Source organism: Triticum aestivum, chromosome 6A (genome assembly GCF_018294505.1).
Source record: "Triticum aestivum cultivar Chinese Spring chromosome 6A, IWGSC CS RefSeq v2.1, whole genome shotgun sequence".
Classification (NCBI taxonomy): Eukaryota; Viridiplantae; Streptophyta; class Magnoliopsida; order Poales; family Poaceae; genus Triticum; species Triticum aestivum.
The window spans coordinates 506,728,876-506,800,964 of record NC_057809.1 but is presented as its reverse complement, the minus strand read 5'-3'; the positions used below and the strand labels follow the sequence as shown (position 1 = coordinate 506,800,964).

The 72,089-nt window shown below is 42.9% G+C and overlaps 2 protein-coding genes across 3 annotated transcripts; both read left to right on the top strand.

Moving 5' to 3' along the window:
* Positions 1 to 36,180: 36,180 nt before the first annotated feature.
* LOC123128169 (protease Do-like 7) lies at positions 36,181 to 50,450 on the top strand. Of its 2 annotated transcripts, XM_044548100.1 has the most exons (25): positions 36,181 to 36,595; positions 36,706 to 36,776; positions 36,882 to 37,016; positions 38,075 to 38,133; positions 38,279 to 38,315; positions 38,475 to 38,600; positions 39,159 to 39,248; positions 40,496 to 40,561; positions 40,832 to 40,888; positions 41,008 to 41,073; positions 42,169 to 42,276; positions 42,435 to 42,515; positions 43,821 to 43,870; positions 44,294 to 44,459; positions 44,559 to 45,056; positions 45,650 to 45,832; positions 45,919 to 46,021; positions 46,199 to 46,369; positions 46,456 to 46,535; positions 46,621 to 46,665; positions 46,934 to 47,161; positions 47,315 to 47,530; positions 47,619 to 47,776; positions 49,773 to 49,884; positions 50,007 to 50,450. In XM_044548100.1, the coding sequence occupies exons 1-25, from the start codon at positions 36,358 to 36,360 to the stop codon at positions 50,181 to 50,183; spliced, it is 3,321 nt and encodes a 1,106-aa protein (XP_044404035.1). In that variant the 5' UTR covers positions 36,181 to 36,357; the 3' UTR covers positions 50,184 to 50,450. The 2 variants fall into 2 exon arrangements, with proteins under 2 accessions (XP_044404035.1, XP_044404036.1); XM_044548101.1 differs by lacking the exon at positions 46,621 to 46,665.
* A 595-nt stretch (positions 50,451 to 51,045) lies between these two features.
* LOC123128168 (basic proline-rich protein) lies at positions 51,046 to 52,931 on the top strand. Its single transcript, XM_044548099.1, has 2 exons — positions 51,046 to 51,378; positions 51,939 to 52,931. Exons 1-2 carry the CDS (start codon positions 51,324 to 51,326, stop codon positions 52,637 to 52,639), a joined length of 756 nt encoding a protein of 251 aa, XP_044404034.1. The 5' UTR covers positions 51,046 to 51,323; the 3' UTR covers positions 52,640 to 52,931.
* The last annotated feature ends 19,158 nt before the right edge of the window (positions 52,932 to 72,089 follow it).

The following is a 72,089-nucleotide window of genomic DNA, read 5'->3' as shown; positions in this document are numbered from 1 at the left end:
AGATATGAGCTTAAGAGGTTATTAATTAAATGGAACAAAGAATCACTTAGAGATAAAATGAAACCCGATCCTGCTTTTGCTACCTCACCTATATGTGTTCCTGATAAGGATTATGAATTCTCTGTTGATCCTGATATAATTACTTTGGTTGAATCTGATCCGTTTTATGGCTATGAATCTGAAACTGTTGTGGCACATCTTACTAAATTAAATGATATAGCTGCCCTGTTCACTAATGACGAGAGATCGGGTTACTTCTATATACTCAAAATATTTCCGTTCTCCTTAAAGGGTGATGCTAAGATATGGTTTAATTCTCTTGATCCTGGTTGTGTGCGTAGTCCCCAGGATATGATTTATTACTTCTCTGCTAAATATTTCCCTGCTCATAAGAAACAAGCTGCTTTGAGGGAAATATACAAGTTTGTGCAAATTAAAGAAGAGAGTCTCCCACAAGCTTGGGGGAGGCTTCTCAAGTTACTTAATGCTTTGCCTAATTATCCTCTTAAGAAACCTGAAATACTTGATATCTTTTATAATGGACTAATCGATGCTTCCAGAGATTACTTGGATAGTTGTGCTGGTTCTCTTTTCATGGAAAGAACACCGGATGAAGCTGAAATTCTATTGAATAATATGTTCACAAATGAAAATAATTGGGCACCTCCTGAGCCAGCTCTTGAGCCAGCTCCTGCTCCAATTACTGAGCCTATCCCTAAACCAACTCCGAAGAAGAGAGGTGTTCTATTTCTCAGTCCCGAAGATATGCAAGAGGCCAAGAAATCTATGAAAGAAAAAAAGGTATTAAAGTTGAAGACGTTAAGAATTTACCTCCTAATGAAGAAATACATGGTCTTAATATACCGCCTGTTGAGGAAACATATGATCTTAATTATTTATTTACTAAAGAACCTCCTGATCCCGATATCCCGAGACATGTAGTAAAGGTAAATTCTCTCTATAGATATGATAAAGCTGAAGTCCCTCTTACTAAAATTGCTAGTCAGTGCTTGGATGAGTTTGGTAACTTTATGTTTAAGCAAGACGACTTCAATGCTTATTTTGGTAGAAAATTAGAAGAAAATGCTTATATGATTAGACGCTTGGGTGATTATATGGCTGATATTAAAGGTGAACTTAAACTTATTAGCAAACATGCTTCTATGGTTACCACTCAAGTAGAACAAGTACTTAAAGCTCAAAAAGAAGTGCTTGATGAAATGAATAGTAAGAAAAATGATTATGCTGTTAGAGTGGCTACTAGAACTGGTAGAATGACTCAGGAACCTTTGTATCCTGAAGGCCACCCTAAGAGAATCGAGCAAGATTCTCAGAGAAATAATATTGATGTTCCTAGTTCTTCTAAAAAGAAGAAAAAGAAAAATGATAGAACTGTGCAAACTTCTAGTGAGCCTATTGCAGAACCACCTGATAATCCAAATGATATATCTATGTCTGATGCTGAAACACAATCTGGTAATGAACATGAACCTAGTAAAAATATTAATGATAATGTTCATGATGATGCTCAACCTAGTAATGACAATGATGTAAAAATTGAACCTGCTATTGATCTTGATAACCCACAATCAAAGAATCAACGTTATGATAAAAGAGACTTTGTTGCTAGGAAACATGGTAAAAAAAGAGAACCTTGGGTTCAGAAACCCATGCCTTTTCCTCCGAAACCATCCAAGAAAAAGGATGATCAGGATTTTGAGCGCTTTGCTAAAATGATTAGGCCTATCTTTTTGCGTATGAGATTAACTGATGTGCTCAAAACAAATCCTTATGCTAAATATATGAAAGATATCATTACTAATAAGAGAAAGATACCGGAAGCTGAGATTTCCACCATGCTTGCTAATTATACTTTTAAGGGTGGAATACCAAAGAAACTTGGAGACCCCGGAGTATCTACTATACCTTGCTCCATTAAAAGAAATTATATTAAAACTGCTTTATGTGATCTTGGAGCCGGTGTTAGTGTTATGCCTCTCTCTTTATATCATAGACTTGACTTGAATAAGTTGACACCTACCGAAATATCTTTGCAAATGGCTGATAAATCAACTGCTATACCTGTCGGTATTTGTGAGGATGTGCCTGTTGTGGTTGCAAACGTTACTATTTTAACGGACTTTGTTATTCTTGATATTCCCGAGGATGATAGTATGTCTATTATTCTTGGAAGACCTTTTCTTAATACTGCAGGGGCTGTTATTGATTGCAACAAAGGCAATGTCACTTTTCATGTTAATGGTAATGAGCATACGGTACACTTTCCGAGGAAACAACCTCAAGTTCATAGTATCAACTCTATTGGAAACATTCCATCGATTATATTTGGAGGTTTTGAATTTCCTCTTCCTACTGTCAAGAAGAAATATGATATTCTTATTATTGGGGATGTGCATATCCCCGTTGAGGTAACTTAGAGTTATTAGAAATTTCTCTGGTTTCATGATTATCGGAATGAGTTTGTTAACAAGACTTGATCAACCTTGTTAGTGGATTATTTTTGATGAGCATGAGATGGATGAAACTAGAAGCAAAAACTTCTGTACCCTCTCTATATTTTCTGTTATTTATATTAAATAAAGTAAAAATAGTATTTTCTGTCTGTTTCCTGACTTATCCGTGCAATATAAAAATATCCCGAAAATAGAAGTCCTCAGAATGCCATGCCAATTTAATATGATTTTTTCGGGAATATTTGAGAATTCACTGTGCAAAAATTACCGCGGGAGGAGTTGCCACCTGGCCACGAGGGTGGTGGGCGCCCCCCCCCCCCCTATAGGGCGCCCCCCCCCCCCTCGTGGGCCCACGGTGGCCCTCCTCCACTTATCCCAGCACCCATCTTCTTCCTCTATCTCACACAAACCCAAAAAACCAACTCAAGCACGAGTTCCAACCACTTTTGCTGTGATTTTTCGATCTCCTTGCTCAAGGCACCTCTCTCAAAACTGCTTGGGAGATTGTTCCTTGGTATGTGACTCCTCCATTGGTCCAATTAGTTTTTGTTCTAGTGCTTTATTTATTGCAAATTTGTGCTGCATAGGTGATCATGTTCTTGAGCTTGGATGTCAAATTTTTATGGTTCTAAGTAGTTCTAATGCTTGATATAGGCTCTAGGCACTTGTAGGAGTAGTTGCTATCAGTTTTATTGAGTTTGGTTTACTTTTATTTTGAAGTTACTAAAAATTTCAGATTGTTTCAGAAAAATGATGAGGAGATTATTGAGGGGCTCATCAAGCCAAAGCTCCAAGGAAAAGGCACCTAAGCCTAAGTATAATTTGCCACGCACCACGGAGATTTGGGCGTGTGAATGGCCTTCTGAAGATTTCTTGAGAGCAACCGGTATCTATGAAGATTTTCATAAATTGGCTCACAATGCAGGCCTCACCGCGTTCCTCCACGACCAATGCGATCAGTATCTCTTACTCACAAATACCTTTGTGCAAAACTTTTATTTTCATCCTAGGAACTCACCACCTACGGTGGAATTTCATTTATATGATGATCCTAAGGAGATGTCACTTTATGATTTCTGTCGGATTTGTTTAGTCCCTTTTGAGGGCAAGACAGAAGAACCACAGCATGATGATGTGGCTGGGTTTATTGATAATATCACGGTAGGAGAAACCAGGAAGGTTTCCGATGCACGAATCACTAGCATACATTTTCCTGTTTTGCGTTACTTTGCATTATTTGCTAGTCGTTGTTTAATTGGACGTGGAAATTCTGGAAACCTTAGTATCCCTGATTTAATTATTCTACTCCAAGGTTTATATAGTGATAACACTTTTAGTTTGGGCGGTATTATTACTAGACGGTTAAATATGAACCGTACTAAGGGCCCCATCTTTGGTGGCATTTATGCCACACGCCTAGCAGCACATTTTAACATACCGATTAGGCATGCTGAGAAGGAAGAAAAAGTGCTACCCCGTGTTTATCTAGATCATAAAAGTATGGTGGCACATGATTTTATTGTTAAAAATAGGGCAGGGGAGCTTAGATATCAATTGTTCTTTAATAAACATCATCCTGAGACTATTACCTTGCCTGCTCCTTCTTTGTTTGATTTGACTGTAGGCACGTACCTTGTTCCGTTGACGGCTATTCACGCCTACCGGAACCCTGCACCAGTCGAGGAGCCAGAACAGGAACCACAAGAGTACGACCCCAACAACTATTATTATGGATATCCGCCAGGCCAGCCATGGCCATAGACCAACTTAGGCCAAAAGCCTAAGCTTGGGGGAGTACGTATTTCTCACCGACATTACATTTATGTTCACACACACTCATGCTAGTTGTCGGTGCTCATACTTTTTCACTGCAATATCTATGCTAGTTTATTTTCCTTTTCCTGCTTTCTTCTTGTGTGTTTGTTAAACCTTAAGAAAAACCAAAATTAGTAGTAGTTTATTTTTATGCTGCAGTAGTAATAATTAAAAAGAAAACCCAAAAATATTTCCCGTTCTTCTTCTGCTTGTTGGGAGCTTTCCCGTGTAAATAGTTTTATTTCTTTTCTTTTCTTTGGGGGTCAGTAGGAGAAGACCATAATTAAATTGTTGAAGTGGCTCTTATATGCATTATTGTTGATTTAACCCAGAGCCCATATTGCCTTGTCGTCTCCTGTTTATTGAATGCTCGCAGATTCCAGCTTAGTCCAATACACGTGCACTCTTATTATTATTCACACCGTTCGGTCGTGCAAGTGAAAGGAAATTATGATGATATATGATGGACTGACTGAGATGAGAAAAGCTGGTATGAACTCGACCTCTTTTGTTTTTGTAAATATGATGAGCACGTCGTTCTTGATTCAGCTTATTATGAATAAACATGTTTGCAATGACAATTAGAGATCATAGTTGCTTGTGCCATGCTTGATTAGCTATGAGTTATAATGATTTACCTTGTATGCCAACATGCTATTGAGATGATTATGATGTGGTATGATGGGGTGGTATCCTCCTTTGAATGATTTAGGTGACTTGACTTGGCACATGTTCACGCATGTAGTTGAAACAAAATCAACATAGCCTTCACGATATTTATGTTCATGGTGGATTATATCCTACTCATGCTTGCATCCAATGTTTATTAATTTTAATGCATGTACATGGCTGTTGTCGCTCTCTAGTTGGTCGCTTCCCAGTCTTTTGCTAGCCTTCACTTGTACTAAGCGGGAATACTGCTTGTGCATCCAATCCCTTAAACCCCAAACTTATTCCAGATGAGTCCACCATACCTTCCTATATGCGGTATCTACCTGTCGTTTCAAGTAAATTTGTATGTGCCAAACTCTAAACCTTCAAATAAATATTCTGTTTTGTATGCTCGAATAGCTCATGTATCAACAAAGGTTGTCCTTATCTTCCGTGTTAGGCGGGTTATTCTCAAGAGGAGTGGACTCCGCTCCTCACTCACGAGAAAATGGCTGGTCACCGGGATGCCCAGTCCCATGCTTTATGCAAACTAAATCAAAATTAATTACAAACAAAACTCCCCATGGGACCTGATGTATGTTGGAGGCACTCATTGTTTCGAGCAAGCCATGGATTGATGCTTGTTGGTGGAGGGGGAGTATAAACTTTACCATTCTGTTTGGTAACCGCCTATAATGTGTTTAGCATGGAAGATATCGTCATCTCTTAGTTGTTACGTTGACAATGAAAGTATACCGCTCAAAATACAATTTATCTCTATTTCAAAACCGAGCTCTGGCACCTCTACAATCCCTGCTTCCCTCTGCGAAGGGCCTATCCATTTACTTTTATGCTGAGTCATCACCCCCTTATTAAAAAGCACTAGCTGGAGAGCACAGCCGTCATTTGCATTCATCATTGTTAATTTATATTGGGTGTGACTATGATTGGATCTCTTTTACCATGAATTACAATGTCTAGTCAGTCCTTGATCTTTAAAGGTGCTCTGCATTTATGTTTTGCGGTCTCAGAAAGGGCTAGCGAGATACCATCTTGTTATATCATATTATGATTGTTTTGAGAAAGTGTTGTCATCCGAGATTTATTATTATGACTTGCTAGTTGATTATGCTATTGATATGAGTAATTGTGAGACCTGAAAATTATTGCAAATGTGGTTAGTTATGATTTATGCTGAAAACTTGAATGCTGGCTTGACATAGTTACAACAACAAGAGAAAACAGAGTTTATAAAAGTTTTTCTTTCTTTCTTTCAGTTTGTCAACTAAATTGCTTGAGGACAAGCAAGGGTTTAAGCTTGGGGGAGTTGATATGTCTCCGTTGTATCTATTTTTCCAAACACTTTTGCCCTTGTTTTGGACTCTAACTTGTATGATTTGAATGGAACTAACCCAGACTGACGCTGTTTTCAGCAGAATTACCATGATGTTGTTTTATGTGCAGAAAAGAAATATTCTCGGAATGACCTGAAACTCCACGGGAGGTCTTAGAAAAAATAATAAAAAATCCTTGCCAAATATGAAGACCAGGGGGGCCACACCCTTCTCACGGGGGTGGGGGCGCCCCCCCTAGGGCGCGCCCTGTAACATCCCAAATTTTCAATTTGGAATGTTATACATTAGATCATCATGCATATCATATTTTATTTTGCTTTTGGTTTTGATCCTAGAAAATCCTAAACAACTCAAGGACCCACGGAGAGAGTTGGGGATTTCGTTATTTACATATTTGAGTTTTCTCAAATTTTGTAAACAGGACCATTTGATTTTATTTATTTTATCATCAATTATTTCTATTACAAAAATATGAGAGAGGGAATAAAATGACTTTCCCAAAATATAGAAATATTGAGGATTTAATAAAAAATCAAATAAGATTTATTTCAGAGTTTTTCGGTATTTTTATTTGAATTTAGGAAAAATGCGCATTTTTCAAAATTGCATTTAGGGCCCAAATAAATGTTCACTTTATCGGGCTTGATTTTAGAAACCAGGGAAAATTTACTTCAGGATTTTTGGAGTCCGTTTAGTATTTCTTTTTATTTTTTTTAGCGTAATTATTAAAAAAAAACGAAACCGACTATGGGCCGTACCCGAGCGGGACTCCGCCTGGGGGCGCCTTTATATAGCCAGCCCATAGCCGCGCCCAAACCCTAGTAGCCGCCGCCGTCGCCGCCGTCGCCGGACCCGCCGCCGACTCGCCGGAGTTGCACGCCGCCCGAGGTTCGCTGCCGCCTCGACTTCCGTGCCGTTAAAAAAAATTATTCGTCGCTTTTTCTTTTTCGTCGGATTTTCTGCGGTTATTTTCTGATCGCGATTTCTGATCCGATTTTCGTTTTAGTATAACTTTTCGCTCGTTTATCGGAATCAGGCAATTCAAGCGCCTGGAGTTTCGTCTCGAAACCCTCTTTCCGAATAATCAACTTAAACAAGTTTTTGCTACTGTAAAATTTGCCCTAGATCTAGATTACTAGAACGAAGTTGTTTTCTTTCGCCGTTTGACTTTCTTTGCTTCGTTCGATTTGATTCTTTTTGCAAACCAGGGTTCTTAAGTTGAACTTTCTGGTTAGATCTTCTATTTGAGTTTTACCTATGCATTAGATGAGTACTTATTGTATGCTTGTTTGTTTGTTTGTGATAGAATATCCGGAGTGCGCCGCCTGTTACTTTGAATCTCTAGGTTTCGCGGATCATCAACAAGGCAAGTAACACTTTGATCATACCCTTTTCTACAACCCAGTTTTATTGCATTAGATCAATCCTCACACATTGCATGATTAGGATCTAATTAAATTGTGGGATGGGAAGTAGATGAGGTAGTACCTATTACCTGTTTATTATCAAACCTTTGGGAGTTACTTCTGCGTTTGCTTATGCCATGCTATGCTAGTAGACGTGGATTGGGTGAGTGATATCCATGACAGATGTGAGATTGTTAATTAATGGTTTATCTAAGGTGGCAACCTAAACACACATCTGGGTGGATTGAGGCACCTGGGTATTCCAGGACTTGCCTGTTTTTCTTTTGGACCGCCACCCAGGCTCAAAGGGATCATGAGATTATTCATACTAGAAACTTCCGTGTGCGGCCACAAGCCATTATGGGCTCTGGCATAGTTGATTAAGTCGTGCGAACTCTTACAGGGTAGACTAGCAGATGTAGGGGATGTAGGTGGTACGGTCTACCTGATCGTAAGGTGCTAGCGCTTCTGAAAGACTATGTCTCGGTCATCCGTTTCTCAAACACCATGTAGTGCGAGAAAATCCAATGGAGGCGATCGAGTCTTGTGGGGAAAAGTGCGCAAACCTCTGCAGAGTGTAACAAACTAACCATGGTTAGCCATGTCCCCGGTTATGGATATCTTGAGTATCTAGTACCTGGATTATCATGTGAATCTCAACATGTTACTCTAAAGTTAATTTTGTTGGGTTTAATGATGTTACTTTAATTGGGATTGAGAATGTTGTCAACCATTCTCAATGTTTAACAACCACCATGATAGTAATTAAATTTATTCCTTTGAAGTAGGGAAAATTGGCTTTACGCAAAAACTGTAACCATAGAGCTTTCCACCAGCCAAATATGCATATAGTATAGCTGTTGCATTTCCTTTACTCTCTGTGTGTTACCTTGCCAGCATATTCCATGTGCTGACCCGTTTTCGGGCTGCAACGTTAATGTTGCAGACTTTTCAGACGACGATTAAGGAGTTTTTAGGTCGTGGTTCTATACTCAGTGATGCCGTTGGAGTTGATGGACTCACTTATCTTCCAAGCCTTCCGCTGTTATCGTTATTAGATGGCCTTAAGCCATATTTATTGTAATAAGTTCTCTTTTGAGACACTCGATGTAATAAGTGTGTGATTGCTACTCTGCTATAAATCCTTCGAGTACTGTGTGGTGTCAGCATTACTGATCCAGGGATGACACCGGAGCACAGAGATCAGACTGTTTAAGGTCTGGTCGCTACACGCCCCCTACCTCATGGGCCCCCTGGAGACCCTCCGACGCCAACTCCACCTCCATATATTGAGTTTCGATGAGAAAAAAATCAAAGGGAAGAAATCATCGCATTTTACGATACGGAGCCGCCGCCAAGCCCTAAAACCTCTCGGGAGGGCTGATCTGGAGTCCGTTCGGGGCTCCGGAGAGGGGGATTCGTCGCCATCATCATCATCAACCATCCTCCATCACCAATTTCATGATACTCACCGCCGTGCGTGAGTAATTCCATCGTAGGCTTGCTGGACGGCGATGGGTTGGATGAGATTTATCATGTAATCGAGTTAGTTTTGTTAGGGTTTGATCCCTAGTATCCACTATGTTCTGAGATTGATGTTGCTATGACTTTGCTATGCTTAATGCTTGTCACTAGGGCCCGAGTGCCATGATTTCAGATCTGAACCTGTTATGTTTTCATGAATATATGAGAGTTCTAGATCCTATCTTGCAAGTCTATAGTCACCTATTATGTGTTATGATCCGTTAACCCCGAAGTGACAATAATCGGGATACTTACCGGTGATGACTGTAGTTTGAGGAGTTCAAGTATTCACTATGTGCTAATGCTTTGTTCCGGTACTCTATTAAAAGGAGGCCTTAATATCCCTTAGTTTCCAATAGGACCCGCTGCCACGGGAGGGTAGGACAAAAGATGTCACGCAAGTTCTTTTCCATAAGCACGTATGACTATATACGAAATACATGCCTACATTACATTGACGAATTGGAGCTAGTTCTGTGTCACCCTATGTTATGACTGTTACATGATGAACCGCATCCGGCATAATTATCCATCACTGATCCGGTGCCTATGAGTTTTCCATATACTGGTTTACGCTTATTTACTTTTCCGTTGCTACTGTTACAATCACTACAAAATACCAAAAATATTACTTTTTGTTGTCTTTACTTTTGTTGCCGCTACCACCACTATCATATTACTTTACTACTAAACACTTTGCTGCAGATACTAAGTTTCCAGGTGTGGTTGAATTGACAACTCAGGTGCTAATACTTGAGAATATTCTTTGGCTCCCCTTGTGTCGAATCAATAAATTTGGGTTGAATACTCTACCCTCGAAAGCTATTGCGATCCCCTATACTTGTGAGTTATCATTGTCGCTCTCTAGTTGGTCGCTTCCCAGTCTTTTGCTAGCCTTCACTTGTACTAAGCGGGAATACTGCTTGTGCATCCAATCCCTTAAACCCCAAAGTTATTCCAGATGAGTCCACCATACCTTCCTATATGCGGTATCTACCTGCCGTTCCAAGTAAATTTGTATGTGCCAAACTCTAAACCTTCAAATAAACATTCTATTTTGTATGCTCGAATAGCTCATGTATCAACAAAGGTTGTCCTTATCTTCTGTGTTAGGCGGGTTATTCACAAGAGGAGTGGACTCCGCTCCTCACTCACGAGAAAATGGCTGGTCATCGGGATGCCCAGTCCCATGCATTATGCAAACTAAATCAAAATTAATTGCAAACAAAACTCCCCCTAGGACCTGATGTATGTTGGAGGCACTCGTTGTTTCGAGCAAGCCATGGATTGATGCTTGTTGGTGGAGGGGGAGTATAAAATTTACCATTCTGTTTGGGAACCGCCTATAATGTGTTTAGCATGGAAGATATCGCCATCTCTTAGTTGTTACGTTGACAATGAAAGTACACCGCTCAAAATACAATTTATCTGTATTTCAAAACTGAGCTCTAGCACCTCTACAAATCCTTGCTTCCCTCTGCGAAGGGCCTATCCATTTACTTTTATGTTAAGTCATCACCCTCTTATTAAAAAGCACTAGCTGGAGAGCACAACCATCATTTGCATTCATCACTGTTAATTTATATTGGGTATGACTATGATTGGATCTCTTTTACCATGAATTAAAATATCTAGTCAGTCCTTGATCTTTAAAGGTGCTCTGCATTTATGTTTTGCGGTCTCAGAAAGGGTTAGCGAGATACCATCTTGTTATATCATATTATGATTGTTTTGAGAAAGTGTTGTCATCTGAGATTTATTATTATGGCTTGCTAGTTGACTATGCTATTGATATGAGTAATTGTGAGACATGAGAATTATTGCAAATGTGGTTAGTTATGATCTATGCTGAAAACTTGAATGTTGGCTTGACATAGTTACAACAAACAAGAGCAAGCAGAGTTTGTAAAAGTTTTTCTTTCTTTCAGTTTGTCAACTGAATTGCTTGAGGACAAGCAAGGGGTTAAGCTTGGGGGAGTTGATACGTCTCCGTCGTATCTACTTTTTCAAACACTTTTGCCCTTGTTTTGGACTCTAACTTGTATGATTTGAATGGAACTAACCCGGACTGACGCTGTTTTCAGCAGAATTACCATGGTGTTTTTTTATGTGCAGAAAACAAATATTCCCGGAATGATCTGAAACTCCACGAAACATCTTAGAAAAAACAATAAAAAATCCTCGCCAAAGATGAAGACCAGTGGGCCCACACCCTTCTCACGAGGGTGGGGGCGCCCCCCCTAGGGCGCGCCCCCCTACCTCGCGGGCCCCCTGTTCTGTCTCCGACTCCAACTCCACCTCCATATATTGAGTTTCAATGAGAAAAAAATCAGAGAGAATAAATCATCACGTTTTACGATACGGAGCCGCCGCCAAGCCCTAAAACCCCTCGGGAGGGCTGATCTGGTGTCCGTTCGGGGCTCCGGAGAGGGGGATTCTGTTGGAAATATGCCCTAGAGGCAATAATAAATTAGTTATTATTTCATTGTTCATGATAATAGTTTATTATCCATGCTAGAATTGTATTGATAGGAAACTCAGATACATGTGTGGATAAATAGACAACACCATGTCCCTAGTAAGCTCTAGTTGACTAGCTCGTTGATCAATAGATGGTTATGGTTTCCTGACCATGGACATTGGATGTCGTTGATAATGGGATCACATCATTAGGAGAATGATGTGATGGACAAGACCCAATCCTAAGCCTAGCACAAGATCGTGTAGTTCGTTTGCTAAAGCTTTTCTAATGTCAAGTATCATTTCCTTAGACCATGAGATTGTGCAACTCCCGGATACCGTAGGAGTGCTTTGGGTGTGCCAAACGTCACAAAGTAACTGGGTGGCTATAAAGGTACACTACAGGTATCTCCGAAAGTGTCTGTTGGGTTGGCACGAATCGAGACTGGGATTTGTCACTCCGTGTAAACGGAGAGGTATCTCTGGGCCCACTCGGTAGGACATCATCATAATGTGCACAATGTGACCAAGGAGTTGATCACGGGATGATGTGTTACGGAACGAGTAAAGAGACTTGCCGGTAACGAGATTGAACAAGGTATCGGGATACCGACGATCGAATCTCGGGCAAGTACAATACCGCTGGACAAAGGGAATTGAATACGGGATTGATTGAATCCTCGACATCGTGGTTCATCCGATGAGATCATCGTGGAACATGTGGGAGCCAACATGGGTATCCAGATCCCGCTGTTGGTTATTGGCCGGAGAGTTGTCTCGGTCATGTCTGCATGGTTCCCGAACCCGTAGGGTCTACACACTTAAGGTTCGATGACGCTAGGGTTATTAGGAAGACTTGTATGTGATTACCGAATGTTGTTCGGAGTCCCGGATGAGATCCCGGACGTCACGAGGAGTTCCGGAATGGTCCGGAGGTAAAGATTTATATATGGAAAGTTGTTGTTCGGGTTCCGGGAAAAGTTCGGTTTTTTCCGGTATTGTACCGGGAAGCTTCCGGAAGGTTCCGGAGGATTCCGGAGGGGTCTGGAGGTCCGGAAAATGTTCCACCACGTCCAATACAGCAGCATGGGCTATAGGGGGCGCCCTAACCTTAATGGGCCAAGGGCACCAGCCCCCCAAGGCCCATGCGCATGGGAGAGGGGAAACCCTAAGGGGGAGGGCCTCCACTTGACTTGGGAGGCACTCCTTCCCCCTTGGCCGCCGCCCCCAACCCTAGATGGGATCTACGGGGGCCGGCCCCCTCTCTCCCCACCTATAAATAGTGGAGGGGTGGGAGGGCGGCCACACCCTTGAACCTGGTGCAGCCCCTCCCCTCCAATACCTCTCCTCCTCCACGTGAGCTTGGCGAAGCCCTGCCGGAGAACTGCCACTCCATCACCACCACGCCGTCGTGCTGTTGTTGGACTCTCTTCCTCAACCTCTCCTTCCTCCTTGCTGGATCAAGGCATGGGAGACGTCTCCGTTCCGTATGTGTGTTGAACGCGGAGGTGTCGTCCGTTCGGCGCTAGGATCATCGGTGATTTGGATCACGATGAGTACGACTCCATCAACCCCGTTCACCTGAACGCTTCCGCTTAGCGATCTACAAGGGTATGTAGATGCACTCTCCTTCCCCTCGTTGCTAGATTACTCCATAGATTGATCTTGGTGATGCATAGAAAATTTTAAATTTCTGCTACGATCCCCAACAGTGGCATCATGAGCTAGGTCTATGCGTAGTTTCTATGCACGAGTAGAACACAAAGCAGTTGTGGGCGTCGATATTGTCAATTTACTTGCCGTTACTAGTCTTATCTTGATTCGGCGGCATCGTGGGATGAAGCGGCCCGGACCGACCTTACACGTACGCTTACGTGAGACTGGTTCCACCGACTGACATGCACTAGTTGCATAAGGTGGCTAGCGGGTGTCTGTCTCTCCCACTTTAGTCGGATCGGATTCGATGAAAAGGGTCCTTATGAAGGGTAAATAGAAATTGGCATATCACGTTGTGGTTTTCGCGTAGGTAAGAAACGTTCTTGCTAGAAACCTATAGCAGCCACGTAAAAACTTGCAACAACAATTAGAGGACGTCTAACTTGTTTTTGCAGCATATGCCTTGTGATGTGATATGGCCAAAAGGATGTGATGAATGATATATGTGATGTATGAGATTGATCATGTTCTTGTAATAGGAATCACGACTTGCATGTCGATGAGTATGACAACCGGCAGGAGCCATAGGAGTTGTCTTAATTTATTTATGACCTGCGTGTCAACATAAACGTCATGTAATTACTTTACTTTATTGCTAAAGCGTTAGCCATAGTAGTAGAAGTAATAGATGACGAGACAACTTCAAGAAGACACGATGATGGAGATCATGATGATGGAGATCATGGTGTCATGCCGGTGACAACGATGATCATGGAGCCCCGAAGATGGAGATCAAAAGGAGCAAAATGATATTGGCCATATCATGTCACTATTTGATTGCATGTGATGTTTATCATGTTTTACATCTTATTTGCTTAGAACGACGGTAGCTTAAATAAGATGATCCCTCACTAAAATTTCAAGAAAAGTGTTCCCCCTAACTGTGCACCGTTGCGAAGGTTCGTTGTTTCGAAGCACCACGTGATGATCGGGTGTGATAGATTCTAACGTTCGAATACAACGGGTGTTGACGAGCCTAGCATGTACAGACATGGCCTCGGGACACATGCGAAACACTTAGGTTGACTTGACGAGCCTAGCATGTACAGACATGGCCTCGGAACACGGAAGACCGAAAGGTCGAACATGAGTCGTATAGAAGATACGATCAACATGAGATGTTCACCGTTGATGACTAGTCCGTCTCACGTGATGATCGGACACGGCCTAGTCGATTCGGATCATGTTTCACTTAGATGACTAGAGGGATGTCTATCTGAGTGGGAGTTCATTAAATAATTTGATTAGATGAACTCAATTATCATGAACATAGTCTAAATTGTCTTTGCAAATATGTTGTAGATAAATAGCTCACGTTGTAGCTCCCTGTTTCAATACGTTCCTAGAGAAAGATTAAGTTGAAAGATATTGTAAGCAATGATGCGGACTAGGTCCGTAGTCCGAGGAGTGTCCTCACTGCTACACAGAAGGCTTACGTCTTTGATGCACCGCTCGATGTGCAAACCCCTACAACGTCGTCTGTGGATGTTGTGAACACCTGACAGACACATCCTGATGACTACTTGATAGTTTAGTGCACCATACTTTACGGCTTAGAATCGGGATTCCAATGACGTTTTGAACGCCATAGAACATATGAGATGTTCCAAGAGCTGAAATTGGGATTTCAGGCTCATGCCCGTGTTGAGAGGTGTGAGACCTCTGACAAGTTCTTTTGCCAACAAGATGGAGGAGAATAGCTCAGCTAGTGAGCATGTGCTCAGAATGTCTGGGTGCTACAATCACTTAAATCAAGTGGGAGTTAAACTTCCAGATAAGATAGTGATTGATAGAGTTCTCTAGCCACTATCACTAAGCTACTAGATCTTCATGATGAACTATGACATGCAAGGGATGGAGTTGATCCCGGAGCTGTTCGCGGTGCTTAAGACCGCAAAAGGTAGAAATCAAGAAGGAGCATCAAGTGTTGATGGTTTAACAAGACCACTGGTTTCAAGAAGGGCAAGGGCTAGAAGGGAAACTTCATGGATGGCAAACCAGTTGCCGCTCCAGTGAAGGAACCCAAGGTTGAACCCAAACCCGAGACTAAGTGCTTCTATTGTAAGGGGAACGGTCACTGGTAGCGGAATTACCCCAAATGCATGGTAGATAAGAAGGCTGGCAACTTCAAAAGTATATACGTGTTATTAATGTGTACCTCACTAGTACTCCTGGTAGCACCTGGGTATTGGATACCGGTTCAGTTGCTATTATTGGTGACTTGAAGCAAAAGCTACGGACTAAACGGAGACTGGCTAAGGGCGAGGTGACGATGTGTGTTGGAAGTGTTTCCAAAGTTGATGAGATCACCATCGCATGCTCCATCTGCCTTCGGGATTAGTATTGAACCTAGATAAATGTTATCAGGTGTCTACGTTGAGCATGAATATGATTAGATCATGTTCATTGCAATACGGTTATTCATTTAAGTTAGAGAATATTGGTTATTCTGTTTACATGAATAATACCTTTCATGGTCATGCACCCTATGTGAATGGTTCATTGAATCTCGGTCGTGGTAATACACATGTTCACGCCAAAAGATGTAGAGTTAATAATGATAGTACCACTTTCTTGTGGCACTGCCTCTTAGGTCATATTGGCGTAAGATGCATGAAGAAACTCCATGTCGATGGATGTTTGGAGTCACTTGATTTTGAATCGCTTGACACATGCGAGCCATGCCTCATAGGCAGGATGACTAAGACCCCGTTTTCAGGTACAATGAAACGGGCAAGTGACTTGTTGGAAATCATACATGCTGATGTGTGTGATCCAATGAGAATTGAATCGTGCGGTGGATATCGCTATTTTCTCATCTTCACTGACGATTTGAGTAGATATAGGTATATTTACTTAATGAAGCACAAGTCTGAAACGTTTGAAAAGTTCAAGCAATTTCAGAGTGAAGTTAAGAATCATCATAACAAGAAGATCAAATTCCTACGATCTGATCAGTGAGAATTTCTGAGTTATGAGTTTGGCAAACACTTAAGACATTGTGGAATTGTTTCGCAGTTGAAGCCACCTGGAACACCACAGGGTAATGGTGTGTCCGGACATCGTAATCGAACCTTATGAGATATGGTGCGATCTATGATCTACCTCTATTATTTTGAGGTTATGCATTAGAGACAACTGCATTCACTTTAGATAGGACACCATATAAGTCCGTTGAGACGACGTCGTATGAACATTGGTTTGACAAGAAACCAAAGTTGTCGTTTCTTAATGTTTGGGGCTGCGATGCTTAAGGCTTCAGCCGGAGAAGCTCGAACCCAAAGCGGACAAACACATCTTCATAGGATACCCAAAGGTGACAGTTGGGTATACCTTCTATCTCAGATCCGAGGGCAAATTGTTTGTCGCTAAGAACGGGTCCTTTCTCGAGAAGGAGTTTCTCTCGAAAGAATTGAGTGGGAGGAAGATAGAACTTGATGAGGTTGTCAAACCTTTACTTCAACCAGAGTGATGCAACATAGAAAGATGTTTTCTGTGGAGCCTACGTATGTTGAATAGGAAGTTAATGATAGTGATCATGAAGCTTCAGATCAAGTTGCTATCGAACCTCGTAGGTCGACAAGGATATGTACTACTCCTGAGTGGTACGGTAATCCTGTCTCAGATATCATGTTGCTGGACAACAATGAACCTACGAGCTATGGAGAAGCGATGGTGGGCCCGTATTCCGACAAATGGTTAGAAGCCATGAAATTCGAGATAGGATCCATGTATCAGAACAAAGTATGGACTTTGGTGGACTTGCCCGATGATCGGCAAGCCATTGAGATAAATGGATCTTTAAGAAGAAGACGGACGTGGGCGGTAATGTTACCGTCTATGAAGCTTGACTTGTGGGAAAGAGTCTTTTCACAAGTTCAAGGAGTTGACTACGATGGTAGCGATGCTTAAGTCCGTCGGAATCATGTTAGCATTAGCTGTATTTTTCGATTATGAAATCTGACAGATGGATGTCAAAAACAAGTTTTCTTACCAGTTTTCGTAAGAAAGAGTTGTATGTGATACAATCAAAGTTTTGTCGATCCTAAGGATGCTAAAAGGTATGCTGGCTCCAGCGATCCTTCTATGGACTAGAGCAAGCATCTCGGAGTCAGAATATATGCTTTGATAGAGTGATCAAAGCTTTTAGGTTTATACAATGTTTGCTAGAAACTTGTATTTACAAGAAAGTGAGTGGGAGCACTACAACATTTCTGATAAGTATATGTGGATGACATATTGTAGATCCGAAATAATGTAGAATTTCTGGAAAGCATAAACGGTTGTTTGAAGAGTGTTTTTCAAAGGAAGACCTGGATAAAGCTGCTTACAAATTGGGCATCAAGATCTATAGAGATAGATCAAGACGCCTGATGATACTTTCAAAGAACGCACACCTTGACATGTTTTTGAAGGAGTTCAAAATAGATCAGTCAAAGAAGGGGTTCTTACCTGAGTTGTAAGGTGTGAAGTTGAGTAAGACTCAAAGCTTGACCACGGCAGAAGAAAGAGGAAGGACGAAGGTCGTCCCCTATGCTCTTGTCATAGGCTCTATACGGTATGCGATGCTGAGTACCGCACCTGATGTGTGCCTTGCCACATGTCTGGCAAGAGGGTACAAAGGTGATCTAGGAGTGGATCACCAGATAGCGGTCAAAATTATCCTTAGAGGAATAAGGAAATGTTTCTCGGTTATGGAGGTGATAAAGAGTTCGACGTAAAGAGTTACGTCGATGCAAGCTTAACACCTATCCGGATAGCTCTGAGTAGAGATACCGGATACGTATAATGGAGCAACAATTTGGAATAGCTCCAAGTGGAATGTGGTAGCAGCATCTACGATATGACATAAAGTTTTGCGAAATACATAGGGATCTGAATATGGCAAGACCCGTTGACTACAACCTCTCTCACAAGCATAACATGATCAAACCCAGAACTCATTGAGTGTTAATCACATAGTGATGTGAACTAGATTATTGAGTCTAGTAAACTCTTTGGATGTTGGTCACATGGCGATGTGACCTGTGAGTGTTAATCACATGGCGATGTGAACTAGATTATTGACTTACTGCAAGTGGGAGACTGTTGGAAATATGCCCTAGAAGCAATAATAAATTAGTTATTATTTCATTGTTCATGATAATCGTTTATTATCCATGCTAGAATTGTATTGATAGGAAACTCAGACACATGTGTGGATAAATAGACAACACCATGTCCCTAGTAAGCTCTAGTTGACTAGCTCGTTGATCAATAGATGGTTATGGTTTCCTGACCATGGACATTGGATGTCGTTGATAACGGGATCACATCATTAGGAGAATGATGTGATGGACAAGATGAAGGAAATATGCCCTAGAGGCAATAATAAAGTTATTATTTATTTCCTTATAATCATGATAAATGTTTATTATTCATGCTAGAATTGTATTTACCGGAAACATAATACATGTGTGAATACATAGACAAACAAAGTGTCACTAGTATGCCTCTACTTGACTAGCTCGTTAATCAAAGATGGTTATGTTTCCTAACCATGAACAATGAGTTGTTATTTGATTAACGAGGTCACATCATTAGTAGAATGATCTGATTGACATGACCCATTCCATTAGCTTAGCACCCGATCGTTTAGTATGTTGCTATTGCTTTCTTCATGACTTATACATGTTCCTATGACTATGAGATTATGCAACTCCCGTTTACCGGAGGAACACTTTGGGTACTACCAAACGTCACAACGTAACTGGGTGATTATAAAGGAGTACTACAGGTGTCTCCAATGGTCGATGTTGGGTTGGCGTATTTCGAGATTAGGATTTGTCACTCCGATTGTCGGAGAGGTATCTCTGGGCCCTCTCGGTAATACACATCACATAAGCCTTGCAAGCATTACAACTAATATGTTAGTTGTGAGATGATGTATTACGGAACGAGTAAAGAGACTTGCCGGTAACGAGATTGAACTAGGTATTGGATACCGACGATCGAATCTCGGGCAAGTAACATACCGATGATAAAGGGAACAACGTATGTTGTTATGCGGTCTGACCGATAAAGATCTTCGTAGAATATGTAGGAGCCAATATGGGCATCCAGGTCCCGCTATTGGTTATTGACCGGAGACGTGTCTCGGTCATGTCTACATTGTTCTCGAACCCGTAGGGTCCGCACGCTTAAGGTTACGATGACAGTTATATTATGAGTTTACATGTTTTGATGTACCGAAGGAGTTCGGAGTCCCGGATGAGATCGGGGACATGACGAGGAGTCTCGAAATGGTCGAGACGTAAAGATTCATATATTGGATGATATGGTTAGGCCAAGGGGTCAAGCCCATGAGGCTTTAGGTCGGTGCAAAAAGGAGTCTTGCGGAGGCCAGGGGGCCAAACGCCGGAGACCCTGGCGTCTGGCCCTGGGCCAGACGCCGAGGCCCATGGCGTTTGGGCCAGACGCCAAGGATTGTGGCGTTTGGTCCTGGAGTCCGAGTGGGACTCTTGCCTTTCGGGCAAAACCGACTTTGAGGAGGCTTTTGCTCCAAGTTTCGACCCCGGGGCTCAACATATAAATAGAGGGGCAGGGCTAGCACCAAAGACACAAGAAGTTGATCCACGTGATCTATTCCTTAGCCGTGTGCGGCGCCCCCAGCCACCATATTCCTCGATAATACTGTAGCGGAGTTTAGGCGAAGCCCTGCTGCTGTAGTTCATCAAGATCGTCACCACGCCGTCGTGCTGACGGAACTCTTCCCCGACACTTTGCTGGATCGGAGTCCGGGGATCGTCATCGAGCTGAACGTGTGCTCGAACTCGGAGGTGCCGTAGTTTCGGTGCTTGATCGGTTGGATCGAGAAGACGCACGACTACTTCCTCTACGTCGTGTCATCGCTTCCGCAGTCGGTCTGCGTTGGGTACGTAGACAATACTCTCCCCTCGTTGCTATGCATCACATGATCTTGCGTGTGCGTAGGAATTTTTTTGAAATTACTACGAAACCCAACAGTGGCATCCGAGCCAGGTTATTTATGTTGATGTTATATGCACGAGTAGAACACAAGTGAGTTGTGGACGATACAAGTCATACTGCCTACCAGCATGTCATACTTTGGTTCGGCGGTATTGTTGGACGAGACGACCCGGACCAACCTTACGCGTACGCTTACGCGAGACCGGTTCCCTCGACGTGCTTTGCACAGAGATGGCTTGCGGGCGACTGCCTCTCCAACTTTAGTTGAACCAAGTATGGCTACGCCCGGTCCTTGCGAAGGTTAAAACGGAGTCTATTTGACAAACTATCGTTGTGGTTTTGATGCGTAGGTGAGATTGGTTCTTACTTAAGCCCGTAGCAGCCACGTAAAACATGCAACAACAAAGTAGAGGACGTCTAACTTGTTTTTGCAGGGCATGTTGTGATGTGATATGGTCAAGGCATGATGCTGAATTTTATTGTATGAGATGATCATGTTTTGTAACCAAGTTATCGGCAACTGGCAGGAGCCATATGGTTGTCGCTTTATTGTATGCAATGCAATCGCGATGTAATGCTTTACTTTATTACTAAACGGTAGTGATAGTCGTGGAAGCATAAGATTGGCGAGACGACAACGATGCTACGATGGAGATCAAGGTGTCGCGCCGGTGACGATGGTGATCATGACGGTGCTTCGGAGATGGAGATCACAAGCACAAGATGATGATGGCCATATCATATCACTTATATTGATTGCATGTGATGTTTATCTTTTTATGCATCTTATCTTGCTTTGATTGACGGTAGCATTATAAGATGATCTCTCACTAAATTATCAAGAAGTGTTCTCCCTGAGTATGCACCGTTGCGAAAGTTCTTCGTGCTGAGACACCACGTGATGATCGGGTGTGATAGGCTCTACGTTCAAATACAACGGGTGCAAAACAGTTGCGCACGCAGAATACTCAGGTTAAACTTGACGAGCCTAGCATATGCAGATATGGCCTCGGAACACGGAGACCGAAAGGTCGAGCGTGAATCATATAGTAGATATGATCAACATAATGATGTTCACCGATGAAACTACTCCATCTCACGTGATGATCGGACATGGTTTAGTTGATTTGGATCACGTGGTCACTTAGAGGATTAGAGGGATGTCTATCTAAGTGGGAGTTCTTTAGTAATATGATTAATCGAACTTAAAATTTATCATGAACTTAGTCCCTGATAGTATCTTGCTTGTTTATGTTGATTGTAGATAGATGGCTCGTGCTGTTGTTCCGTTGAATTTTAATGCGTTCCTTGAGAAAGCAAAGTTGAAAGATGATGGTAGCAATTACACGGACTGGGTCCGTAACTTGAGGATTATCCTCATTGCTGCACAGAAGAATTACGTCCTGGAAGCACCGCTGGGTGCCAGGCCTGCTGCTGGAGCAACACCAGATGTTGTGAACGTCTGGCAGAGCAAAGCTGATGACTACTCGATAGTTCAGTGTGCCATGCTTTACGGCTTAGAATCGGGACTTCAACGACGTTTTGAACGTCATGGAGCATATGAGATGTTCCAGGAGTTGAAGTTAATATTTCAAGCAAATGCCCGAATTGAGAGATATGAAGTCTCCAATAAGTTCTATAGCTGCAAGATGGAGGAGAACAGTTCTGTCAGTGAGCATATACTCAAAATGTCTGGGTATAATAATCACTTGATTCAATTGGGAGTTAATCTTCCGGATGATTGCGTCATTGACAGAATTCTCCAATCACTGCCACCAAGCTACAAGAGCTTCGTGATGAACTATAATATGCAAGGGATGAACAAGACTATTCCCGAGCTCTTCGCAATGCTGAAAGCTGCGGAGGTAGAAATCAAAAAGGAGCATCAAGTGTTGATGGTTAACAAAACCACTAGTTTCAAGAAAAAGGGCAAAGGAAAGAAGAAAGGGAACTTCAAGAAGAACAGCAAGCCAGTTGCTGCTCAAGAGAAGAAACCCAAGTCTGGACCTAAGCCTGAAACTGAGTGCTTCTACTGCAAGCAGACTGGTCACTGGAAGCGGAACTGCCCCAAGTATTTGGCGGATAAGAAGGATGGCAAGTTGAACAAAGGTATATGTGATATACATGTTATTGATGTGTACCTTACTAATGCTCGCAGTAGCACCTGGGTATTTGATACTGGTTCTGTTGCTAATATTTGCAACTCGAAACAGGGGCTACGGATTAAGCGAAGATTGGCTAAGGACGAGGTGACGATGCGCGTGGGAAACGGTTCCAAAGTCGATGTGATCGCAGTCGGCACGCTACCTCTACATCTACCTTCGGGATTAATATTAGACCTAAGTAATTGTTATTTGGTGCCAGCGTTGAGCATGAACATTATATCTGGATCTTGTTTAATGCGAGACGGTTATTCATTTAAATCAGAGAATAATGGTTGTTCTATTTATATGAGTAATATCTTTTATGGTCATGCACCCTTGAAGAGTGGTCTATTCTTATTAAATCTCGATAGTAGTAATACACATATTCATAATGTTGAAACCAAAAGATGCAGAGTTGATAATGAAAGTGCAACTTATTTGTGGCACTGTCGTTTAGGTCATATCGGTATAAAGCGCATGAAGAAACTCCATACTGATGGACTTTTGGAACCACTTGATTATGAATCACTTGGTACTTGCGAACCGTGCCTCATGGGCAAGATGACTAAAACACCGTTCTCCGGTACTATGGAGAGAGCAACAGATTTGTTGGAAATCATACATACCGATGTATGTGGTCCGATGAATATTGAGGCTCGAGGCGGATATCGTTATTTTCTCACCTTCACAGATGATTTGAGCAGATATGGATATATCTACTTAATGAAGCATAAGTCTGAAACATTTGAAAAGTTCAAAGAATTTCAGAGTGAAGTTGAAAATCATCGTAACAAGAAAATAAAGTTTCTACGATCTGATCGTGGAGGAGAATATTTGAGTTACGAGTTTGGTGTACATTTGAAAAACTGTGGAATAGTTTCACAACTCACGCCACCCGGAACACCACAGCGCAATGGTGTGTCCGAACGTCGTAATCGTACTTTACTAGATATGGTGCGATCTATGATGTCTCTTACAGATTTACCGCTATCATTTTGGGGTTATGCTTTAGAGACGGCCGCATTCACGTTAAATAGGGCACCATCAAAATCCGTTGAGACGACGCCTTATGAACTGTGGTTTGGCAAGAAACCAAAGTTGTCGTTTCTTAAAGTTTGGGGCTGCGATGCTTATGTGAAAAAGCTTCAACCTGATAAGCTCGAACCCAAATCGGAGAAATGTGTCTTCATAGGATACCCAAAGGAAACTGTTGGGTACACCTTCTATCACAGATCCGAAGGCAAGACATTCGTTGCTAAGAATGGATCATTTCTAGAGAAGGAGTTTCTCTCGAAAGAAGTGAGTGGGAGGAAAGTGGAACTTGACGAGGTAACTGTACCTGCTCCCTTACTGGAAAGTAGTTCATCACAGAAAACTGTTTCAGTGACACCTACACCAGTTAGTGAGGAAGCCAATGATAATGATCATGAAACTTCAGATCAAGATACTACTGAACTTCGTAGATCAACCAGAGTAAGATCCGCGCCAGAGTGGTACGGTAATCCTGTTCTGGAAGTCATGCTACTAGATCATGATGAACCTACGAACTATGAAGAAGCGATGGTGAGCCCAGATTCCGCAAAGTGGCTTGAAGCCATGAAATCTGAGATGGGATCCATGTATGAGAACAAAGTATGGACTTTGGTTGACTTGCCCGATGATCGGCAAGCAATTGAGAATAAATGGATCTTTAAGAAGAAGACTGACGCTGATGGTAATGTTACTGTCTACAAAGCTCGACTTGTCGCAAAAGGTTTTCGGCAAGTTCAAGGGATTGACTACGATGAGACCTTCTCACCCGTAGCGATGCTTAAGTCCGTCCGAATCATGTTAGCGATTGCCGCATTTTATGATTATGAAATTTGGCAGATGGATGTCAAAACTGCATTCCTGAATGGATTTCTGGAAGAAGAGTTGTATATGATGCAACCGGAAGGTTTTGTCGATCCAAAGGGAGCTAACAAAGTGTGCAAGCTCCAGCGATCCATTTATGGACTGGTGCAAGCCTCTCGGAGTTGGAATAAACGTTTTGATAGTGTGATCAAAGCATTTGGTTTTATACAGACTTTCGGAGAAGCCTGTATTTACAAGAAAGTGAGTGGGAGCTCTGTAGCATTTCTGATATTATATGTGGATGACATATTACTGATTGGAAATGATATAGAATTTCTGGATAGCATAAAGGGATACTTGAATAAAAGTTTTTCAATGAAAGACCTCGGTGAAGCTGCTTACATATTAGGCATTAAGATCTATAGAGATAGATCAAAACGCTTAATTGGACTTTCACAAAGCACATACCTTGACAAAATTTTGAAGAAGTTCAAAATGGATCAAGCGAAGAAAGGGTTCTTGCCTGTGTTACAAGGTGTGAAATTGAGTAAGACTCAATGCCCGACCACTGCAGAAGATAGAGAGAATATGAAAGATGTTCCCTATGCATCAGCCATAGGATCTATCATGTATGCAATGCTGTGTACCAGACCTGATGTATGCCTTGCTATAAGTTTAGCAGGGAGGTACCAAAGTAATCCAGGAGTGGATCACTGGACAGCGGTCAAGAACATCCTGAAATACCTGAAAAGGACTAAGGATATGTTTCTCGTATATGGAGGTGACAAAGAGCTCATCGTAAAAGGTTACGTTGATGCAAGCTTTGACACTGATCCGGACGATTCTAAATCGCAAACCGGATACGTGTTTACATTAAACGGTGGAGCTGTCAGTTGGTGCAGTTCTAAACAAAGCGTCGTAGCGGGATCTACATGTGAAGCGGAATACATAGCTGCTTCGGAAGCAGCAAATGAAGGAGTCTGGATGAAGGAGTTCATATCCGATCTAGGTGTCATACCTAGCGCATCGGGTCCAATGAAAATCTTTTGTGACAATACTGGTGCAATTGCCTTGGCAAAGGAATCCAGATTTCACAAAAGGACCAAACACATCAAGAGACGCTTCAACTCCATCCGGGATCTAGTCCAGGTGGGAGACATAGAGATTTGCAAGATACATACGGATCTGAATGTTGCAGACCCGTTGACTAAGCCTCTTCCACGAGCAAAACATGATCAGCACCAAGGCTCCATGGGTGTTAGAATCATTACAGTGTAATCTAGATTATTGACTCTAGTGCAAGTGGGAGACTGAAGGAAATATGCCCTAGAGGCAATAATAAAGTTATTATTTATTTCCTTATAATCATGATAAATGTTTATTATTCATGCTAGAATTGTATTTACCGGAAACATAATACATGTGTGAATACATAGACAAACAAAGTGTCACTAGTATGCCTCTACTTGACTAGCTCGTTAATCAAAGATGGTTATGTTTCCTAACCATGAACAATGAGTTGTTATTTGATTAACGAGGTCACATCATTAGTAGAATGATCTGATTGACATGACCCATTCCATTAGCTTAGCACCCGATCGTTTAGTATGTTGCTATTGCTTTCTTCATGACTTATACATGTTCCTATGACTATGAGATTATGCAACTCCCGTTTACCGGAGGAACACTTTGGGTACTACCAAACGTCACAACGTAACTGGGTGATTATAAAGGAGTACTACAGGTGTCTCCAATGGTCGATGTTGGGTTGGCGTATTTCGAGATTAGGATTTGTCACTCCGATTGTCGGAGAGGTATCTCTGGGCCCTCTCGGTAATACACATCACATAAGCCTTGCAAGCATTACAACTAATATGTTAGTTGTGAGATGATGTATTACGGAACGAGTAAAGAGACTTGCCGGTAACGAGATTGAACTAGGTATTGGATACCGACGATCGAATCTCGGGCAAGTAACATACCGATGATAAAGGGAACAACGTATGTTGTTATGCGGTCTGACCGATAAAGATCTTCGTAGAATATGTAGGAGCCAATATGGGCATCCAGGTCCCGCTATTGGTTATTGACCGGAGACGTGTCTCGGTCATGTCTACATTGTTCTCGAACCCGTAGGGTCCGCACGCTTAAGGTTACGATGACAGTTATATTATGAGTTTACATGTTTTGATGTACCGAAGGAGTTCGGAGTCCCGGATGAGATCGGGGACATGACGAGGAGTCTCGAAATGGTCGAGACGTAAAGATTCATATATTGGATGATATGGTTAGGCCAAGGGGTCAAGCCCATGAGGCTTTAGGTCGGTGCAAAAAGGAGTCTTGTGGAGGCCAGGGGGCCAAACGCCGGAGACCCTGGCGTCTGGCCCTGGGCCAGACGCCGAGGCCCATGGCGTCTGGGCCAGACGCCAAGGATTGTGGCGTTTGGTCCTGGAGTCCGAGTGGGACTCTAGCCTTTCGGGCAAAACCGACTTTGAGGAGGCTTTTGCTCCAAGTTTCGACCCCGGGGCTCAACATATAAATAGAGGGGCAGGGCTAGCACCAAAGACACAAGAAGTTGATCCACGTGATCTATTCCTTAGCCGTGTGCGGCGCCCCCAGCCACCATATTCCTCGATAATACTGTAGCGGAGTTTAGGCGAAGCCCTGCTGCTGTAGTTCATCAAGATCGTCACCACGCCGTCATGCTGACGGAACTCTTCCCCGACACTTTGCTGGATCGGAGTCCGGGGATCGTCATCGAGCTGAACGTGTGCTCGAACTCGGAGGTGCCGTAGTTTCGGTGCTTGATCGGTTGGATCGAGAAGACGCACGACTACTTCCTCTACGTCGTGTCATCGCTTCCGCAGTCGGTCTGCGTTGGGTACGTAGACAATACTCTCCCCTCGTTGCTATGCATCACATGATCTTGCGTGTGCGTAGGAAATTTTTTGAAATTACTACGAAACCCAACACAAGACCCAATCCTAAGCCTAGCACAAGATCGTGTAGTTCGTTTGCTAAAGCTTTTCTAATGTCAAGTATCATTTCCTTAGACCATGAGATTGTGCAACTCCCGGATACTGTAGGAGTGCTTTGGGTGTGCCAAACGTCACAACGTAACTGGGTGGCTATAAAGGTACACTACAGGTATCTCCGAAAGTGTCTGTTGGGTTGGCACGAATCGAGACTGGGATTTGTCACTCCGTGTAAACGGAGAGGTATCTCTGGGCCCACTCGGTAGGACATCATCATAATGTGCACAATGTGACCAAGGAGTTGATCACGGGATGATGTGTTATGGAACGAGTAAAGAGACTTGCCAGTAACGAGATTGAACAAGGTATCGGGATACCGACGATCGAATCTCGGGCAAGTACAATACCGCTAGACAAAGGGAATTGAATACGGGATTGATTGAATCGTCGACATCGTGGTTCATCCGATGAGATCATCGTGGAACATGTGGGAGCCAACATGGGTATCCAGATCCTGCTGTTGGTTATTGGCCGGAGAGTTGTCTTGGTCATGTCTGCATGGTTCCCGAACCCGTAGGGTCTACACACTTAAGGTTCGATGACGCTAGGGTTATTAGGAAGACTTGTATGTGATTACCGAATGTTGTTCGGAGTCCCGGATGAGATCCCGGACGTCACGAGGAGTTCCGGAATGGTCCGGAGGTAAAGATTTATATATGGCAAGTTGTTGTTCGGGTTCCGGGAAAAGTTTGATTTTTTCTGGTATTGTACCGGGAAGCTTCCAGAAGGTTCCGGAGGATTCCGGAGGGTTCCGGAGGTCCGGAAAATGTTCCACCACGTCCAATACAGCAGCATGGGCTATAGGGGGGCGCCCTAACCTTAATGGGCCAAGAGCACCAGCCCCCCCAAGGCCCATGCGCATGGGAGAGGGGAAACCCTAAGGGGGAGGGCCTCCACTTGACTTGGGAGGCACTCCTTCCCCCTTGGCCGCCGCCCCCAACCCTAGATGGGATCTAGGGGGGCCGGCCCCCTCTCTCCCCACCTATAAATAGTGGAGGGGTGGGAGGGCGGCCACACCCTTGAACCTGGTGCAGCCCCTCCCCTCCAATACCTCTCCTCCTCCGCGTGAGCTTGGCGAAGCCCTGCCGGAGAACTGCCACTCCATCACCACCACGCCGTCGTGCTGTTGTTGGACTCTCTTCCTCAACCTCTCCTTCCTCCTTGCTGGATCAAGGCGTGGGAGACGTCTCCGTTCCGTATGTGTGTTGAACGCGGAGGTGCCGTCCGTTCGGCGCTAGGATCATCGATGATTTGGATCACGACGAGTACGACTCCATCAACCCCATTCACCTGAACGCTTCCGCTTAGCGATCTACAAGGGTATGTAGATGAACTCTCCTTCCCCTCGTTGCTAGATTACTCCATAGATTGATCTTGGTGATGCGTAGAAAATTTTAAATTTCTGCTACGATCCCCAACAGATTCATCGCCGTCGTCATCATCAACCATCCTCCATCACCAATTTCATGATGCTCACCGTCATGCGTGAGTAATTGCATTGTAGGCTTGCTGGACGGTGATGGGTTGGATGAGATTTATCATGTAATCGAGTTAGTTTTGTTAGGGTTTGATCCCTAGTATCCATTATGTTCTGAGATTGATGTTGCTATGACTTTGTTATGCTTAATGCTTGTCACTAGGGCCCGAGTGCCATGATTTCAGATCTGAACCTATTATGTTTTCATGAATATATGTGAGTTCTTAATCCTATCTTGCAAGTCTATAGTCACCTACTATGTGTTATGATCCGGCAACCCCGAAGTGACAATAATCGGGACCACTCCTGGTGATGACCATAGTTTGAGGAGTTCATGTATTCACTATGTGCTAATGCTTTGTTCCGGTTCTCTATTAAAAGGAGGCCTTAATATCCCTTAGTTTCCAATAGGACCCCGCTGCCACGGGAGGGTAGGACAAAAGATGTCATGCAAGTTCTTTTCCATAAGCACGTATGACTATATACGGAATACATGCCTACATTACATTGATGAATTGGAGCTAGTTCTGTGTCACCCTATGTTATGACTATTACATGATGAACCGCATCCGGCATAATTATCGATCACTGATCTGGTGCCGACGAGTTTTCCATATACTGGTTTATGTTTATTTACTTTCCCGCTGCTACTATTACAATCACTACAAAATACCAAAAACATTACTTTTGCTGTCTTTACTTTTGTTGCCGCTACCACCACTATCATATTACTTTGCTACTAAACACTTTGCTACAGACACTAAGTTTCTAGGTGTGGTTGAATTGACAACTCAGCTGCTAATACTTGAGAATATTCTTTGGCTCCCCTTGTGTCGAATCAATAAATTTGGGTTGAATACTCTACCCTCGAAAGCTGTTGCGATCCCCTATACTTGTGGGTTATCAAGGGCCGCCTGCCCGAGTCCGGAACCGCTGGAGGTTCCGGCGCGGTGTTCGGCTGAGGGCCGAACTTGGAGCCCCTGGGAGCCTTGCTCCATTTACTCCTGGAGTCCGAAAGGTCGCCTTGAGGCGCCTCCGGGACTGTCTTCCCTTAGCTCGGTGCCCCTTGAGACAATACCTCGGTGTTGTCCGTAGGGCAAGTAGAGGAGGCGGTTGGAAGTGTATCACTATTCACGTCCGACGAGTCCAAGGAACCGTTAGACGATGATACGTCGATACGGGCTTGGGGCGGACTGCATAATCATATTCGACGTTAGGAGAAGCAGTGCAACAAAAGTATGCTATGAGTTACTCTGGAATCCGAATACTTACGACTTCGCCAGGGGCTTGGCCCTAAGCAGCCACTCGTCTTCGCCGTCAGCGGCGGTGGTGGAACAGTCCGGAAGGAGAGTCCTTCCCTTCTTGGACCCTTCGGCCTCCCCGGTTGGGGTGGCCTTCCTTTTCTTGTCTCCCCCGGCTGGAGGGGGAGAATCTTCGTCTTCCTTCTCCTCGTTTTCATGGGAGGAGTGTGCCTCGGAGTTATCGGACGATGTGTCCGATACCACCTGGCGCCGGGAACTCTTTCGGGTTCCCGTGGCCTTCTTCTTGGTCTTCTCCGGCACCTCATAAGGAGCCGTCCGCATCTCCGTCAGGAGAGCGTCTGCAGGGTCTTCGGGCAGAGGGGCCGGACAGTTAATCTGCTCCGATGTCTCCACCAAGTCCTGTCAAAGGCATGGGAGCTCAGACCCCGCACATGGTTAAGCTAGGGGAAATAAATACCCTATGGAAAGCTCATAGGCAATGGATCGGTGATAGAGAATTATGCCGGATGCGGTTCATCATGTAACAGTCATAACCTAGGGTGACAAAGAACTAGCTCCAATTCATCAATGTAATGTAGGCATGTATTCCGAATATAGTCATACGTGTTTATGGAAAAGAACTTGCATGACATCTTTTGTCCTACCCTCCCGTGGCAGCGGGGTCCTAGCGAAAACTAAGGGATATTAAGGCCTCCTCTTAATAGAGTACCGAACCAAAGCATTAACACATAGTGAATACATGAACTCCTCAAACTACGGGCATCACCGGGAGTGGTGCCGATTATTGTCACTTCGGGGATGCTGGATCATAACACATAGTAGGTGACTATAGACTTGCAAGATAGGATCAAGAACTCTCATATATTGATGAAAACATAATAGGTTCAGATCTGAAATCATGGCACTCGGGCCCTATTGACAAGCATTAAGCATAGCAAAGTCATAGCAACATCAATCTCAGAACATAGTGGATACCAGGGATCAAACCCTAACAAAACTAACTCGATTACATGATAAATCTCATCCAACCCATCACCGTCCAGCAAGCCTATGATGGAATTACTCACTCACGGCGGTGAGCATCATGAAATTGGTGGAGTGTTGTTGATGATGACGATGGCGATGGATTCCCCTCTCCGGAGCCCCGAACGGACTCCAGATCAGCCCTCCCGAGAGGTTTTAGGGCTTGGCGGCAGCTCCGTATTGTAAAACGCGATGAATCCTTCTCTTTATATTTTCTCCCCGAAAGCAAATATATAGAGTTGGAGTTGAGGTCGGAGGAGCTCCAAGGGCCCATGAGGTAGGGGGCGCCCCCACCCTCGTGGCTAGGGTGTGGGCCCCCTGGTCTTCATCTTTTGCAAGAATTTTTTATTATTTCCAAAAAGATGTTCCGTGAAGTTTCAGGTCATTCAAAGAACTTTTGTTTCTGCACATAAATAACACCATGGCAATTCTGCTGAAAACAACATCAGTCCGGGTTAGTTCCATTCAAATCATGCAAGTTAGAGTCCAAAACAAGGGTAAATGTGTTTGGAAAAGTAGATACGACGGATACGTATCACCCCTCCTTCCTTCTCTTCTCTTTTCCCTTTCCTTCTCTCCTACTCCTACTACATGGAAGGGGGGAGTCCTACTCCCCCAGGGCGCGCCATAATAGAGGGCCGGCCCTCCCCCTCCTCCACTCCTTTATATACGGGGGAGGGGGGCACCCCATGGACACACAAGTTGATCAGTTGATGTTTTAGCCGTGTGCGGTGCCCCCCTCCATCATAATCCACCTCGGACATATCGTAGCGGTGCTTAGGCGAAGCCCTGCATTTGTAGCATCATCATCACCGTCATCACGCCGTCGTGCTGACGGAACTCTCCCTCGAAACTCTGCTGGATCGGAGTTCGTGGGACGTCACCGAGCTGAACATGTGCTGAACTTGGAGGTGCCGTGTGTTCGGTACTTGGATCGATCGGATCGTAAAGACGTACGACTACATCAACCGCGTTCTCATAACGCTTCCGCTTATGGTCTACGAGGGTACGTGGACGACACTTTCCCCTCTCGTTGCTATGCATCACCATGATCTTGCGTGTGCGTAGTTTTTTTTGAAATTACTACGTTCCCCAACAGCCAGCTCCTCGACGGTCTATTTGCAGCCTGGACGTACATCCACTCTGTTTGCAGTCTGGACGACCGGCGTCAAGGGACGGCGGGTGTACATCCGATGCTTCTTCAGCTGTTCCCACGCTGTCCTCCCTGGCCACCTCAGCAGCTTCCTATTGCTGGTCGCTGCCCTGAACTTGCGCTCTCTGGATGTGTACGTGATGGCCACGAACATCATGCTCGCTGATAGCCTGCGTACCAGTGTGGACAAAGCAACCTGCTTACTTGCCGTCGAGGCGCTCGTGGAGGCAGAGCAGCACGGTGGAGTAGAAGAAGGCATGCATCTGTGTGGCCTTGCCGTTGTACGCAAAGAGAAGTCGAAGAGGAAGCGACATCCAGGGACGCGCGAGATGGCAGTAGGAAGTGTCAAATATCAGGAACTGCAGCTTGAGAAACTCCGTTGGTGCTCGATCGGGGTAAAAGTTCATGATTGTAGTTCACAAGAGAATAAAGCTGAATCATTGTACAAGCAGGAAACAAGACGTACTAGTTTCATCATTTTCTAACCCAAACAAGATTTTTCATAAACTGATTTTTCACAAAACAGTTGGTAAAACGGGTTTTGCTAAAAATCTGCTAAAAACCTACTTTATATAAACCCATCACTAATATTCCTTAGGTGATGAATCATGTCAATATGGGCGGTGCATCCATTGTCTCAGGATTAGTACTTTTGGTGATTACAATAATCAATGGTGTTGTCATCCCATTCGCCAACTCCTTTGCCTTCCATGAAGTTTGAGCCTTGTTCTTGTTGACAACCTCTTTGATGTTCGTGGTACTTTTTTTAGGGAAGATGTTCGTTCTATGGACTCAAGGGATAGGAGGAGAGGCAGAGAGAAACGAGCCACATTTTTCTGGTTTTCTTAGGGGAGAGAGTGAGAGAGAAAAATAACACCTCTGAAATCAAATGCCAATAAAAAAATCAAATTGCATATTTTAAAGAAGACCAAAATTTATATGTAGATCCCCTAACAAGCCAAATTGCATATTAAAAAAACTACAATACTAGAGAAAAGAAAACAAAAACATCAAACAAAAAACCATTGAAAACTTGAAGGTAACATCAAGTGATTTTCTACCAATGCACGTCATGATGTCCTCCCATGCCTCTTGCAGAGAAACTAGCAATCTGCATAAGGTGGAGTAATCAAAGTCTCCGGATAACCGCATCTGTAATCTACAAGAGGATATGAGAAGCTTAGGCCATTAAACAAGTTGTGCTCGGTGACACAACCCTCACAAGGGCGGGTGTTGAACGTCTGCATTAGTTGAATCACCTTAGGATAAGGCAAGAGAAAACATAACATGTTAGCTCCCAAATGTAGGTCAAGAATGCCACAAAGATATTTATTCCATGCAACATAGCCTTCACATTCGCGAATCGCGACACCATCAACAAGGACACACGAAACTACAAACATAAGACTCATCCTACTTATACATAGCTAAGTAAACACACTACTTCTTTATTTATTTGAATCTGCAAAGGTCCTACTTCCACCTAGCAAGCAAAGATCTCAAACGCCACGACGGATAGACAACCAAAGACGATACCCCCTATTTGATGCGTCGTGTGTCAAATTAGTGGGCAAACCCACATGCGTGTTACCGAGTGTTGCTCCTCTAGTCTCTAAACAGTTTTTTTAGTTTTTCCATATTTATTTAAAATGAAAGCCATATTTGAAAACATGTTCATGAATTTAAAAATGTGCACAAAATAAAAAATGGTCACACATTTTATTTTATTTTCAAAATTTAAAATGGGTCACAAATTCAATGTCTTATTGATTTAAAAAATATTTATTTGTTCTAAAAATATTCATGATCTGATATATTTTTCACAATTTTGTCGGAATTTCAACAATGTTCACGAAATATTAAAAATACTTTGTAGTTTTTTAAAAAGATTGTATTTTTTCATAAATATTCAAAAATTCGGAAAAACAATAATGTTTTAAAAAATTACATTTTTGTGTATTTCATAAAAGGTTCTCAAAATTTTAAAACCTTGCTGAATTTAGAGAAATGTTCTTGTGTTTTCAGAAAATGTGAAGTAAAGAGGGAAAAAAGAAAAAATAAGAAGAAAACTGGCAAAAGAAAAGAGAGAATAAAATGTATTGCCCTCTAATAAAAAAAGAAAAAACGCTCGTCACCACATTCCAATTGTGTCTGGTTGGGCTGACACATCTGTTATTTGCGTTTGCAAATTTTTAACATCAATGACAAAAAGGATTTTCTGTCGAAGACGAGCAATACTAGGGAGCCGCTAGTTTTTTCCTAGCACCAATGTTTATTTTTCACTTTTTTTTTGTTTTTGTAGGTTTTCTTGGGGCTTTTTTGTGTTTTGGTTTCTTCATGTGCTTCTGCGTAGAGCACATGTGTACTCCAGGCAAAGCACAAGTGTGCTTCATCCCCGCGAAAAACAAGTTAGTTCACTAGGGGGGCACGTATGAGTACATATGTGCCTCCTCGTTGGAGCGTATCTGGTGCACCGGGGCAATTGGTGCTACCGGTGCATCGGATCCCGTTGCGCATTAAAAAATGTTCAAAAAATCCAAAAAAATTAGTGCATTTACACAACATCAATTTATGTTGTCACAAAAATTCAAAATATTGCTCGAGATACAAAAATGAAAAATTTGACATCAATGTGCTAATGGGCCGAAACTAAAGCCCAACTTGTGTTATGTACTCCCTCCGTTTGAAAAAGCTTGCCCCTCAAATGGATATGTCTAGCACCAAGTTAGCGCTAGACACATCCATTTGAGGGACAAACTTGTGAGGGACATGGTTTTTTGGACGGAGGGAGTACTATTTAGTGTCAAATTTGAGACTTTTGTATCTCGAGCAATGTTCCAAATTTTAAAATAAATTTTGTCACAACACACATTAATGTTGTGTCGATGCAGTACTTTTTTCTTCAAAAATTTTAGAACATTTTTGAATGGGCAATGGGCGACCGGTGCACTGGTAGCACCAGATACATCCCCGCCTCCTCGTGGGAGTACAATTGTGCTTCACCCATGTGGGACCACATGTTCGTTCAGTTGAAAGCGGTATGTTTTGGAAGCACATAATAAGGAATTCAAAAAATGTTCATGAACTAAAAAAATGTTAGCAAATTTCAGAAATTATTTCCAAATTTCCAAAAAATATTCATCTATTAGGAAATGTTTGCATTTTTTTCCAAAAGTTTAAACATGTTCACAAATTTAAAAATTGTCTCCAAAATTATAAAAATGTTAATGAATTAAAAAATATTTACAATTTTTAATTTTTTCTTAACTTTTGAAAATGTTTGTGAAATTCAAAAACCGCGAATGAAAAATATTCCTAATTTCAGAAAAATGAAAAAAAAGGAAAAGAAAATAATAAACCGAAAAATAAAAGATAAAATTTAAAAAGTGAAAAGTAAAAATACGAGAAAGAACGAAAATGAAAAATCCAGGGAAAAACCAAAAAAAAAACCCAAGTCTTGAACCGAAAAGGGAGCTAGTTGGGTTGGCCCAACCGTACTTAGCTGTAGCACAGAGAGGGTGCGCGGTACCTCGTTATTCCATGACCTAGGCGCTAAATTAAATAGGATCTCCAGTGTTCTTTACTACATAAACAAAAGAAAAACTTATCGCAGGAGAACAAGGCCTAATCCAGATCCAGTGACTCAGCGAGGAAAAAGAATATTCCACTCAAAAAAGGCGAGGAACCCCTAAAAAAACTAAAAAAAGGCGAGGAAAAAGAAACTCTATCAGTTTGTTGTTGATAAAAAAAGGCGAGGAAAAAGAAACCCACGGCAACGGGAGCGTGACTCAGGGCAGGGTGGTCCCCCCCCTCTAAAATCTCGTGCGAGCAGTCCAAAATCCTTGTTTACCAGCTCCACTCCCAACCTCCCTCCCCCCGGTGATCTCATTCCCACCCCTCCTCATCACATCGCCCGCGTGAGCGATTTTTGTTGATAAAAAAATAAAAAATCATCCCTCCCTCCCTCCCTCTGAACTGGAACTGGAGCTCCTCTCTCTCTCTGGCCGTGGGCAGCTCTAAACCCTAGCGGCAGCGGCAGGGGAGCCAGATCGCCGCCGCGATGGAGAGCCCCGTGAAGGAGGAGGTCGGCGGGGAGCTGGCCATGGAGATCGAGTCCAGCGTCACGGCCGAGGACTGGCGCCGCGCGCTCTCCCGCGTCGTGCCCGCCGTCGCCGTCCTCCGCACCACCGCGCCGCGCGCCTTCGACACCGAGGTTGCCGGCGCCAGCTACGCCACCGGCTTCGTCGTCGACAAGGCCCGCGGCATCATCCTCACCAATCGCCACGTCGTCAAGCCCGGTGCGCGCCCCCCTCCCTCCACCTATCCGCCGATCCGATGCCTCCTCCTCCTCCTCCTCCTCCTCCTCCTCGTGTAATATATTCATTCGTGTGTTGCTGTGTGCTCGTAGGTCCTGTGGTCTCGGAGGCGATGTTCGTGAACCGGGAGGAGATCCCTGTGTACCCCCTGTACAGAGACCCTGTTAGTGTTTGTTCCATTCCACTCTTATTCTGTTCTGTTTTATTTTGTTTAACCCTGTGCCAATGGCGTATTGTTAATCCAAGTTTCCTCCTCTTCTCAAAACAGGTACATGATTTTGGTTTTTTCCGCTATGACCCAGGTGCCATAAAGTTCCTCAAGTATGAGGAGATCCCTCTAGACCCTGAAGCAGCATCTGTTGGGCTAGAAATCCGAGTTGTCGGCAATGACAGCGGCGAAAAGGTTTCCTTATACGCCAGTTCATTCGCTCCCTGGTTGCTGTTTTATGAACCGTAGTATCCCGTAAAGTGATGCTGCACGAGGAATTCAGCGTTGGATTATGGGAATGAAGCATGTTTAATTGCTTCTACCAGACCTTTAATTTCTTCTTTTGCCATCCTGTAAAACAAAGCATTTTCACTTCAAAATTCATGCGCACAGTTCCTTGAAACCACACTAGTAAAATGTCACATTATGCCATTTCAGCAAGATAATGATATCTTAACTGTATGAAATAAGCATTTGTTTCGTTCTCTTTTGAAAAATTAGGAGTGACCCTACCTGAATCTCGATCTCCTTACTGCTATTAGCAATCATATTCCACAGAGCAAATGTGATTAAATGCTTGTGAGGGTTTTGCATGTTAGAAAAATAATGATACGCACACCATCTTTCTTTGTGTCTAACTCAGCAGAACTATTTAGGTTTCAGTTAGATGAATGTGATGCTTAATTAGGAGCTTTTAATCTCCAACCTTTCCATACTAAGACCATAAGCTTACTAGTAGTTGCAATTGTTAATATTCCTTGACCTGGAATGCACTTATTCAACTACTCCCTCCGTTTCTAAATATAAGCCATTTTAGAGATTTTAATGCGGACTACATACGGATGTATATAGACATATTTTAGAGTGTAGATTCACTCATTTTGCTCCGCATGTAGTACTTATTGAAATCTCTAAAAGACTTATATTTAGGAACAGAGGGAGTAGTTAATACAGAAACAGTAGACATGCGCTAAACAGCGCTAGTGACAACATTTGGCATGATAGATGATAGCTAGAAAAGGAATTTGGAACAAATTGTTTATGTCAGCATTGAAACAAAGTCCTATTAAGTTTGCAACTGAGATTGTGACATCTGTGTTATGCGGCATGCTGGATTTGATGTGGATTCCCCTAGATATGGGGGTTCATACTTAACAAGGATACGTGTGGAAATAATAACTGATTAGCTGTGGGAAATTGTTTAAATTGTGTTGCATAATGTAAATTTTTCTGATTCATCTTCCTTGATTTAGGTTTCAATTTTGGCGGGAACACTTGCTCGACTGGATAGAGAAGCGCCTCACTACAAGAAGTACGCCTTACTTTTTTGCATGACAAGTTTATGATATGGGCTTATGATATTTTCTTTACGCTCCTAGCCACCCCAAGCTTGTAGACAGTATATAAGATTATTACACCATGTATCGTATATATTCTAACCTTTAATTCTTTGACAGGGACGGGTACAATGATTTCAACACATTCTATATGCAGGTGCTTCTCTTTAGCTACTCAATATGACATGTGTACATGTTTGATTGAATTGCTGGATTTGTGCATCTGAAATGATCTTTTATTGCATTGATGCCATACAACATGTTAATTGTCTTGTTGTTGATGCTCATAAGTTAACGTGATTGTTTGTTTCTTTAGGCTGCATCTGGAACTAAAGGTGGCTCTAGTGGTTCCCCAGTTGTTGATTGCCAAGGAAGAGCTGTTGCCCTGAATGCTGGAAGCAAATCTTCCAGTGCTTCTGCTTTTTTCCTTCCATTAGAACGTGTAAGTATCATTAGTACATTAGTAACATTACTACCTCCTCATACTATTTTGAGATGTACCGGAATTGTGGGATAATATATTAATCATAAGGAAATGATACTGCTAGTTAAACCAGTGTTAGGCATTCATAAATCATCCATATGTGATTAAACTAACACATACTAAATTTAGTTGGCTTTACAGAAAATTTCATCTCAGCTAGAAGCGTAAGAGTGCACCAGTCTCCTTAATAATGTCTTGCTTACTGTACGGTGTCATGTGACCGATGCACTTCACTTCACCAAAAAAAGAACAGAAAACAGAAACAAATGCGAGTTTGACATTGTCTAGTTACATATAATTATAAACATCATTGTTTATAAGGCGGTAAGGCAACCTAAGGCGACACCACCCGCTCTAGCGCCTAGGCGATGCTTAAGTGCCTAAGGTGGGCATATTTGTAAGGCGTTGCCAGGGCGCCTTAAGGCAGGACACCTTAAAAACACATCATGCTATTTAAGATTGATTATTCATGACACTCTTATTTTTGTTAACATTGTTTGTTTAAACTATTTCCAGGTTGTTAGGGCACTGAATTTGATACGTGATTGTTGGGATGCATTTGGTATCAAGTCAGAATCTGTTTATATTCCTCGTGGTACACTGCAGGTGTGCATGCTGTCCGATGATACCATTTTTTAATTGTATATTTTGTTTAAGTTGAGAGCTACTTATGACTTATGGTGAACAGTGAACTTTGTAGTCTTGTTAAATCTGCCTGTATGTAACCTTGAAGAACTTCAACAGTGTAGAATAGTCTTCTGGTCTTTCTGCTTATAGTTGTAGTATATATTGGATAACATGAGTGTAGAATGGATCCACAAAATTCGCGCGTATGCTAGTGCAGTACTGCAGTGTCAAGTAACTCTGAATCATATGAGCATGGCACATGGAAATGAAGCAATGCTTTCTTAATGACCTATATTTTTTCAACTCTTCCTTCTCTACAAATATTTCTAGTTTAGAATGCAATGAATATCTTACCTGTTATTTGCACTCAGCATCTAAATTGGCTATTATAACTGTTTACCATTCTTGTTCAACACCGAGAACTGAAGTTCACATAGTGTGTTGCAGAAGCATAGCACTAGAGTTCTGTATTGAGGATAATGGAAATGTAGTGGCATGACATGCTTGTTTATCAATAGGAAGTTGAACAACCAACACTGAAATAGAAAAAAGAGCTTATGTTGTATTATGACCAATGCTTTGCTTCTATTAAGTGTTCTGGGGTATGGATTCAAATTATAAGGGCATGTTGGTCTGGAAATAACTCACTTAGGTTGGTTTCACCATTTTGGCCAGTTATTTGATTTGCTGCCACACTTGTGGTGTGCTCATAAATCATAATTTCTTAGCATCATGCCCCACCTGTCATTGGCACTTTCTTTATGTGCAGAACTTTTACACTGATGGTGGATGATTTGCTCACCACGAAAGCGTGGGGCACCACACTTATGGCATTGTGTAGCTTCAAAGCAAACACACCCTTTAGGTTTCTATGATCAACATATGGATTGTATGAAATCCTGTAATGTATCTGGACTGAAGTGCTGCTACACACTGGATGGTATAGTGTATAATGTTCAATGATGTCACAACTGTACAATTACAGAGCACTGCATAAGCCACTGTGTAGCGGTGTTGGTATTATGGCTCACTGCCTCACTAAAAATACTGCTTTAAACCATGACAATTCGCAAAATTTGCCCAAGAAAAAAAATATCTAGTTAGCAAATGCTATTGGTGTTTTTATTAGTTGTAATTTTTGTTTATCATCGATCACTGTTGCTTTACTCTGCCCTAGAGTCTGGACCTCACATTATCCCTATTATATTTTTTTGTCCTTCTTAAAGATGACCTTTCAACACAAAGGATTTGAAGAAACTCGGCGTCTTGGACTGAGGAATGAGACAGAGCAGGTATTTACACTGTTCATGGTTTGCTAATTGTCTAGAAAATATCTGCCTGCCCCGCATCAAATTTATTGCTGGAATCAAGTTCAATCTGTTTACATTTTATGAACATAACTTTATCTATACCTGCTACTAGTTATGAATATTAGTTGTTCTACTTCTACTTGTTTATATCGGTAAACATCTACATTTTTCTTTCCATTGGAATATATTTTTGAATGTTAACCCTCATGCTCTGTGATTAAGTGCTGGAACTTATCATTTTTGTTTATACAGATGGTACGCCTTGTTTCTCCAGCAGGCGAAACTGGAATGCTGGTTGTTGACTCTGTGGTAATTTGCCTTTATTAGTTCTAACTTCTAAACATGATTGTACATTGTTACTTGGCTTGCTGCTTCTTGTATTATGCCATTCTATGTCTTGCTGAAACTGGAGAGCTCTGTCCTTGCAGGTGCCAGAAGGACCTGCACATAAACATTTGGAACCTGGTGATGTGCTAGTTCACATCAATGGGGAGGTAATCATCGCTTTAAAATGGCTTGCTATATTTGTTAGTGTACTCTGTAGCCTGATAACTTCAGACAGCAGTAGCAAATTAGCAAAACGTTGGTACCCACTGTTCTCTATTCCTATTCACCTAATACTGAAAACTGAAGATAATATATGTGACATGATGAATTTGTGATGATATGTTCTTTTTTCATAAGTACCAAAACACAAACAACTCTAGGTTGTGAACCATTGGTTCAAAAGGATATACTCCTAACGTTATCCGCGAACAATAATCTAACAATTGTCAGTTATCTGTACCATGCCAGTAATTAACTGCGATGTCATTTCATGTATATTGCAATCTTGCTGTTTATCACTCCCTTCATATTACAAATACATGTCATTTTGGATGTCTTCGGTCAAACTTTGTCTATAAATACTGTTTCAGATTTTTAGGTTGAGAACTTACCAATCATATGCTTAGATTTGTCTCAAAAAGTATATTCATAAGAGAGGTCGGGGTAGACCAAACTTGATATGGGAGGAGTCTGTTAAGACAGATCTGAAGGACTGATATCACCAAAGAACTGGCCATGGACAGGGGTGCATGGAAGGTAGCTATCCACGTGCCAACCATGAGTTGGTTTCAATATCTTATGGGTTTCAGCTCTAGCCTACCCCAACTTGTTTGGGACTAAAGGCTATAGTAAAAATTAGTGGGCGAAGGTAAATCAGGTAAATCTTGAAGACTGTCAATATACAAAACGACATGTATTTGTGATATGGGGGGAGCATCAATAAATCCTGGTCAAGGCTTATGGTCTAACAATGTACCCGATCTGCAAATTCTAGGAAAAGTTGCCAGTATATATTGATCCAGAACGTTTTAAGCAAGTTTCCAGTTTCTTTTTAGTACCCAACCTCAAGGAAATCACATTTCTCCTTTCCATTTTACCTGTCCTGATATCATGTGGCATCGTTGATTGTACTACATTTTATCCTTTCCTTTTTCGACTCATTTTTGCACCAAGCATGTTACTAAACTAATTGCACTTTCATTATCTCATAAGTTTCTGACTGAAGCATGTTCTCACCAAGCATTTTACTTAACTAATTGCAGGTTGTAACCCAGTTTCTCGCAATGGAGACTTTACTTGATGACAGCGTCGGCAAGGAGGTAAATTTGCAGATTGAAAGAGGTGGAGTGCCTTTGACAGTAAAGTTAGAGGTAATTTCTAATTTTGACTCATCTTATTTAATATTTTCAGCAGAAAAGAACTTGTATATACTACTAATGTTTACTTCCTTTCACACCGATACAGCTGTTGCAACTATCTTTTTTAAAATAAAATCAGCAACCATATTTATGCCACTGTAACTCTTCAGGTTGAGGATTTGCACTCTATAACTCCAAATCATTTCTTGGAAGTCAGTGGTGCTGTCATCCATCCACTTTCATACCAGCAGGTAAGTTCCCCTCATTCCTTTCCAAGCTGATGCTCTCCTTGCTCTTTCAAGGAACGAGTACACATTTGTTTTTGTGGTACAGTGCATCAAAGAATAGTTGATGCAAATAAAAATTTAAAAGTGAAATCTATTCTGGGGCTGTCAACAAGCCGACCTTGAGTGAGCCAAGGTTGGTTCAGCTCAAGCTATATACAAAATTCAAGTTCGAGTTGAACTCGAGCGAGCCTGACCAGTGAGTCTTTTCTTTGAACTTACATCCTTACTCAATTAGGCTTGGGATCAGCTTGACCAAGCTTGGTAATATAATGCCCCGCTTGATAAAAAGGCCAGCAACAAAACTGAGATTCAGAAACAAACTGCATGTATGACCTAATGAATAACCAAACAGGAAACTTGTGTTCTCAAAGGCTCAACACGCTATTAATCGCAACACATCCAAACCATGTGAAAAAGCTCACATTCCCAGAATATTGCCGGAAGAGGAGGTTGGCACTGGATTCAAGGCACCTGCCGACGCTTGGAGACGTATTCTATGGTGGTGGCGGAAGGTGTTCGAAGTAGTGGGAGGAGGCAGTGGCTGGAGCTGAGTTGGGCGGCGGCGGAAGGCTTTCTGTCGCGGTGGATGATATGACATTTGGAGTTTAGCTAGGGTTGCGAGATTGGAGTTCTGTCTCTGTTTTTGGGATGGGCCTTTATGGGTTGTTAGGCTCTTGTGTTGGGGTGAAACTAGCATTAACACATAGGCTTTGGACTATTAGAACAACGGAGGACTAGTGTTATCATTGAATTTTTTTTTGGGGGGACAGAGTATGATACGAGCTGTTATTGAGAATAGCATGAGCTCAGGCCAGGCCTGAATTGTGCTTCCAGTAGCTGGGCTCGAGTAGCTTGTTGAAGCCAAGTTTTCTTGACAGCGATACTATATTCCTTATTTCACGCTTATGTTGTTTGTGAGACCATAATTTGTATACAACTTAAACCATACGAGTATAGCGGAGTTGTTATGCAATGTTTAATTTATTGACTGGCTGCACTTTGGTTTCTGAAGTGTTGAGCTTTCTGCCCTATTACATCTGTAAATCACAATTAGTCCACTTGAGTCAAACGCCGAATGGACACATGTTTAACTTCTCTGCTAGAAATGTTAATCTCGCCACTGTGGCCACATGTGTTCAGTAAACGAAATTGGACTGATGATAACATCATCATCCTATTCAAACTTATATTAAACTATATGAATGTATGTTGTTACAGTATATGTTTAAGTTTCACGCTGGTACTAATGTTGTTCATATTGCGTTTCAGGCTAGAAACTTCCGCTTCAAATGTGGTCTTGTATATGTTGCCGAGGCAGGGTAAGACAACTAGCCATAATTGCTGACATTACATTTCCTGAAAGAACTATTGATCTGCAGTGGTGATTCTAGCCAGTCCTTTATCAATCTTAGTCAGTGGACACATCACTTTGCAATAGACTAGTAGAATTGCCTTGCATTTAAATTCTAACAAGGTGCCATTTTGCCAGCTAAATCTGAATATCACAATGTTCCTAAAGAGTGTAAGCTGCAACGTATGTTTATTTGCTCCTCTTGTCTCCATCATTTTACTTGAAGATTATACCTTCCCAATTGTCTTATTTTCAAGTCTCCAGGGTCACTTTACTTCAAGTTTCAGTGATTTTCACCATGCGTTTCTTAGTCGTTTTTTTGTCCAAATATGTATATCAATATCAAAGCAATCATCCTTTTCTGTGACTTATTCAACACCGTGCAATGTAGGTACATGCTCTCTCGGGCATCGGTTCCACGCCATTCAATTATCAAAAAGTTTGCGGGAGAGGATATTGAAAATTTGGATGACCTTATTGCAGTTATTTCAAAGCTGTCTAGGGGAGCACGAGTGCCTCTCGAATATGTAAAGTACACTGACCGTTATCGGAACAAGGTACAAAAATGTTCCTTAGGAGCTTTATCATGATAAACCTTCCTTAGTAAATGTTGAGTTTTATATACAACTAAGCCCTCGCCTTATTTATGTGTTCAGTCTGTACTGGTGACAATTGATCAACACGGTTGGTATGCGCCTCCTCAGTTGTACACTCGAAATGACGCAACTGGTCTGTGGAATGCAAAGTTGGCTATACCGCTTGAATCTCCCTTTGTAGTTTCTCATCGTGCCGGCCATATGGATGCAAACTTAAATTCCATTTCACCTTTGACTGAATCAAGTCCTATGGATCTCAAATGCCAGCACGAGTCTGAAAATACGGCAGATGGATGCGTAAAAATGCAAACAGATGAGGAGATTGCCGTAGATGGATCCCACTCTGGCGAAGATTCCATCATTGAGAAAAAAAGGCGCCGGGTGGATGAGGAGATAGCTGCTGAGGGAACTATATCATCTTTTGGAGATTTAGATGACATAAAAGATGGCGCATTGAGGCATCCTTCCAGTGTGGAAGTCTCTGACCTTGCTCGGACAATATCAAGTAATGCTTCATTGGCAGAACAAGTAATTGAGCCAGCTCTTGTAATGTTTGAGGTGAGTGCTATTCTCAAATCTAAAATTTGAGGAGCTATCACGGTTATGCTTATTTCGTTGTTTTAGTTTATTTGAATATTTGATGACGACAATGTTTGGTATATTCAGTACTCCCTCCGATAGTCCGATCCATGTTAATTGATGCTGCTTTAGTACAACTTTAGTGGATCGGAGGAAGTAGTTTATTTTCGTTTTTGAAGGTTACTTATGGCTTCATCATCTCTACCACCTCTACTCCCTCTCTCTCTCTGATCCAACGGTGTCAACATTCAGAACAAGTGGCATCATTTTCTTAGAAATTCCGCAAATGATCTTAATATATTGATGATAGTGAACCAATGACACCTATACCTGTATGACAAATCTGTATCTTGTACAAATGTCCTGTTTTCGTTTCCTGATTGATTACTATTAAGTCATTTTTATTCTCATTTACTTGCATATCTACTGTTTTGCTCTTTACTCTTGGACTGGTGAATGAACTACTGCTATGTGTTTTACAGTACATCGTAACCAGCAATTGTTGGTTTCAGCTGTTTTGTGATTTGTGCTTATTCAGAACCTGACTCACCTGTACCTCTACTATTTTATAGGTGCATGTGCCACCAATATGCATGCTTGATGGAGTGCATTCTCAACATTTCTTTGGAACCGGTGTGATAATATATCATTCTGACTGCCTAGGTCTGGTTGCCGTCGATAGGAATACAGTTGCTGTATCTATCTCTGATATAATGCTCTCTTTTGCTGCATATCCCATTGAAATACCTGCAGAGGTAATGAGCTCAGCACCCATTTTGTTGACTAAATCCATGTCATATTGAATTTCAATTAATAGTAGCTTCCAAATTTTGGTTTTCAGGTTGTTTTTCTGCATCCTGTTCATAATTTTGCATTGGTTGCCTATGATCCTTCTGCACTGGGAGCTGGTGCATCTGTTATTCGAGCTGCTAAGCTTCTTCCTGGTTTGTTTCATTTTAGCGCCCCTTCTATTTATTTCCTATAAGTATATTGTTTGGTCATTTTAGCGCCCCTTCTATTTATTTCCTATAAGTATATTGTTTGGTCATTTTAGCGCCCCTGGTATGACTTAACAACCTTTTTGTACCGGTTTGTTTTTGCCATTTTGGATGTATATGTAGAACCTGCCTTGCGCCGAGGAGATTCTGTCTACCTAGTTGGGCTAAGTAGAAGCTTACAGGCTACATCAAGGAAATCAACCATAACTAATCCTTGCACGGCTGTTAATATTGGCTCAGCTGACTGCCCACGATATCGTGCAATAAATATGGAGGTCATTGAGCTTGATACTGGTACTTCCTATGCACATTTCAACTAACCTTCGTCGATCTCATGTCTTGATTGTTTGTAATTGTACTGAAAACTGTTTTTTTTATAGATTTCGGTAGCTCATTTTCGGGTATATTGACGGATGAGCAAGGAAGAGTTCAAGCGTTATGGGCAAGCTTTTCCACCCAGGTTAGTTTGCGTTGGGAGTTGTTAACCTTGGTCTGTTTTTGTAAGTAATGACGCTCCCATGTTCTCAGGAGCATTTCTTGAAAAGATCAAAAGAAAAAAGAAAAGCACAAAACGGCAGCTTACGCCCAAGGTTAGCCGCTTGATATCTCCAACATCAAGTAAATGGGCAATGGAATAAAAATACATATTCAGTATGTAAAGATCCTAAATTGCGTTTAAGAATCTAAATGTTATACTGTATTAAGTAAAGCAGCCGATTTTCTTAGCCTTTTGCCTGACATCATGAGTCATAACCTGTAGTCCTAATGCTTGTAAAAAACCATGTAATGGTACTGTCCCTAGTTGTTACCTCTCATGTACTTGACGGTGTAATTAACAACCTAATTTTTTCTCTCCAGCTCAAATATGGTTGTAGCAGTTCAGAGGACCATCAGTTCGTTAGAGGTATACCAATATATGCAATAAGTCAAGTCCTTGAGAAGATAATCTCGGGTACTCCTGGACCATTTCGGCTTATCAATGGAATTCGAAGGCCAATGCCACTTGTCAGACTTCTGGAGGTGGAACTTTATCCAACTTTGCTCTCGAAAGCAAGAAGCTATGGATTGAGCGATAACTGGGTGCAGGTAATTAGCTTAATGTTTCACTTAATCTCGCCCAAAATTGTTTTTCCTGACCTGGCAAACGTGATTATATCGTTCCTCTCTGGCTTCTGGGCCTGAATATTGTGCGAGTATATCAATTGAGACATTTATTGTTCTATTTGATTATCTTTGTAGGCTCTCGCTAAGAAGGACCCTGTGCGCAGACAAGTCTTGCGGGTCAAAGGTTGTTTGGCTGGATCAAAAGCGGAAAAGCTTCTGGAACAGGGAGATATGATTCTGGCTATCAACAAGGAACCAATAACATGCTTTCTTGACATCGAGAATGCTTGCCAAAAGTTGGACCAATCTATCGATTCAGATGGCGTGCTTAACATGACAATATTTCGTCAGGTGAGGAAGGTTTATTACCTTTTTTTGTACAGTTACAATATGAATCTAAAATATCTATATATATCATTATTACAACTGTTTCATGCAGGGAAAAGAAATTGACCTTATTGTTGGAACCGATGTAAGAGATGGTAATGGTTCAACAAGGATGGTGAATTGGTGTGGATCCATAATTCAGGATCCTCATTCAGCAGTGCGTGCACTTGGTTTCTTGCCCAAGGAAGGTCATGGAGTTTATGTTGCTAGGTGAGGAACATGTTTTTTTTTAACAAATATTTATGCGCAAATATTAGCACCAACTCTGATGAGTTTTGACCACAGTATTTAGTTAAAAGTTATAATAAGCCTGTAGCAGCCACTATAGGTTTAAACTTTAAAGTGATCGGATTTGAGTGACTAGCATTAATTTGCTTGAGTGCATTTTTTCAGTTGTTTTGGTGTACTAACACATTTAGGCTACGCTTGGTGCACCGGATTGGGACTCAAAACCGGAATATTTTACAGAGCCCAGAAACGCGCTTGGTTCGCCGTTTCAGTTTTTTTTTCTCCCCCGGTTTCGGTCCATTACACCCGAAAACATTACAGAGCATGGGAGGTCACATTTTCTTTCCGTCGGCGAGAACCGAGAGTGAGAGAGAGAGGTGCCCCGATCCCGAGTTCCCTCGCCCACCCCCCTTTTGTGCTTCCCTGCCATCCATGACATTGACCTAGGGTTTCAGCGATGCGAGGTTAGTCGTTGTTGCCTGCTGATATTTCGGTCCAGCCAGGCATGGAAGGGACTGGAATTACACCTGTATGCAATCTTTCCAAAGAGCAGCCGGAAGGGGAATGGAAATACGTCTGTGTTCCACCAGATTACTTGTGACATGTATATTACAGGTGTAAAGTATCTACTGGTGTAAATTTATTCCATGCTCCCAAGAGGGCAATTTTTTCGGAGTTATAAGCATGTAGCAGCCACTATAGGTTGAGGGCCTCTTTGATTCGCAGGATTGTCAAAATGAAGGAATTGGAAAAATGCAGGGCATGTCCCATATTATCCTACAGGATTTGAAAGAATGTTTGATAGCGCAGGAAACAAAGGAATTCTACAAAGAGGTTTGAGTGGATGGAAATTTTCCTCCAAAATGTAGTACAAATGGATCCTATGGAAAAATTCCAAAGGATGCCAATCCTACGAATCAAACGAGCATCACAGGAAAAATTCCTAAGGGTTCAAATGGTCATGACATTACAATGGCTCCTTGGATAGCTCAAAGTATTTTCGTAGGAATTTTGGAGGATTAGAATCCATAGAATTTTTTCCTATGTTGGTTGTTTGATTCATAGGATTGAATCCTGCAGGAATTTTTCCTAAGGATTTCTTTGTACTACTTCCCATCAGATTTCTAGCATCCACTCAAACCTCTTTGATAGAATCCTTTGTTTTTCCTATGATGCAATCAAACAAACCAAAATCTTGTAGGATTGAGATGAGCATGACATTCCAATCCTATATTTTTCCCATTCCTGTGTTTCTGAAATCCCGCGAATCAAAGAGATTTGGATCACTAGCAATAATTTGCTCAAGGGAGTGCTATTTTTCAGTTGTTTTGGTGTACTAACCACATTTAGGAGTTTTGACTTGAGTATTTAGTTGCAGTTATAAACCTGTAGCAGCCACTATAGGTTTTTAAGTGATCAGATTTGAATAGATTAGCAATGATTTGCTCAAGGGAGTGCTATTTTTCACTTCAACACAGTTTTCAAGTCGTTCTGCTCTCTGGCTGTATACGACTTCACATGGAATTAGAAACGTGACGTGCCAATTAATACAAGAATGCGACCCATAGGAACTGTAGTTTTGTTAGGCAAATATGTGAACCGAGTAATGGATTTAATGAAAATAAGAAAGAGAGAATAGTGATCAATGGATGCCTTTTTCCTCTTGTGGCATGTTTCGTGAGTTCATCTATATCAATGGAAATAGATTGTGGTTTCTCCCGATATCAGCATATCTTGCGAAATCTCATCCTGTAACGAATTTCTTATCTGCATACTTTTCGATACTGCTTGGGTGGTGCTACCTCTAAATGCTAGGCATAGTTCAAGCCCACACTTGGTCTGAATCCATCTGTCCTCCTTCCGTTGCGATTAGCAAGGCAGGGTACCTATAATATGAGTATAATTTTTACATAATTATATAGATGTCAGGCGTGCAGTTTATAAGGGTTTAGGATTAAGCAGCAAGTTTGTTATGCAGATGGTGCCATGGAAGTCCCGTACATAGATATGGTCTTTATGCTCTCCAGTGGATAGTTGAAGTTAACGGGCAACCAACCCCAGATCTTGAGTCCTTTATTGAAGTGGTGAAGGTATGCATTGTCAATAGCAGTCTTCTTTTGGTATATTCCAGTCTACATTTTGTATTGATGGTGAACATGGTTCACATTTCATTTGATTCGAGTTAATATGGCTGGAATAATATTTTCCTCAGGGATTGGAAGACCGTGAGTTTGTTAGGGTGAAGACTGTCCACTTGAACGGAAAACCACGTGTGCTCACTCTGAAGCAGGACCTTCACTACTGGCCGACCTGGGAGCTCACTTTTGAACCGGAGTCCGACACATGGAAGAGGAGAACAATAAAGGCGTTGCAGCCAACCGGGGCTTGATTTATTCTGCTTTGTTGTGATATTTTCAGCGGGCCTAGGCCTTCTCTAGGAAGGCCAAGCATGGAGAGGTGAGGAACTCTGAAATGCTTGTCATGCCGGTGAGCTAGAATCAGGGTGGGCACTAGGAGGATATATAGTGTAATTCATAGATGACATATGGATTTCATTGCCTGTGGATAATTGGACTGCCGGGTGTGTCCTTTCTGTACCTATTGGATATATTTGTTATTCTCCTGTAGTAGAAGCAATAAACCATTTAGCGATTTAGCTCTCGTCTAAACTATTTTTCCGCAGAGCACATAGTTTGCAGCTCCTTTCCGGGTGGAGCTGATACTCGGTCATTCAGTTTTTGGACCAATCTATTCTGTATGTGAAGCTTCCTTTGAGATTTGGACCTTGTGCCACTGATGTCGAGTTCGTCGCACAGTGCATGGGCACTTTAGATGGGTAGCACGATATTCCTAAACCCGATCCTCAAAAGCCTTGAGCATATCCAAATCAAAGCCGCTATCCGTCTTGAGAAAGTAGGAATCCCTTCACACCTGCGTAAATTCAGGCAAATCAACACGCAAGCAAGAAGGCAGAAGAGAGCAGCCGAAGCATCGAAACAAGCTCATAGTCATCGTGTCCCTTTTGTGCATCGTGTTGACAAATGTAAACCATGCGCATGCACCTTTATCATTAATCTAACGATCTCCTATATAAACCCAGACGTACGTTGTACTAATTTCCTCTCCTCTGGAGCGCATATCTCCGGAGGAATATATTCCGCCACCACTACTACCAGTCGGCTCCGGGTCTAACAATTACCCGCGAAAACGAGGGCCGTCCCTTTAGATGCGTTCTGTTCTGTGCCACTCCGGTGGATGCCTTCCGCCGAGAGGGAAAGGACCGCTTAGGTAGGCGCTCCTTGTTGCCGGATTCCTTCTTTCTTTCGAGCGCTCGCACGGTAGCACTAGCACCAACCGAACAATTATTCAGGGGCGTCTCTTCTTCTTCTTCTTTAAATGGCTCGCTGGTTCCATTTCGTTGCCGCGAACTGAAGGAGGAGCATGTATCCCGCGCGAGGGGCACACGCGAGCCAGCCGCAACAGCAACAGCAAGGCCAGCACCGTGCGAGTTAGGGAGGGAGGGAGGGAGATGGGTTGCTATCCCCTGCGCGTGATCGTCTCCAAAGCGCTTGGGAAGTGCAACGGTATGATGCGTCTTCTCTGATGGTTGCTGATAGATAGTCCTAGGTCTTGAGAGCTCGCGCTTGGTTCACGGATGTCTTTCTTCTCTCGGACCATTCTCGAGCAGCTTTGGCCTTCTGCGCTGATCTTTCTGGCAGAGTATCGTTATGCACCAGTGCTAGAGACCTCTGTATTTCTCAGGATAGGTTGTTCCAGTCGCTACAATTCAGTTCTGCTTCCGCCGTTAACTTTTTCTTTGCATAAGTTTCTGTACCATGATAGCTGAGCTTTGTTAGTAGCATTCCTTATTGTTTGACTCATTTTTTTTCACGAATACGCAAAGTTTGTATGTCTTTTCATTGATAGAAGAAGAAGATAAAATGAGAACAAAGGTAGGGTACATCACATGGCACAGCCACAAACTGGCGTAAACATATTGTCTGGAGCAGAAAGATTTGGGATGGCCGGCCTTATTGTTTAACTCATGTCACGTGATCATATATCGTGTAGTCTCAGAACTCCAACGTTTGTCACACAAACAAAGCAGCCAGCTGATATTTGTGAGCTCGGGCGACATATGCAGGGCGCGAGCGATGGATGGAGGACCAGAGGATGGACTACGCCATGGCCTACCCTCCCGGCCCACACCCAGAGACGCTCTACATGCGACCCGTGGCGCGCACCGTCACCTTCAGCGGCACCAACTCCGTGAACATGATCCCGCCAAACCCCCCGCCACCGCAGCAGCAGCAGCAACACCCAGAGCCCCAGCCCCAAGCACCGCCACCCCAATCGCAAGCGCCACCACCCCAGCACGAGCCCCAGCCGCAACCCGAGCAGCCCGCGCCCGCGCCGGAGGAAGGCGCGCCGCCGCCCGAGCAGCAGCCGAGGCAGCCGAAGCGAGGCAAGAAGAAGCCGCCGCGCCGCGTCCGGTTCGGCCCCGAGCCACCACCACCACCGTCGCAGCAGCAGCAGCAAGAACACCAGGAGCAACAGCAGCAACAAGAACAGCAGCCGGAGCACGCGCCGAACGGCAACCCGGGCAGCGGCGCGCCGGGACACCACGGCCAGCAGGGCCGCGGGCCGCCGGGGTACCTGAGGTACACGCCATCGCCGCTGCCGAGGTGGGAGGCGACGCCGAGGCGGCACGAGTACTTCTCCGGCGAGTACCGGTACAGCTACCCGACGCCGGTGCGCGAGGGCATCTACAGCATGGCCACCGACGCCAACCGCCTCACCACCATCTTCAGCGAGGAGAACCCCAACGCCTGCGCCATCGTCTGACTCCCACCCTGAGCGCTTGAAGTCGGCGGGCCGGCCGGCGAGGAATGAGGTTCTCCATCGCGCCGTACTTCCATTAGCTCTTTGCACCGCCTGATTGGAGGGAGGAGAATCCGGTTCCCTTCTCGTAGGTGTATGTTGAAAGGGGGAATAGTTGGGTGGTATGACACGATGAGATGAACATTCGCGTTGTTTGGATTCGGCTCGTACGATATTACTTTCATGATGCTCTTTTCGCGCGTTCTCTTGCAAAGCTAAGAAGAAGTTAGTCAATGATTGTTGGCCACCAAAGACAGATTAAGCATAATGCATGTGTCTAATAGGTGTATGCGATGGGAATGCACTGAACAGCGACCGTCTCCTTTCGCTGTCCTCCGGTCTAGATTTTACGTGATCAAATCATTGCAAAAACAGTTTTGGTAAGTCTCAATTGACTGAGGCTTCATTATGTCTCAACCGATGCTATCTTTTTTTGATTTTGCATGAAGATTCATAAAAAGTAAAATTTTTCCAGTTTTTTTTCTTCTTACATACTACTCTCTTCGTTTCAAATTACTCGTCACAGAAATGGATGTATCTAGAACTAAAATACATCTAGATACATCCATACCTGCGACAAGTAAATTGAAACGGAGGGAGTATATCACTTGACTGAGACTTGGTCTCAGTCGACGTAGACCTAGCCACACCCTTGCAAAAATAGATAAAGAGAATATACTACTTATTAATGAGGTTCATTGAACATTGTTTATCCCAAGACATGGCTATTAGCGCTACTTTCATGTACTAAATCGTTATAGTACGGATCAACCAAAGCCCCGCTAAGACCAGGTGCATCTCGACCATCCTACCATGGTTCCTTCTAGATCTTGTATCTAGTTTACCATCTTCGTCTAGCCATTTTGCCTATCCCGTAACATCTTATGGACTACACGTATTTGACCCAAACACTTAACTCTCCACATACACCAAGTCTTATAGTAGATCTATACACTCATTCAACAAACTGCATCCTAGCGAATATGTCCTTTGCCATCTTGAAATCACCATTTTGCTTGAAAACACATGCATGGTTAGACTCGGTCTTCTCTTGTTTGCTCACTCACATGAGCCGGCCGCCAATCCCTTGATTGATAATATATCACCACACTTGGCTTCTCCTCAACTCTCAACGATGGTTGTTCGCACCTTGTACAGGTTGTTCTCGGTCCTCTTTCCCATCCACAAGCTTCTTGTCCTTCTTGATCCTCATGGTCTTCTTGTCCCTGTCCACCTTTGGACATAACCATTTCCATGGAGTTTGTCAAGCGAACTTAGATTCCTCCGAGCCTTTCGCACATCTCTAACATTATTGAGCACATGTTCAACACCGTCTTTGATCTCGATCTTGATATCTCCAATGCACCATGGCACATCGTCGTCTTGATAGACATCTCTAAGATCACCAAACTTGTAGGAAATTAAGCACTCTTTTGTTTAGGTGTGACATGATAAGAGCTTAGTGTATCCAAAATCCATGCTTCATCGGATTGCTTGTTTGATATGGTAAGTAGGTCACCATCAAAATCATCGCTTTCTTTAGATGCTGGCGGTTCCTTCAGTCTTCTTCCACATTCCACATCCCCTCCTTAGGTGACCACTCGTTACAATGTGTCAAGGGGAAGTGGCTTTCATTATGTTCTTGTGCCGCACGTACTATGTTTTGTGCCGTAATTGCCCATGTACGATACAGGGGGACATGCCTGGGCCATTGACTCCTTTAAATGTGCCACCCCTGATTTTCCTAAAAGGAGTCATATTACTACCAGAAATGGAGGAGTCCAGGACATACGTGCAAGATGACCAAGATGGAGGGAAGGAAGCCACTGACCAACACTATTATATAAATTTGTGCCCTCAAGACAGAGCACCATCTTCAGTCGGACAAAGATCTCTAGAAGCCCTAGATTATAGTAGATTCAATCTAGACATAAAGCCGAAACCGTCCATCTCTATCATATTTTATTTGCATTTTGTTTCGCGATCCTTAAAATTCTAAGCAACTTAAGGACACTCGAAGAGAGTTGGGGATTTCATGGTTTTCATATTTGAATTTTATCAAATATCGAAACAAGGATCATTTGTTTTATTATTTTTCTCTCCGAAAATATTTCATATTAAAATATATGAGAGGAGATAATATGACTTCTCCAAAATAAACGAAATATTGGAGGAAAAATATTAAAATCAACTTTTGACTTTATTCGGATTTTATTGCTATTTTTATTTGCATAGGAAAAAATATGCATTTTTTAAAAATTGCATTTTAGGCCAAGAAAATGTTCACCTTATTCTAAATATTCTATTTAGATGGTGAAAATTTGTTTTGGTATTTTTAGATTTTTTTAATTTTTTTTCAAGGATTTCTTTTCGGCGGACTATGTTAAAAAAAAGAGGAATCCCACCGGATCGAACTGGGCCGCGGCTCAGCTGGCCCAGCCAGCCCCGCGCCGCCGTCGTCTCCGAGCCGGACTCCTCGAGGGAGTCCGAGCCACAAGCCGCCGCCCCTCCCCCTTTGAAAGCCGGACCCGGGGCCCCCTTGGAGCCCCAAGTCGCCGCCGCCAGCCGCCAGCCCCGCCACCCGCCGCCTCGCGCCGCCGCCGCACGCCGCCTACTGTTGCGTCGCCGCCAAGCCCCTGCCGCGCCGCCCTCCGCCGCCCCGCGCTGCACCCCGCCGTCGCCCGCTCGCCGGAAGCCGTCGGAGCCGCGCCGGAGTTCGAATCTCGCCGTTCGGTTTTTTCGGTTTAGGTAAAAACCGTTGGTTTTTTTTAAAAAAACCCTAGTTACGTTTTTAGATCGATTCGATGGTTTTCTCGGTTTAGTTTATTCAGCGGACGTTCGTCCGTACGTTCGTTTTAACGAACGGTTTTCGCCCGTTAGTCACAGACAACGAACGTTCGTTCGTTAGCCTGTTCGTCCGTTTTTGTTTTTCTCAGGTTTTTCGCGATTATTTTCGATCGCGATTTCTGATGCGATTTTTTTTAGTTTTTTTTTTCGCTCGTTTATAGGAATCAGGCGATTCAAGCGCCTAGATCTTCGTCTCGAAGCCCTCTTTCCGTTTAATCAACTTGAACAAGATTTTGGTACTGTAAAATTTGACTTTAGTCCAGATTAGTAATCGGATCTCGTTTCTTTCGCAGTTTGTGTTTCGTTGCTCCCTTTGATTTGATTCTTTTTGCAAACTGGAGTTCTTAAGTTGAACTTTCTGGTTAGATCTCTTATTTGAGTTTTACCCGTGCATCTTTGTTTGATTGCTTATGTATGCTATTGTTTGTCTGCGATAGAACACCCGGAGTGCGAAGCGTGCTACTACGAGTCTCTAGGTTTCACGGATCATCAGCAAGGCAAGTAACACTTTGATCGTACCCCTTTATTACCCAGTTTTTATGCATTAGTTCCAATCCTCAAACACTGCATGATTAGGATGTGATTGACTTGTGGGTTTGGGAAGTAGATGATGAGGTAGAACCTATTACCTGTTTTATTATCAAACCCTCAGGAGTTACCTCTACGTTGCTTATATTGCTATGCTATGCTCGTAGACGTGGATTGGGTTTGAGTGTATCCATGACAGATGTGAGATTGATAATTAATGGTTCAACTTAAGGTGGCACCTTTAATACACATCTGGATGGATTGCTTGTTTGGGCAACTGGAGAATCCAGTGTTGTCCTAGGATATCCCGGAGTACCCGTGTGATCATCCTACGGTCCGCCACCCAGGCTCAAAGGGATCTTAAGATTATTCATGCTAGAAACTTCCATGTGCAGCCACAAGCCATTATGGGCTCTGGCATAGTATGAGTAAGTTGTGTGACCTCTTTCAGTGGTGGGCTAGCAGATGTAGAGGGAAATTAGGTGTAACTGTCCATCCAGAGTAAAGAGTAAATGCTTCTGAAAGACTGTGTCTCGATCATCCGTTTCTCAAACATCATGTAGTGCGAGAAATCCAACGGAGGAGATCGAGTCTTGTGGGAAAAAGTGCACAAACCTCTGCAGAGTGTACAATCTAATCATGGTTAGCCGTGTCCCCGGTTATGGACATCTTGAGTATCTAGTACTTGGATTTTCCTATTGTATCTCATCACTCTAAATTAATTTGTTGGGTTAATGAACTACTTTAATTGGGATTGAGTTGGAGGAACCTTCTCAATGATGTTTCAAGTACCATGATAGTTGAAATAAAACTTATTCCTTTGTTGTAGGAAATTTTTTGGCTTTTCGCAAAAACATTATACCCATACAGCCTCCACCAGCCAAATATGCATATAGTGTTAGTATTATTTCTGTTCATTGCTCTACTGTGTTACATTGCCAGCATATTTCATGTGCTAACCCGTTTTTGGGCTGCAACATATCACGTTGCAGACTTTTCAGACGAGGAGTAAGGTTCGCTAGGTCGTTGCCGTGCTGCTCAGCTATGTCGTTGGAGTTGATGGACTCACTTTATCTTCCAAGCCTTTCGCTGTTATCGTATTAGATGGCCTTAGGCCATATTTATTATAATAAGTTCTCTTTTGGAGACATTCGATGTAATAAGTGTGTGATTGCTACTCTGTTATAAATCCTTCGAGTACTCTGTGTGTCAGCAGTACCAATCCAGGGATGACACTGAAGCATAGAGACCTGACCATTTGAGGTCGGGTCGCTACAATCTCCAAACAGGGCAACTTGACATCCAACTCGCCTAACACTCCTTTGTACGTTTCCATTGCAACCCCTCTGTGTATAATCCCATATAAGCATGAAAATGATTTGTTACTTTTAGCGTGAGGGCTCGAATCTGTGTAAAACTCATGCCTAGTGTCCACTGGTAACCCGAGGTTGTCACACTATCATAAAAATCTACATGCGACTATTATGATGGTGTCATGCAAATCTTTGGTCCAAGGGTCCACAATTGACTAGGAGGAAAGGAGAGTTCATAGCTCATGGGTGGACTAATCCCTCTCATGCCTCAACCATAATGGTTTTTCTTCTTGGGCATCCTTCTGGACATCGCTTGGGAATTCGTTTTTGGGAGGACAAGCGAGCGAGAAATGCCACCCTCCGAGTTAATATCCAACCATTTACCATATTGCTCGAAACGAAAGTGATATAGTTAAATAAGTCATGAGCACGATGGATTTCACTAGAATCTAGCTCAAAGTGGTTTTCTCCGTTGACTATAATAAATAAACAATTTGGAAGTCAAAAGTATCATTAAAAATCAAGATTATTTTGGTACCTTCGTCAATGTGTGATCCTAACTAAGGACAACATCGTTCATCGCAATTGGCATGGAAGAAAAACATGTTGTTTTATCAAAGTAACGAGATAATAAAATATATTTGCTTGCAATGCAGATTTGCGCGCTACATAGTCAGTCATCCAAGTTGCATTTAACTTCTATCTGCCACGCATTGTAGCGAATGTGCTTGGTCACTGGCTTCATGGTATACCATGCAAGTTTAGCGTGCTCATAAGGGTGAGAGCGTCAACCTAGATTTGGCCATTATAACAATGTAGTAATGATATGATTTTTAATTGTAAAAATTCATCTCCATTGCAAGATTATCTATCGATACACACACTACACACTAGCTTCGTTCATGGTCTATTCTACAATGACAAGAACACCAACATTTGTTTACAACATTGTGTATGTGTTTGGAGCAGGTGTCCAAGAAAGTTTTAACCCCTTATGGGTGGCAGCATAGTCTTCATACATGCCTTTCCCCTCTCCTCCTTTGGAATTGCTTTGTTTTTGTGTGATTGTACCCTTTGTCAACGTGTTGCCTAAGTTTGTGCATTTTTGGTTGTACATCATAGTTAAGCAGAGGTCGGGTACATGCTCGTTATATTCATATATCCTTGATACAATATTATTATTAATAAATAGGAAACCACTTCCTTTCAGCCATTTGATTTTGTCGCTCGCATCGCTCGCCTCCCTTGGTTATCACGCGTCCCCTGTGGACCCCACGTACAATGTGTCCTAGAAATACCTAGGGCGACCCCATTCCCGTCCTCTTGTATTTTGTCCCTCATTTTTTTACTCATTCTCGACCTGCATGGGGCGCCACTATACACATGTTGTCGCCGATGCGAACCAAGCACCGCACACGCCATCGTGCTACTCGGTGCAAGGGACAATGTGGCCGTGCGCCACCGCCACCGTTTTTGACACTACACCGCCGCTGTTGGAGAAGGCTTCTGACAGACATGCGAGGGGCGACTGATGAAGGAAATATGCCCTAGAGACAATAATAAATTTGTTATTTATATTTCCTTATATCATGATAAATGTTTATTATTCATGCTAGAATTTTATTAACCGGAAGTACATGTGTGAATACATAGACAAATAGAGTGTTACTAGTATGCCTCTACTTGACTAGCTCGTTAATCAAAGATGGTTAAGTTTCCTAGCCATAGACATGAGTCGTCATTTGATGAACGGGATCACATCATTAGAGAATGATGTGATTGTTGACCCATCCATTAGCTTAGCACTATGATTGTTTAGTTTATTGCTATTGCTGTCTTCATAACTTATACACGTTTCTATGACTATGAGATTATGCAACTCCCGAATACCGTAGGAACACTTAGTGTGCTATCAAACGTCACAACATAACTGGGTGATCATAAAGATGCTCTACAAGTGTCTCCGATGGTGTTTGTTGAGTTGGCATAGATCGAGATTAGGATTTGTCACTCCGATTGCTGGAGAGGTATCTTTGGGCCCTCTCGGTAATACACATCACTATAAGCCTTGCAAGCAATGTGACTAATGAGTTAGTTACGGGATGATGCATTACGGAGCGAGTAAAGAGACTTACCGGTAACGAGATTGAACTAGGTATGATGACACCGACGATCGAATCTCGGGCAAGTAACATACCGATGACAAAGGGAACAACGTATGTCGTTATGCGGTTTGACCGATAAAGATCTTCGTAGAATATGTAGGAACCAATATGAGCATCCAGGTTCCGCTATTGGTTATTGACCGGAGATGAGTCTCGGCCATGTCTACATAGTTCTGGAACCCGTGTGATCATCCTATGGTCCGCCACCCAGGCTCAAAGGGATCTTAAGATTATTCATGCTAGAAACTTCCATGTGCAGCCACAAGCCATTATGGGCTCTGGCATAGTATGAGTAAGTTGTGTGATCTCTTTCAGTGGTGGGCTAGTAGATGTAGAGGGAAAGTAGGTGTAACTGTCCATCCAGAGTAAAGAGTAAATGCTTCTGAAAGACTGTGTCTCGATCATCCGTTTCTCAAACATCATGTAGTGCGAGAAATCCAATGGAGGAGATCGAGTCTTGTGGGGAAAAGTGCACAAACCTCTGTAGAGTGTACAATCTAATCATGGTTAGTCGTGTCCCCGGTTATGGACATCTTGAGTATCTAGTACTTGGATTTTCCTATTGTATCTCATCACTCTAAATTAATTTGTTGGGTTAATGAACTACTTTAATTGGGATTGAGTTGGAGGAACCTTCTCAATGATGTTTCAACTACCATGATAGTAAAAATAAAACGTATTCCTTTATTGTAGGAAAAAATTTGGCTTTTCGCAAAAACATTATAACCATACAGCCTCCACCAGCCAAATATGCATATAGTGTTAGCATTATTTCTGTTCATTGCTCTACTGTGTTACATTGCCAGCATATTCCATGTGCTGACCCGTTTTCAGGCTGCAACATATCACATTGCAGACTTTTAGGACGAGGAGTAAGGTTTGCTAGGTCGTTGCCGTGCAGCTCAGCTATGCCGTTGGAGTTGATGGACTCACTTTATCTTCCAAGCCTTCCGCTGTTATCATATTAGATGGTCTTAAGCCATATTTATTGTAATAAGTTCTCTTTTGGAGACATTTGATGTAATAAGTGTGTGATTGCTACTCTGTTATAAATCTTTCGAGTACTGTGTGTGTCAGCATTACCGATCCAGGGATGACACTGAAGCATAGAGACTTGACCGTTTGAGGTCGGGTCACTACAAGATGGTGTCAGAGCACACGCTGAGTGTAGGATACGACCAGTAAGCTAAAGCCCTAGATCACTACTCTCTTCTCATTTTTGACTCCTCTCCATTTTCTACTCTTTAGGATGGCAGACGCAAGGAACAAGTTTGCACAACCAGATGAAGAAGCATCTTTTGGACGACACTTGAAGGAAGTCACTAAGTACCTGAACATTGGAATACCAAGCTTCACCGGGACTTACAACGCCACTTTACCAGAAGAGGAGCGCTGGATGATTCAAGTTCAAGTTCCAGGAAGGACATTCATGCCAGTCACTAAGCCCATAGAGTTTTCCTTTGATGCACCAACCTGGAGTCTAGGAAAGAGTATGGCAGCCCACATCACCATGGGACGCATTGGAGAATTTTACCGGAAGGATCTCAAGGATACTATCTACCAGATTTGTGGGCGCCGAGATGAGCAATGGGAGATGATCAGCACCAGGAAGGATAGATCAATCACAGCTTTCATCCAGGAGTTAAACCAGCACATTCGTCGCCAGGAGAATCAGATGTGCGTAGGCATGATAGATTTGAAGAAGGCAATGACAAGGATCACCGAGCTTGAAGAAGAACTCAAGTCTACACGCGATGGATACGAGGAGGAGATGACGATACTAGTGGAGATGAATGACGATCTGACAAGGAAGCTAGGAGTATTCATGGGAGACCCCGTGCCAGGAGGAGAAGACGACGAACCTAAGGAGATTTGTTCTGAAGACTACATCATCATCGACGACACCGATTCCGACCCGGATAGTAGTGATGATGACTTTGAAGACGAAGCTGGAGTAGACATCATGGAGTCTTCCACTGATCAAAATTTCTAGATGACCACCAAAACAGTAGTAGTAGTCTACCATGTATATAGTGTAGTCTGAGCACTTTTGTAACGATAGTTAGATCGATTTGTATGCCCTTGCTTGATTGATTGAGTGATATGATTGTGTTTGTCTCATGTGCATATGGGTAGTGTTTTCCTCACTAGACCTCATTCTATTCTACTTCTCTTCCCTCTAAACCCTCAGATGCCTCCGAGACGTGACCCCAGATTTACCTTTCCACCGGAACTCACTCAGTTGATCCAGCAGCAGAATACACTGATGTAGTTGTTAGTTCAGAACCAAGGCAACAACAACAACAACCCACCGCCACCACCACCAGTTGAAAACTTAGCCCATTTTCTGAGGTTGCAGCCGCCGGTGTTCTCCAGTAGCATCGAGCCGATAGTGGCAGATGATTGGCTCCGCAGGATTGAAAGGGAGTTAACCACTGCGGGATGCACAGATGCTGAGAAGGTGTGATTTGCCGCACATCAGTTGGATGGACCAGCAGCCACATGGTGGGAGAATTACACTGTCACCTATCCTATAGCCACTGTTACATGGGATCAGTTTCAGCAAGCATTCCGCATAGCCCATGTCTCAACTGGAGCTATGAGCATGAAGAAGCGTGAGTTTCGCAACTTACGCCAAGAGAACCGTACTGTGGGGCAGTACGTGGATCAATTTAGTAAGCTATCTCGTTATGCCCCTGATGATGTGGACACAGATGCTGCAAAGCAGGAGAAGTTTATGGAAGGGCTGAATGATGAGATGAGCATGCAGTTGATGGTGGCAACATTCAACAACTACTAGGAGTTGGTAGACAAGGCTCTTATGATTAAAGGGAAGCAGCAGCAAATTGAGAGCCGCAAAAGGAAGTATGGACAAGGAAGGTACAACTCAGGAGCTCAGTAGAAGCCTCGATTAACCCCGACCTCGGGAGGACTTGTCCATAACCATGGAGGTCACAACCACAATGGAGGGAGTTCTCACAACCACAGTGGCCCCAAGACTGGAAACGGGAACGGAGCAGGTAGTAATCAGAACCGCGCTAACCCAGCCACACCCGCCAAGAAGGACCTAAGTCACATTACTTGTTTCAAGTGCGGGAAGACTGGACATTACGCCACTGAGTGCCCTGAAGTGAAGAATGGAAATGGCAATGGAAGCGCCGGGAAGAAGCCCAACCCTTTCAACAGGGGACAAGTGAACCACGTGAACGTGGAGGAGGTTGAGGAGCAGCCTGATGCCGTTATCGGTAAGTTTTTGGTTAAGTCGTTTACTACAATCGTTCTTTTTGATACTGGTGCATCACATTCATACATATCAAGGGGGTTCGTGGATAAGTATAAACTTCCCACTAAAGTTCTTAGGACACCTATGCTAGTAACCTCACCCGGAGCTGAGTATATGGTAAGAAGTGGATGTTTTCAGATGCCATTAGCCATTGGAAGCCATGTTTTCCCCTCAGACTTGATAATTTTGGAGTCACAAGGATTGGATGTGATATTGGGAATGGATTGGCTATCAATGTATGGGGGAAACATCGATTGTGCGAGTAAGTCAATTTTGCTCACCACCTCGGAGGGAAAAAGGATCAAGTATGTATCTAGGCATGCGCCTAGGAGGAGCCAAGTAAATACCCTCACGGGAGTTGTTCAGGAGGAAGTGCCTGTAGTGAAGGATTACCCAGATGTTTTTCCAGAGGAGTTACCAGGCATGCCACCGGATCGAGACATCAAGTTTTTGATAGAGCTATTGCCAGGTACCGGGCCAATATCAAAGAGACCCTACCGAATGCCCGCAAATGATCTATAAGAGATCAAGAAGCAGATTAAGGAGTTGTTGGAGAAAGGTTATATTCGAAGGAGTTCATCACCATGGGGAGCCCCAGTGCTTTTGGCTGAGAAGAAGGATAAGTCTCTAAGAATGGTTGTTGATTATCGTGCATTGAATGAAGTGATGATTAAGAACAAGTACCCCCAGCCGATGATCAATGATTTATTTGACCAGTTGACAGGAGCTAAAGTGTTTTCGAAGATCGATCTGCGATCAGGATATCACCAGCTGAAGATTCGAGAGAAGGATATACCTAAGACAGCTTTCACCACAAGGTACGGGCTGTATGAGTATACGATCATGTCTTTTGGATTAACTAAAGCCCCTGCCTATTTCATGAGTATGATGAACAAGGTGTTCATGGAGTTCTTGGATAAGTTCGTTGTGGTGTTCATTGATGATATCTTGGTATACTCGAAGAGTGAAGAGGAGCACAAGGAACATTTACGTTTAGTTCTCGAGAAGCTCAGGGAACATCAGTTGTATGCCAAGTTCAGCAAATGTGAGTTTTGGTTGAAGGAAGTTGGATTTCTTGGACATGTCATATCAGGAGAGGGTATAGCAGTGGACCAAACCAAGGTTCAGTCAGTCACTGAGTGGTTGTCACCCACCTCAGTTGGAGAGATCCGCAGTTTTCTTGGACTTGCGGGATATTATCAAAGATTTATTGAAAATTTCTCTAAGATTGCGAATCCTATGATGACGTTGTTGAAGAAGGACACCAAATTCCATTGGACTGAAGAATGTGAAGCAAGTTTCCAGGAGTTGAAGAAACATTTGACTACAGCCCCAGTGCTGATTCTCACTTAGGACTTCCAAGTGTATTCCGATGCTTCTCGCTTAGGACTTGGAGGAGTACTGATGCAGGACGGAAGAGTTGTTTCGTATGCCTCACGACAACTGAAACTGCATGAGTTAAATTATGCCACACATGATTTGGAGTTGGCTTCCGTAGTGCATGCGTTGAAGACTTGGAGACATTTTCTCATCGGAAACCGTTGCGATGTATACACGGATCACAAGAGTTTGAAGTACATCTTCACACAGAAGGAGATGAACCTCAGGCAGAGGAGATGGTTAGAACTCATAAAGGATTATGATATGAAGCTGCATTATCATCCAGGAAATGCCAATATCGTAGCAGATGCTTTGAGCCGTAAGAGTTATGTCAACACCCTCGTAAGCGGAGGGATGCCAAAGGAGTTAGCCGAGGATCTTAGGGCACTTCGATTGGAAATAGTTCCTAAAGGGTTTTTGGCAACATTGGAGGTTAAATCAACACTATTGGAAAAGATTCGAGAAGCTCAGAAGGATGACAAAGATATCACTGAGATAAAGGAGAAGATGAGTGAAGGGAAAGCCAAAGGGTTTCGTGAGGATGAGCACGACACCTTGTGGTTTGAGGACCGTATATATGTGCCCAATAATGCAGATATCAGGAAGTTGGTATTACAGGGAGCTCATGACCCGCCATACTCGATACACCCCAGAAACACCAAGATGTATTTGGATTTTAAGGAGAATTTCTGGTGGACTGATATGAAGAAGGATATTGCCGAGTATGTAGCCATCTGTGATGTATGTCAGAGAGTGAAGGCCGAACATCAGAAGCCAACAGGATTGCTACAGCCTACGCCAATACATGAATGGAAGTGGGATAAGCTTGGCATGGATTTTATCACCGGATTGTCCAGGACCAAATCATGATATGATTCTATATGGGTAGTAGTTGACCGCTTGACGAAAGTGGCTCACTTTATCCTCGTAAAAACCACGTATACAAGTGCGAAGTTGGCCAAGATATACATGACTAGGATCGTATGTCTGCATGGAGTTTCGAGGACCATCGTGTCAGATAGAGGAACGCAATTTACTTCAAAATTTTGGCATCAGTTGCACCAGACCTTGGGTACCAGACTGGAGTTTAGTACAACTTTTCATCCGCAGATAGATGGACAGACTGAGAGAGTCAATCAGATTCTGGAGGACATGTTGAGAGCTTGTGCATTAGACTACGGATCTAGTTGGGACGATAATTTGCCCTACGCAGAGTTCTCATACAATAACAGCTACCAGGCCAGTTTGAAGATGGCACCGTTCGAAGCATTGTATGGGAGAAGATGTCGAACACCGTTGATGTGGGATGAATTTGAAGACCGCTAGTTGTTTGGACCAGATTTGATTAAGGAATCAGAAGAGAAGGTTAAACTAATTCGAGATAGACTGAAGGTAGCTCAGTCCTGACAGAAGAGTTATGCAGATTCAAAACGCAAGGAGGTAGTCTATGAAATCGGAGACAGAGCGTATCTGCGAGTATCACCTCTTCGAGGTGTTAAACGTTTTGGTGTTAAGGGGAAATTAGCCCCGAGATTTGTGGGACCGTACCGTGTTTTGGAACGCATGGGAGAAGTTGCCTACAAGTTGGAGTTATCCGAAGGACTGTCAGGAGTACATGATATGTTTCATGTTTCCCAGTTGAAGAAGTGTCATGCGGAGATAGCCGATATTCCTCTGAGAGATACAGTGCCCCTGGAAGCAACTCAGTTGAACAGTGATTTGACGTATGAGGAGAAGCCTGTCAAGATTCTAGAGTTTGCTAGCCGAGATACTCACATCAAGGTTATCAAATTTTGCAAAGTTCAGTGGAGCCACCATACCGGGGATGAAGCCACCTGGGAACGAGAGGATGATCTCCGCAAAGACCACCCACACCTATTTCCTAGCTAACCCGAATCTCGAGGGCTAGATTGATCTTAAGGGGGGTAGGTTTGTAACATCCCAAATTTTCAATTTGGAATGTTATACGTAGGTCATTCATGCATATCATATTTTATTTGCATTTTGTTTCGCGATCCTCGAAATTCTAAGCAACTCAAGGACCCTCAGAGAGAGTTGGGGATTTCACGGTTTTCATATTTGAATTTTATCAAATATCGAAACAAGGATCATTTGTTTTATTATTTTTTTCTCTGAAAATATTTCATATTAAAATATATGAAAGGAGATAATATGACTTCTCCAAAATAAACGAAATATTGGAGGAAAAATATTAAAATCAACTTTTGACTTTATTCGGATTTTATTGCTACTTTTATTTGCATAGCAAAAAAATATGCATTTTTCAAAAATTGCATTTTAGGCCAAGAAAATGTTCACCTGGTTCTAAATATTCTATTTAGACGGTGAAAATTTGTTTTGGTATTTTTAGATTTTTTTATTTTTTTCTAGGATTTTTTTCGGTGGAATATGTTAAAAAAAGAGGAAGCCCGCCGGACCGAACTGGGCCGCGGCCCAGCCAGCCCCGCGCCGCCGTCGTCTCCGAGCCGGACTCCTCGAGGGAGTCCGAGCCGCAAGCCGCCTCCCCTCCCCCTTTAAAAGCCGGACCTGGGCCCCCCTTGGAGCCCCAAGTTGCCGCCTCGCGCCGCCGCCGCACGCCGCCTGCTGCTGTGCCGCCGCCAAGCCCCTGCCGCCCTCTGCCGCCCCGTGCTGCACCCCGCCGTCGCTCACGCTGCCGCCCGCTCGCCGGAAGCCGCCGGAGCCGCGCCGGAGTTCGTATCTCGCCGTTCGTTTTTTTTCCGGTTTAGGTAAAAACCGTTGGTTTTTTAAAAAACCCTAGTTACGTTTTTTAGACCGATTCGATGGTTTCCTCGGTTTAGTTTATTCAGCGGACGTTCGTCCGTACGTTTGTTTTAACAAACGGTTTTCGCCCGTTAGTCACAGACAAACGTGCATTTGTTAGCCTGTTCGTCCGTTTTTCTTTTTCTCAGTTTTTTCACGATTATTTTCGATCACGATTTCTGATCTGATTTTCGTTTTAGTTTTTCTTTTTGCTCGTTTATCGGAATCAGGCGATTCAAGCGCCTAGATCTTCATCTCGAAGCCCTCTTTCCGTTTAACCAAATTGAACAAGATTTTGGTACAGTAAAATTTGACTTTAGTCCAGATTAGTAATTAGATCTTGTTTCTTTCGCAGTTTGTGTTTCGTTGCTCCGTTTGATTTGATTCTTTTTGCAAACCGGAGTTCTTAAGTTGAACTTTCTGGTTAGATCTTCTTATTTGAGTTTTACCCGTGCATCTTTGTTTGATTGCTTATGTATGCTATTGTTTGTCTGCGATAGAACACCCGGAGTGCGAAGCGTGCTACTACGAGTCTCTAGGTTTCACGGATCATCAGCAAGGCAAGTAACACTTTGATCATACCCCTTTATTACCCAGTTTTTATGCATTAGTTCCAATCCTCAAACACTGCATGATTAGGATGTGATTAACTTGTGGGTTTGGGAAGTAGATGATGAGGTAGAACCTATTACCTGTTTTATTATCAAACCCTCGGGAGTTACCTCTACGTTGCTTATATTGCTATGCTATGCTCGTAGACGTGGATTGGGTTTGAGTGTATCCATGACAGATGTGAGATTGTTAATTAATGGTTCAACTTAAGGTGGCAATTTTAATACACATCTGGGTGGATTGCTTGTTTGGGAACCTGGAGAATCCAGTGTTGTCCTAGGATATCCCAGAGTACCCGTGTGATCATCCTACGGTCCGCCACCCAGGCTCAAAGGGATCTTAAGATTATTCATGCTAGAAACTTTCGTGTGCAACCACAAGCCATTATGGGCTCTAGCATAGTTAAGTAAGTTGTGTGAGCTCTTTCAGTGGTGGGCTAGCAGATATAGAGGGAAAGTAGGTGTAACTGTCCACCCAGAGTAAAGAGTAAATGTTTCTGAAAGACTGTGTCTCGGTTATCCGTTTCTCAAACATCATGTAGTGCGAGAAATCCAACGGAGGAGCTCGAGTCTTGTGGGGAAAAGTGCACAAACCTCTGTAGAGTGTACAATCTAATCATGGTTAGCCATGTCCCCGGTTATGGACATCTTGAGTATCTAGTACTTGGATTTTCCTATTGTATCTCATCACTCTAAATTAATTTGTTGGGTCAACGAACTACTTTAATTGGGATTGAGTTGGAGGAACCTTCTCAATGATGTTTCAACTACCATGATAGTTAAAATAAAACTTATTCCTTTGTTGTAGGAAAATTTTGGCTTTTCGCAAAAACATTATAACCATACAGCCTCCACTAGCCAAATATGCATATAGTGATAGCATTATTTCTGTTCATTGCTCTACTGTGTTACATTGCCAGCATATTCCATGTGCTAACCCGTTTTTGGGCTGCAACATATCACGTTGCAGACTTTTCAGACGAGGAGTAAGGTTCGCTAGGTCGTTGCCGTGCTGCTCAGCTATGTCGTTGGAGTTGATGGACTCACTTTATCTTCCAAGCCTTTCGCTGTTATCGTATTAGATGGCCTTAGGCCATATTTATTGTAATAAGTTCTCTTTTGGAGACATTCGATGTAATAAGTGTGTGATTGCTACTCTGTTATAAATCCTTCGAGTACTCTGTGTGTCAGCAGTACCAATCCAGGGATGACACTGAAGCATAGAGACCTGACCATTTGAGGTCGGGTCGCTACAATCTCCAAACAGGGCAACTTGACATCCAACTCGCCTAACACTCCTTTGTACGTTTCCATTGCAACCCCTCTGTGTATAATCCCATATAAGCATGAAAATGATTTGTTACTTTTAGCGTGAGGGCTCGAATCTGTGTAAAACTCATGCCTAGTGTCCACTGGTAACCCGAGGTTGTCACACTATCATAAAAATCTACATGCGACTATTATGATGGTGTCATGCAAATCTTTGGTCCAAGGGTCCACAATTGACTAGGAGGAAAGGAGAGTTCATAGCTCATGGGTGGACTAATCCCTCTCATGCCTCCACCATAATGGTTTTTCTTCTTGGGCATCCTTCTGGACATCGCTTGGGAATTCGTTTTTGGGAGGACAAGCGAGCGAGAAATGCCACCCTCCGAGTTAATATCCAACCATTTACCATATTGCTCGAAACGAAAGTGATATAGTTAAATAAGTCATGAGCACGATGGATTTCACTAGAATCTAGCTCAAAGTGGTTTTCTCCGTTGACTATAATAAATAAACAATTTGGAAGTCAAAAGTATCATCAAAAATCAAGATTATTTTGGTACCTTCGTCAATGTGTGATCCTAACTAAGGACAACATCGTTCATCGCAATTGGCATGGAAGAAAAACATGTTGTTTTATCAAAGTAACGAGATAATAAAATATATTTGCTTGCAATGCAGATTTGCGCGCTACATAGTCAGTCATCCAAGTTGCATTTAACTTCTATATGCCACACATTGTAGCGAATGTGCTTGGTCACTGGCTTCATGGTATACCATGCAAGTTTAGCGTGCTCATAAGGGTGAGAGCGTCAACCTAGATTTGGCCATTATAACAATGTAGTAATGATATGATTTTTAATTGTAAAAATTCATCTCCATTGCAAGATTATCTATCGATATACACACTACACACTAGCTTCGTTCATGGTCTATTCTACAATGACAAGAACACCAACATTTGTTTACAACATTGTGTATGTGTTTGGAGCAGGTGTCCAAGAAAGTTTTAACCCCTTATGGGTGGCAGCATAGTCTTCATACACGCCTTTCCCCTCTCCTCCTTTGGAATTGCTTTGTTTTTGTGTGATTGTACCCTTTGTCAACGTGTTGCCTAAGTTTGTGCATTTTTGGTTGTACATCATAGTTAAGCAGAGGTCGGGTACATGCTCGTTATATTCATATATCCTTGATACAATATAATTATTCAATAAATAGGAAACCACTTCCTTTCAGCCATTTGATTTTGTCGCTCGCATCGCTCGCCTCCCTTGGTTATCACGCATCCCCTGTGGACCCCACATACAATGTGTCCTAGAAATACCTAGGGCGACCCCATTCCCGTCCTCTTGTATTTTGTCCCTCATTTTTTTACTCATTCTCGACCTGCATGGGGCGCCACTGTACACATGTTGTCGCCGATGCGAACCAAGCACCGCACACGCCATCGTGCTACTCGGTGCAAGGGACAATGTGGCCGTGCGCCACCGCCACCGTTTTTGACACTACACCGCCGCTGTTGGAGAAGGCTTCTGACAGACATGCGAGGGGCGACTGATGAAGGAAATATGCCCTAGCGACAATAATAAATTTGTTATTTATATTTCCTTATATCATGATAAATGTTTATTATTCATGCTAGAATTTTATTAACCGGAAGTACATGTGTGAATACATAGACAAACAGAGTGTTACTAGTATGCCTCTACTTGACTAGCTCGTTAATCAAAGATGGTTAAGTTTCCTAGCCATAGACATGAGTCGTCATTTGATGAACGGGATCACATCATTAGAGAATGATGTGATTGTTGACCCATCCGTTAGCTTAGCACTATGATTGTTTAGTTTATTGCTATTGCTGTCTTCATAACTTATACACGTTTCTATGACTATGAGATTATGCAACTCCCGAGTACCGGTGGAACACTTAGTGTGCTATCAAACGTCACAACGTAACTGGGTGATCATATAGATGCTCTACAAGTGTCTCCGATGGTGTTTGTTAAGTTGGCATAGATCGAGATTAGGATTTGTCACTCCGATTGCTGGATAGGTATCTTTGGGCCCTCTCGGTAATACACATCACTATAAGCCTTGCAAGCAATGTGACTAATGAGTTAGTTACGGGATGATGCATTACGAGCGAGTAAAGAGACTTACCGGTAACGAGATTAAACTAGGTATGATGACACCGACGATCGAATCTTGGGCAAGTAACATACCGATGACAAAGGGAACAACGTATGTCGTTATGCGGTTTGACCGATAAAGATCTTCGTAGAATATGTAGGAACCAATATGAGCATCCAGGTTCCGCTATTGGTTATTGACCGGAGATGGGTCTCGGCCATGTCTACATAGTTCTGGAACCCGTAGGGTCCACACGCTTAACGTTCGATGAGATCGGTATTATGAGTTTATGTGTTTTGATGTACCGAAGGTAGTTCGGTGTCCCGGATGAGATCACGGACATGACGAGGAGTCTCAAAATGGTCGAGACATAAATATTGATATATTGGATGACTATATTCGGACACCGGAATGGTTCCGAGGTGTATCGGGTATTTACCAGAGTACCGGGGGGTTACCGGAACCTCCCAGGGGGTTATTGGGCCTACATGGGCTTTAGTGGAAGAGAGGAGGAGGCGGCCAAGTGGGAGGCATGCGGCCCCCAAGAACAATCCGAATTGGGGGGGGGGGGCTTTCCTTCTCTCCCTCTTCCCCTTCCCCCCGTCATAGTTGGACTAGGAAAGGGGGGAACCTACTCCTACTAGGAGTATGTCCCCCCCTTGGGGCGCGTCCTATGAGGCCGTCGGCCCCCTCCTCCACTCCCTTATATACGGGGAAGGAGTGCACCCCATAGACACACAAGTTGATTTCTTAGCCGTGTGTGGTGCCCCCTCCACAGATTTCCACCTAGGTCATATTGTCGTAGTGCTTAGGCGAAGCCCTGCATCGTTAACTTCATCATCACCGTCAACACGCCGTCGTGCTGACGAAACTCTCCCTCAGCCTCAGCTGGATCTAGAGTTAAAGGGATGTGTGCAGATCACAGAGGTGTGTGCGTTCGGTAGTTGATCGGTTGGATCGCAAAGACGTTCAACTACATCAACCGCGTTACTTAATGCTTCCGCTTTCGGTGTGCGAGGGTACGTAGACACACTCTCCCCGCTCGTTGCTATGCTTCTCCTAGATAGATATTGCGTGATCGTAGGATTTTTTTGAAATATTACGTTCCCC

Bases quoted from the DNA above. Each gene is read 5' to 3' on its own strand.
- LOC123128169 (XM_044548100.1), top strand. From the start codon at position 36,358: ATGGAGAGCCCCGTGAAGGAGGAGGTCGGCGGGGAGCTGGCCATGGAG. The intron at 39,249-40,495 runs GTGTGCATGCTG...TCCTTCTTAAAG, and splicing joins TTCCTCGTGGTACACTGCAG to ATGACCTTTCAACACAAAGG. The intron at 47,162-47,314 runs GTAATTAGCTTA...TTATCTTTGTAG, and splicing joins TGAGCGATAACTGGGTGCAG to GCTCTCGCTAAGAAGGACCC.
- LOC123128168 (XM_044548099.1), top strand. From the start codon at position 51,324: ATGGGTTGCTATCCCCTGCGCGTGATCGTCTCCAAAGCGCTTGGGAAG. The intron at 51,379-51,938 runs GTATGATGCGTC...CGACATATGCAG, and splicing joins AGCGCTTGGGAAGTGCAACG to GGCGCGAGCGATGGATGGAG.